This window comes from Zea mays, chromosome 7 (genome assembly GCF_902167145.1).
Source record: "Zea mays cultivar B73 chromosome 7, Zm-B73-REFERENCE-NAM-5.0, whole genome shotgun sequence".
Lineage (NCBI taxonomy): Eukaryota > Viridiplantae > Streptophyta > Magnoliopsida > Poales > Poaceae > Zea > Zea mays.
The window spans coordinates 150867517-150938980 of NC_050102.1; the positions used below are offsets into that span (position 1 = coordinate 150867517).

At 47.4% G+C, this 71464-nt stretch overlaps 2 protein-coding genes and 1 pseudogene across 7 annotated transcripts; 1 reads left to right on the forward strand and 2 right to left on the reverse strand.

Annotated features, from left to right (window-relative positions):
- Nucleotides 1-17644: 17644 nt before the first annotated feature.
- Nucleotides 17645-19379, reverse strand: LOC103634277 (phytochrome C-like; annotated as a pseudogene).
- A 4113-nt stretch (nt 19380-23492) lies between these two features.
- Nucleotides 23493-32669, forward strand: LOC100381482 (Chaperone DnaJ-domain superfamily protein). 4 transcript variants are annotated; one of them, XM_008653391.3, is made up of 7 exons: nt 23493-23822; nt 28821-28913; nt 30088-30223; nt 30634-30901; nt 31041-31095; nt 31208-31229; nt 32235-32615. In XM_008653391.3, exons 1-7 carry the CDS (start codon nt 23673-23675, stop codon nt 32288-32290), a joined length of 780 nt encoding a protein of 259 aa, XP_008651613.1. In that variant the 5' UTR covers nt 23493-23672; the 3' UTR covers nt 32291-32615. The 4 variants fall into 4 exon arrangements, with proteins under 4 accessions (XP_008651613.1, XP_020396202.1, XP_035816533.1 ...); XM_020540613.2 differs by having other exon boundaries at nt 23510-23830; nt 30744-30901; XM_035960640.1 differs by lacking the exon at nt 31208-31229 and having other exon boundaries at nt 23510-23830; nt 30744-30901.
- Nucleotides 32670-34561: 1892 nt separating this feature from the next.
- LOC103633115 (probable plastid-lipid-associated protein 12, chloroplastic) lies at nt 34562-40501 on the reverse strand. Of its 3 annotated transcripts, none has more exons than XM_008654793.4 (11): nt 40105-40501; nt 39935-39988; nt 38562-38636; nt 38309-38389; nt 36517-36708; nt 36206-36289; nt 36033-36122; nt 35887-35940; nt 35557-35636; nt 35104-35214; nt 34562-34969 (listed from the first exon to the last, which is right to left on the reverse strand). In XM_008654793.4, exons 1-11 carry the CDS (start codon nt 40363-40365, stop codon nt 34891-34893), a joined length of 1161 nt encoding a protein of 386 aa, XP_008653015.1. In that variant the 5' UTR covers nt 40366-40501; the 3' UTR covers nt 34562-34890. The 3 variants fall into 3 exon arrangements, with proteins under 3 accessions (XP_008653015.1, XP_008653013.1, XP_008653014.1); XM_008654791.4 differs by having other exon boundaries at nt 38309-38428; XM_008654792.4 differs by having other exon boundaries at nt 35038-35214; nt 38309-38428.
- Between the last annotated feature and the right edge of the window lie 30963 nt (nt 40502-71464).

A 71464-nucleotide genomic window follows, 5' to 3' on the forward strand; every position in this document is an offset into this window, starting at 1 on the left:
TTGAGTGAATTTCAAAATTTATTGTGTTTTAAACTTGTCTTTTGATCAAAACCCTCTCAATAGCAAGAGGAGCTCTCTGATTGCAAAACTACTCTCTTGTGGGGGAGAAATCTTTATTATGGGAAAAAGGTGAGCTATTGACTTTTGATAAAATTTAGTCTTGAAAAATGTTTTGATTCGCAAAACTAAAGTGTTTCTGACTTAGAAGTAAGAAATGAATTTGTTTTGGAAAAATATACCAAGTGGTAGCAAAATGATTCAAATATGCCAAATCATATACTTATCCTATCTATGTTTGATTTAAATTCAATTTGCGAAAGTTGGCTCGTATTTGGTTATGTAAGTGCCTTTTTAAGTTGCTTTTGGTTTGTTGGCATAAATCATAAAAAAGGGGGAGATTGAAAGGGAAATGTACCCTTGGTCCATTTCTAGTTGTTTTCGTGATTAAATGCTTAACACATTAATATGAACTAACAACTCCTCATATGAGCATGAGCACATGTGTTTATAAAGTAAATTGAGAATTACAAGAAAAAGCACCCTTTTGGCTTGAATATGGGCATACTGAAACATCTATGGATCAAAGTGAGAAAGGTATGTTTCTATCACTTAGTCAACTGTTCTAGGTACTAATCATATTTGTCTAAGTGCTAGGGAGCATATGAAGTCGAGCCAAAATGAGCAAAAGAAAGTTGGCACAAAAAGGAATAAGTTGGGCTGGACTGGGCAACACTGGACGACCCGGTGTCGGATAGTCTGGTGTCGTCTGGTCGTACTGTCTGCTCTCGGGTTCAGCCGGGCACCCTCTACTATAATTCACCGAACGGTCCGCATGGAGCGCCGGACAATCTGGTGTGAAGACAGCCAACGACCATTTGCCACGTTAGCCGCAACCATCGGATATATGGTGCATCGATAGTCCGGTGCCCCCCACCGGACAGTCCAGTGCCCTTCTGAAATGGAAAGTGACCAATCAGGGACCTGCTGGCCGTTGCACTATACAGTGTCCCGTGCGCCACCGGACATTCCGGTGTACCCGTAAACAAGGAAGGCTGGGAGCTTCCAAATGAAGCTCCGATGGCTCCTAGGTCCCTTGGGGCTATAAAAGGGCTCCATATACGCCTTGGAGCAGTATCCAAGCATACTTTGAGTACACTGCAACTCCAAAACTCCGTGACCACGCTTTTGATTTGTTAGAGAGAGATTTGAGCGTGTTCTTAAGCTCTGACTCTGTCGTTTTGATTTGTGCACTCTCTTCTTTGCTTGTGTGCATGTTGTTGTCACGTTGTGCTCTTGGGTGCGTCTCTACTCCCCTCCTTACTCCGGATTTGATTGTAATCATTTGTGTAAGACATGAGAAACTCCAATTTGTAGAGATTCCCCGCAAAGGGATATTGATATAAGGAAGACAATTGTGGTGCTCAAGTTTGATCTTTGGATCACTTGAGAGGGGTTGAGTGCATTTTATATTGATTAAAATGCACTCACGGACAGTAGGTAACCAGAGCTTGCCAAATGGAGCTCCAACGACTCCTAGGTCCCTTGGGGCTATAAAAGGGACCTCTAGGTGCATGGAGTACTACACCAAGCATCCTTTGAACATCCTACAACACTGAGACACTGCGACCACTTTGTTTTGATAGATTAAGATTCGAGCACGTGTTTTGAGTTGTAACTCCGCTGTGTTGTCTCCTGTGCTCTTCTCTTGGCTTGTGTGTGTGTGTTGTTGTGCTTTGTCTCTTGTGTGTGTTTCTACTCCCCCTTACTCTTGTGGTTTATTTGAGATCAACTATGTAAGGCGTGAGAGACTCCAAATTGTGGAGATTCCTCACAACGGAAAAAACCTGAGATAAAAAAGAGAACCGTGGTACTCAAGTTTGATCGTAGGATCACTTGAGAGGGGTTGAGTGCAATCCTCGTCTGTTGGGACGCCACAACGTGGAGTAGGCAAGCATTTTACGCTTGACCGAACCACGACATAAAAATCACCGTGTCACTGGTCTACTTTACTGTATTGTGATTCTACTCTTTCTAGCACTTCACTTCACTTACAATTTTGCTTTAAGTTTAATACTCATCTTGTGGAGCAATTAAGTTAAGAAGTTCTCTCCTCTCACACTCTTCGTTTGAACTTTGTTTTTGGTCTCATTAATCCATTTTAGACCAAGTTTGTTTTTGTTGAGCTGTTTTTCACATGATCACCTATTTACCCCTCTCTAGGTGCTCTCAGCAACCCTGAACCAAAGGAGGTCACCACAACATGGAGTAGACATTGACCGAACCACGATAAAAATCGTTGTCTCTTGTCCATTTTACTTATTGCGATTATTGTCTTCTTGAATTCTCATACTCACTTGCAATATTGCTCTTAAGTTTAATACTCATCTTAAAGGAGCAATCAAGTGAAGAGTTCTCCTTCTTCTCTTCTCATCCTAATTTGGTTTTAGTTCCCATTAACACTTTGTATAAACTAAGTTAGTGTTATTTAGAGTTAATTTCATAGGATCACCTATTCACCCACTCTAGGTGCTCTCACAGAGAGGATGACAAAATCAAGAGTCATGGAGTGCCACTTGCTGCCACTAGAGAGGAAGAAGAGGAGAGGGCGAAAGGCAAATCCGCGAATGGGGACTAGGGTTTTCTAGAGAGGCATGAGAGCTGGAGAGGGCGAAGAGAAGTCAGATGTGGCTTATGTAGACTCGATTTAACTTTTAGTCCGATATCTCTACTAATAATTAAGAGTGAAGTGTAGACTGCCCCCGCCATCCCCTTCCTCCGCGGATCCCGCGCGCGCCCAGCCGCATGCCGCTCCCGATCCGCTGCACGCGCCATCCCCTACCTCCCGTCCCTGCCCCCCGTGGGTCCCGCGCCGCCATCGCCTACCTCCGCGGATCCCCCGCGCGCCCAGCCGCCATCCCCAACCTCCCGTCCCTGCCCCCTGCGGGTCCCGCGGAGCCATCCCCTACCTTCGCGGATCCCACGCGCACCCAGCCGCCATGCCGCTCCCGATCCCTTGCACCCGCCCCTGCCCCCCGTGGGTCCCGCGCGCGCCCGGCCGCGAAGCAGCCGCCGCGCCTCCCGTGGACCTTCCTCCACCCGCGAATCCAGCGTCGCGCCCGGCCGCGAATCAGTCGCCCTGCCTCCCGCGGAACTCGCCTCCACCAGCGAATCACCCGTCGCGCCTCCACCTGCAAATCACCCGCTGCTCCTCCATCTCCGTGAAGCGCCCAAGCGGATCTCGCGCGCCATCTGCGAAACGCCATCGCGAAACACCCGCCAGCCATGCCGCGAACCCCACGCCGCAAACGCCCGCACGGCCGTGCGCGCTTCGCCCCAAGTTCAATACCCCGCGCGTGGCCCCGAGCTAGCCACAATAAACCGCCATCCTCTGAGCACCTTAGTTCCCCTGCTCAATCCCCTGAACAATCCTGCACCACTTCATTGCCCCGCTGTGAATCATCTAGGCCCCTTTGGTAATGTTTTGGTAATTAATGACAACTACTTGTGGACTAACGATTCTTGGAGAAATAAGAATGCAGGGTTGGACCACATAGAACAGGAAATGTTGAAGAGTCATACGCATTGGTTGTGGATCAGATGAAGGCAAAGGTATAATATAGGTTTTACTTTTGCCGGTCTTGAGGAGTTTAGAGAAGATACCTGACCGGATTAGTAGGCTAGATAGCCGTACTATTAAGAGGGGTCAATGACTTAGATCTGTGTAAAACTTAGTGCCTCATAGAGTATCAAGTAGTTGCATTTGCATAAGGACTAACAGCGCTTCTCATTTCGTGAGTTAAAAGTTCATTCAAAAGCATGTTTGAAATTTGAGAAGTCTTGGTCGCGCGGACTGTCCGGCCCTTGGGGGCGGACTGTCCGCGATCCTCCAGAGGGTCCGAGGTTTGACCATTTGTGTTGACTCTGTATTCTTTTGCACTGCGGACCGTCCGGGCCTTAGGGCCGGACCGTCCGCAGTCCTGACCAGAGGAAGGTGGCTTCGGGTCAGTCCCTGAATTATAGGCGGACGGTCCGCCTGTGAGGCGCGGACGGTCCGCATGTGTCTAACTCGTTTTTGGACAGGGACTGTGTGTTTTTATTGATTTGTACTACGGACGGTCCGGGGGACCAGTCCGGACAGTACTGTCTCAGGTCGCGGACGGTCCGGGATTTATAGCCGGACGGTTCGCGTGTGTTAACTCCATTTGATCCGAGGCTCGGGTGTTTGAAATTGCCAGGTCGCGGACGGTCCGACCTTGAAGGGCGGACTGTCCGGACCCACCTTTTGAGTCTGCTCTGAAATGTTTCAACGGTCATTATAGCTGTTATGGTGTACGGCGGACCGTCCGACCCTAGGGCGCGGACGGTCCGCGCGTGCGCAGAACTGCCCCCTTTTGCACATAACGGTTGGTTTTAGATGGGGGACTATAAATAGAAGGGTAGCTCGTGTGTGAGACCTCTCTTGGCCATTCCTTGCACACATTGAGCTCATTTGTGATCCTCCAACTCACTCTCTCACACTCTTTGCTTGAGATTGCATTCTAGTGAGAGATTGAGGGTTCCTAGTGCATTTGCATCATTTGGTGATTCTTGAGGCACTAGGTGGTACACCGAGCAAGCGTCGTTGGCTTGTTACTCTTGGAGGTTGCCGCCTCCTAGACGGCTCGGGTGATTGTCTCCGTCGAGCTCTCCAAGAAGATTGTGGAGAAGCCACGGTGTTGATTGTGAGGGGTTCGCGCCTACCTCGCCGGAGCGGCAAAGGTGACATTAGTGGAATCGAGGTATTGAGTGATTTCTTGTCCACTTGGCTCAAAGATCAAGTCGTGTCTTGATAGAGGAGCAAGTGAGAGCTTGAAGTCCACCTCAACGTGGATTAGGGGTGATCGGCAAATCACCGATACCACGGGATAAATTTCGGTGTCTATTCCTTCTAGCATTACTTATTGCCTTGCAATTGATTAGTGTTTTGCTTATTGTTCTTCAAGTATTCAATCTCCGTAGTTGTCTTTCATACATTGTTTACTTATTGACACTAGTAAATTTATTCCCCTTGTTGTATTGATTAAATTTACTTAGTATTGTTGTTTTTAGTCAAAACCGTCTATTCACCCCCCCTCTAGCCGGTGTCCTAGATCCTACAAGTGGTATCAGAACCGAGGACTCCATTGTTTGTGGATCTAATCATCCCGGAGTGGGACAAAATGGCTAGTAACAACAATGTGCACATTGGGAAGCCACCGCACTTTGATGGAAACAATTATGATTATTGGAAAATAAGAATGTCAATGCATCTTAGAGCAATGGGTGGAAAAATTTGGCCAATTGTTAGAGATGGATTTGTTGTATTGAAGGAAGATGAACCATCCGTTAGTGATAATGAGAATATCCTCACAAATGATCAAGCCATGAATGTCTTTTATGATGCTCTTGATATAAATGAGTTCAATCGTATCAAGAATCTCACAACCGCTCATGAGATTTGGGTAAAACTAATGGAAATTCATGAAGGAACTACAATTGTGAAGAGTGCCAAACTATATGTGTGCAAAGGGAAGTTTGAGCAATTTATTATGAAAGAAGATGAGAGTGTATCCGATATGTTCAATCGATTGAATGAGATTGTAAATGAACTCAAAGGACTTGGTTTTAATGTACCGGATGTGGATTTCACACACAAGTTCCTTAGATCACTTCCGGAGAAATATGAGACTATTGTGACAATGCTAGTAAGGAGTGATCTATCTACAACCTCTCCAACCGAAGTATTGGGAGAAATTCTCACTCAAGATATATTTAAGAAGTCACAAGCCGATGCTTTAAGTTTGGCAAAGAAGGTGAAAAATGAATCTATTGCTCTCAAAGCCAAGGCCTCAAAGGCAATTGAAAAGGAAGATAGCAATGATGAAGAAAATGAAAGTGAGAGTGATGGTGACATGGCTTTATTTGTAAGGAAATTCAATAAATTCATGAAGATGAAAAGAGGTCAACCTAGAAGAGGTCAAACATCTAGAAGAAATGCTTTCAATGATAGAAAATGTTTTGAGTGTGGGGAACCCGGTCACATTGCCATGAATTGTCCAAGCAAGAAGAAGAAGGGCAAAGATGAAAGTGACAAGAAGAAAAAGAAATACTATAACAAGAAGAAAGATGGCAAAGCCTACTTAGTTGAATGGGACTCGGATGATAGCTCGGATGATGATGATGATGACACCTCATCCAAGCTTAATGCCGGAATTGCCATCAAGGAAGCTCCCTCACTCTTCTCATCCCCCCATTGCCTCATGGCAAAGGGAGATGCTAAGGTAAAAATCATCACCGATTTAAATGATATAAATGATGATGATGATATCGATGATGTTGATGATGATGGCTATTCATATGATGATCTTGTTAGAATGTTAGGTGAGGCCGATGACTACATGCACAAAGAAAAAGAAAAATTTAAGGCCTTGAAGGAATTGTATAAAAACCTCCAAGTGTCTTTTGAGGAGCTCAAGACCTCTCACAATGATCTCAAAGAAAATTGTGAGAAGCTTGCGGATGCTCAAAAATCATCTATTGTGCATGAAGTTGAGGTGGTCACTAAGGATGTTGGAGTCACTTGTGACTTACTTGATAGTCTTACAAGTGAACCACTACCTACTAACTCTATTTGTGATAAATGCAAAATTTCTCTCAATGATAATATTGCTCTTGATGAATCAAAAATTATTGTTGAGAATGAAGTGTTAGTGGATAGAATAAATACTCTAACTCATGACCTAGAAAAGGCATATGGTGGTAAGAAGAAATTGGATTTCATATTGGGAAGTCAACGATGCTCTCTTAACCGTGAAGGTCTTGGATATGTTCCCAAGAAAGGAAAGAATGCTTTTGTAAAGCAAAAGACATTGTTTGTGAAAGAATGTGACAAAGTGTGTCACAAGTGTCACAAAAAGGGACATGTTAAGAAAAATTGTCCCAGGTTCAAACATGTATCCTCCACTTGTTTTGAGCATTGTTATGTTCTTTCTCATAATGCAAAAGGTGTTCATGCTAAATTTGTTGGTACTTCAATTGTTGGAAACAAAAAGAAAGCTATTTGGGTGCCAAAGACCTTGGTCACTAACATCCAAGGACCCAAGCAAGTTTGGGTACCTAAAAGAGATTGATTTCCTTTTGTAGGTAAACTACAAGGCGGGAGGGAATCATTGGGTGTTGGATAGTGGATGTACTCAACACATGACCGGGGATATGAAGATGTTTACCCAAATGAGTGAGGAAGATTGCTCAAATTATGATAGTATCACATTTGGAGATAATCGTAAAGGAAAGGTTAAAGGTTTGGGTAAAATTGCTATTTCAAATGATCATTCTATATCAAATGTGCTATTGGTTGAGTCTTTGAATTTTAATTTACTTTCCGTAGCTCAATTATGTGATTTAGGATTTTGTTGCAATTTCACAGTTGAAGATGTTATTATCTCTAGTGTTGATGGTAGCAATCTTAAATTTAAAGGTTTTAGACATGAAAATCTTTATCTTGTTGATTTCTCATCTAATGAGGCAAAGCTCACAACTTGCTTATTTTCAAAAGCTTCACTAGGTTGGTTATGGCATAGAAGACTTGGTCATGTTGGGATGAAGCAACTCAATCGGTTAACCAAGCATGACTTAGTTCGAGGCTTAAAAGATGTGAAGTTTGAAAAGAACAAATTGTGTAGCTCTTGTCAAGCCGGTAAGCAAGTGGCAAATACTCATCCAAATAAAAGTCAAATGTCCACTCATCGACCTTTGGAATTACTTCACATGGATTTATTTGGGCCCACATCTTTTGTAAGTATTGGTGGTAATTCTTATTGTCTTGTGATTGTGGATGACTATTCAAGATTTACTTGGGTTTATTTTCTACGAGACAAATCCAATGTGTTTGAAACATTCAAGTCATTTGCTATATTGGCTCAAAATCAATTTGATTTCGACATCAAAAAGGTTAGAAGTGATAATGGGTCGGAATTCAAAAATGCAAGGATTGATCAATATTGTGATGACAAGGGTATCAAACATGAATTCTCTTCCAAATATACCCCGGAACAAAACGGTATTGTTGAAAGAAAGAATAGAACTCTTATTGATATGGCAAGGTCTATGTTAGCGGAATATAATATATCGGATTCTTATTGGGCCGAGGCAATAAATACCGCTTGTCATTCATCAAATAGACTATATTGTCACAAGCTCTTGAAGAAAACTCCATATGAATTGCTCATTGGTAGAAAGCCAAATATCTCATATTTTAGGGTATTTGGTTGCAAATGTTATATTTTGAGAAAGGGAAGCCGGCTTTCTAAATTTGAGAAGAAATGTGATGAGGGTTTTCTTCTTGGATATTCATCAAATAGTAAGGCTTATAGAGTCTTCAACAAAACTCATGGTATTATTGAGGAAGCATATGATGTTGAATTCGATGAAACAAATGGGTCTCAAGATGAGAGTGATAATCTCGATGATGTTGGGGGAACTCAATTGATAAATGCAATGAAAACAATGGCCATTGGTGAAATAAAACCTAAGGAAGATGATGATGAAGATAGTGTGGTTGTCATTCCTTCATCCTCAACTATAAATGAGGAAGATCACCAAAGCCAACAACTCGATGAAACCATGGATACTCATGATCAAGGTACTTCAAGACCTACGGTTCCTCCTAATGCTTCAACAAGCAACTATCAAACGGTATCAAGAATTCATCATTCCATTGTGAAGGATCACCCGGTTGATCAAATTGTGGGTGATATTAGTAAGGGTGTTCAAACTCGCTCTCGCATAGCTTCATTTTGTGAACATTTCTCTTTTGTATCTTGTATGGAACCTAACCGTGTAGATGAAGCTCTACTTGATGTTGATTGGGTGAATGCAATGCATGAAGAATTAAATAACTTCGCTCGAAATGAAGTTTGGGAGCTTGTTGAGAGACCAAAGAACCACAATGTTATTGGTACAAAATGGGTGTTTCGCAACAAGCACAATGAAGATGGTGTGGTAGTAAGAAACAAGGCAAGATTAGTTGCACAAGGATATACTCAAATTGAAGGATTGGATTTTGGGGAGACATTTGCTCCCGTAGCAAGATTAGAAGCAATCCGGATTCTACTTGCTTATGCTTGTGCACACAATATCAAGCTCTACCAAATGGATGTAAAGAGTGCCTTTCTAAATGGTAAGATTAGTGAACTAGTGTATGTTGAACAACCTCCCGGTTTTGAGGACCCCAAAAGACCTAACCATGTGTTCAAGCTTTCTAAAGCTCTCTATGGGCTTAAGCAAGCTCCACGCGCTTGGTATGAAAGGCTTAGGGATTTCTTGCTTTCCAAAGACTTCAAAATTGGGAAGGTTGACACTACTCTATTCACTAAAAGAATTGGCAAAGATTTATTTGTTTGTCAAATCTACGTTGATGATATTATTTTTGGATCTACTAATGAATTATTTTGTGAGGAGTTCGGAAAAATGATGTCAAAGGAATTTGAAATGTCTATGATAGGAGAATTGAGCTTCTTTCTTGGCCTTCAAATCAAACAATTGAAAGATGGAATTTTTATAAGTCAATCAAAATATTTGAAGGACATGCTCAAGAAGTTTGGTTTAGAAAATGCTAAGCCTATCAAGACTCCAATGGCAACAAATGGTCATCTAGACTTAGATGAAGGAGGTACTATAGTTGATCAAAAACTTTATCGTTCAATAATTGGTAGTTTGCTTTATATTACCGCATCTAGGCCCGATGTTATGTTTAGTGTATGCATGTGTGCTCGATTTCAAGCTTCTCCTAGAGAGATTCACTTGAAGGCCGCTAAAAGAATTCTAAGATATTTGAAGTATACTCCCAATATTGGTCTATGGTATCCCAAAGGTGCTCAATTTGAATTAATTGGATATTCGGATTCGGACTATGCGGGGTGCAAAGTTGATAGAAAAAGCACCTCCGGTTGTTGTCAATTTCTTGGTAGATCTCTTGTTTCATGGTCTTCTAAGAAACAAAATTCAGTTGCTCTATCTACCGCCGAGGCGGAATATATATCGGCCGGAAATTGTTGTGCTCAACTATTATGGATGAAACAAACCTTATTGGACTATGGAATTATTTTCAAGAATGTGCCTCTCATGTGTGATAATGAGAGTGCGGTAAAATTGGCTACCAATCCGGTCCAACACTCAAGAACCAAGCATATTGATATACGACATCACTTCTTAAGAGATCATGTTGGCAAGGGAGATATCTCTATTTATTCCATTGGCACCGATGATCAATTAGCAGACATTTTTACAAAACCTTTGGATGAAACAAGATTTTGTTCTCTAAGAAGTGAAATGAATGTGATCGATATCTCAAATGTGACTTGAAGTTGATCACACATGTGTCGTCTTGCATCTCGGGTCTAAGTATGCTCTTTATGCTATTTATTTGGTATTATTTGTGCATTTTTCATTTCTAATTGCTCTAGATAGTTTAATTCAAAAATCTTGCATTACTCAATTACATCATTTGTATATGCATGCATACCAACTCTTGGATTGGTCAAAATGTCCATATATGAGCACCAATTCGGATTCGAAATTCAAAATCAGCAAGTGGACAGCAATTGGCAAAATGAGTATCAGGCCGCGGACCGTCCGCCCATGGACCGCGGACCGTCCGCACCATCAGGAAATGGACAGTCCGTTCAGCTTCGCAGACCGTCTGGACACATCAGGGCGCGGACCGTCCGCCGCCCCAGCGCGGACCGTCCGCGACAGGGCAGAAAAAGGGGCAGTGCCCGCAGACTTGCCAGTTGTGTTATTTGCTTGTTCTCTCTAGCTCTCTTCTCACCAAATACTCTCTTGTGTCGAGTGTGCGCGGACCGTGAAGTGCAGTTGCGTGCGGACAGTCCGACAGCTTGCAGCAACATTCCCTCAACATGTCTTCATCACGGTATCTTCAAATCTTGTGGATTTAATCAAATTTCATCAACTTTGAGATTATTTGGGTTTCTTCTCTGATCTGAAATTGAGCAGTGGGTTTCAAAATCTGATTGGTGGGATTGATAGTTCTCCTCAATATCAATGCTATGCAAAATTTTGAACTTGTTTTGCCGGGTATTATCTGCAAAATCATCAAATTGAACACTTGTGGCGGCTAGGGTTCTTGGAGTCGCCCCTGGTCGGTCGCGGACCGTCCGCCTGGTGGACGCGGACCGTCCGGGCCTCTGGCGCGGACCGTCCGGCCCCCTAGCGCGGACCGTCCGGACCCTGGCAGAGCATTACCATTCCATTCCTTTTTATAAGTGGCGATTGGTATCAATTATTTATCTCTGGATGTCTGTCACCTTGTTGCAGTGGTTTTGGTGGTCTCCGCAAGAAACTTGCAGGTCGCTTTAAATCAAAGCGCCCTCGTGGCAATGATGATGATTATACACCGACCACTGATTCAGAGGCCCAATCCTCAGCTGGGGGCACTGAATCCATGGATGCTGAAGATTTTCTTCATGTTCATCTAGATTATCCCATTGATATCCAAGGATGGACTTATCCCAAGCGGAGATTTTCTATGGCTGAGTACTGCTCTAGACGGACTGTGAACCAGTATGCTCTGCCATCAGATACAAATATTCAGTTTTTCCACACTCAGCTGCAGTTTGATGTCTTTTGGGGCACCCTGGTGGATACCAACTTTCATAAGCATCAGGTGATTGATTGGTCCTTCTTGCTCAGTCAATCAGTCATGGAGGGTCTCATCCCCAAATTTGAAACATGTGGGTTATATCAGTTTATGGGGCAGCGCACCGATTTCAATGAAATGGCAGTTAAGCAATTCTTGGCTACCTCAGAGATTGATATTGCAGAAGAATCTATCACCTGGATGACTGGCTTCAAGCGGTATTCTGCTTCTTTTGCTAACTTTGCCGCTGCCAACAGTCTGGACTATGGCACCATTTCTGCTGGGGTGGATCTTTATACTGAAGATAATTTTGAGGATTTTGTGCAGTTTTATGAGCCAGCCAGGCTCGGTATACCCAGGAGATTTGGAGAAACAGCAGGACTCAGACATCATCCTGCTGTCATCAACAAGATTGCCAGAGTCACCATTCTTCCCAAGAGTGGTGATAAGAGTAAAATTCGAGATAAGTTCTGGAACATAATCCAGCACATCATGAATGGTGAAGTCATGAACATTGTTCTTTTCATGATGAGGCAGCTTAATGATTTAAAGATGGACAAGAATCAAAACTTGGCATATGCTCCATACATTATGGCTCTTATCAAATCCAAGACAAGATTTGAGGGCCCATGTGAGATTGTTCACACTCCATTCAGGCCTTTTAAGAATGAGATAGGGTTTCTCACCAGGCCACTCACTCCATTCCCAGATGATGAGGAAGACCCTGGCTATGAGGGTGGAGCAGCTCCTAATGTTGAGGAACAGCAGATGCCTCCTCCTCCACCTCCTCCTCAGCCTCAGCACTATTGGGAGCCTGCTCCAGGATATTTTGATCCTTATTTTCACAATATGCAGCAAGGGCTGGAGACTCATATTGATACTCGCTTTGAGGGGTTGATGTCACATGTGGATCACCGCCTCGATGACATGCAGTCTCGCTTTGACAGCAATTGGGATGCGCTCAACTCTGAATTTTCTGACTTTCGTGATCAAATTCACACTAATGTCACTGATCCCATCATGTCAAGGCTGAATAATATGCAACAAAGTTTTCAAGATAACATGGGTGCTCTCTCCAGTCAGTTTGACAATCTTTCTACAACTGACAACATGCATGATATAAGTCAGAGGCAGCAGCAGCTCCAGCAGGACTTTGGCCAGTTCTCCTCCCTGTTTGACACCTTCAGCACTCATTATTACAACATGCATCCTCCGCCGAGTGATCAGTAAGGCCTCTCCTTTGTGGCAATTGATGCCAAAGGGGGAGAGAAGTGATGAGAAGTTGTCAGGCGAGGCGTCTCCTTCAGGGGGAGTTGGTGGTTCTATGTGGACACTAAGACCATGCATATGCATTCTACCTTTTTCATGCCGCTTTAGTTTATGTCTTATGCATTTGGAACTTGGTTTGATCTATTATCTGTACCTCTATGTCGTATGTCTGTGGACTATTATCTGTAATATTCTGTGGGATGAACTATGTTTTAGTTCAAATTACTCTGTGTGTGGTTAATCGAGATGTGATTATAATTGCTGCGCTCACTCTACGAATCATCTCTTGTATGCCTCGATAACCATGATTGTAGGAAAGTCTCCATCAAGCTCCAATATATTATGTGTGTTATATCTTCAACTTCAAATAATCCTGCACACACTTAGGGGGAGCCTTTCTTGCATACTGAGTTTTTATTTGGATTTATCTATCTCTTGGACAAAACTTCAAATCAAGATAAGTCCTATGAAACTCATCTCCAAGATCTATCTTATACCTTAGATATGAGAGAGATTTGGAGAAACTAAACTTCTCTTTAATATACTATGTGGTGTTGTCATCAATTACCAAAAAGGGGGAGATTGTGAATCATCTAGGCCCCTTTGGTAATGTTTTGGTAATTAATGACAACTACTTGTGGACTAACGATTCTTGGAGAAATAAGAATGCAGGGTTGGACCACATAGAACAGGAAATGTTGAAGAGTCATACGCATTGGTTGTGGATCAGATGAAGGCAAAGGTATAATATAGGTTTTACTTTTGCCGGTCTTGAGGAGTTTAGAGAAGATACCTGACCGGATTAGTAGGCTAGATAGCCGTACTATTAAGAGGGGTCAATGACTTAGATCTGTGTAAAACTTAGTGCCTCATAGAGTATCAAGTAGTTGCATTTGCATAAGGACTAACAGCGCTTCTCATTTCGTGAGTTAAAAGTTCATTCAAAAGCATGTTTGAAATTTGAGAAGTCTTGGTCGCGCGGACTGTCCGGCCCTTGGGGGCGGACTGTCCGCGATCCTCCAGAGGGTCCGAGGTTTGACCATTTGTGTTGACTCTGTATTCTTTTGCACTGCGGACCGTCCGGGCCTTAGGGCCGGACCGTCCGCAGTCCTGACCAGAGGAAGGTGGCTTCGGGTCAGTCCCTGAATTATAGGCGGACGGTCCGCCTGTGAGGCGCGGACGGTCCGCATGTGTCTAACTCGTTTTTGGACAGGGACTGTGTGTTTTTATTGATTTGTACTACGGACGGTCCGGGGGACCAGTCCGGACAGTACTGTCTCAGGTCGCGGACGGTCCGGGATTTATAGCCGGACGGTCCGCGTGTGTTAACTCCGTTTGATCCGAGGCTCGGGTGTTTGAAATTGCCAGGTCGCGGACGGTCCGACCTTGAAGGGCGGACTGTCCGGACCCACCTTTTGAGTCTGCTCTGACATGTTTCAACGGTCATTATAGCCGTTATGGTGTACGGCGGACCGTCCGGCCCTAGGGCGCGGACGGTCCGCGCGTGCGCAGAACTGCCCCCTTTTGCACATAACGGTTGGTTTTAGATGGGGGACTATAAATAGAAGGGTAGCTCGTGTGTGAGACCTCTCTTGGCCATTCCTTGCACACATTGAGCTCATTTGTGATCCTCCAACTCACTCTCTCACACTCTTTGCTTGAGATTGCATTCTAGTGAGAGATTGAGGGTTCCTAGTGCATTTGCATCATTTGGTGATTCTTAAGGCACTAGGTGGTACACCGAGCAAGCGTCGTTGGCTTGTTACTCTTGGAGGTTGCCGCCTCCTAGACGGCTCGGGTGATTGTCTCCGTCGAGCTCTCCAAGAAGATTGTGGAGAAGCCGCGGTGTTGATTGTGAGGGGTTCGCGCCTACCTCGCCGGAGCGGCAAAGGTGACATTAGTGGAATCGAGGTATTGAGTGATTTCTTGTCCACTTGGCTCAAAGATCAAGTCGTGTCTTGATAGAGGAGCAAGTGAGAGCTTGAAGTCCACCTCAACGTGGATTAGGGGTGATCGGCAAATCACCGATACCACGGGATAAATTTCGGTGTCTATTCCTTCTAGCATTACTTATTGCCTTGCAATTGATTAGTGTTTTGCTTATTGTTCTTCAAGTATTCAATCTCCGTAGTTGTCTTTCATACATTGTTTACTTATTGACACTAGTAAATTTATTCCCCTTGTTGTATTGATTAAATTTACTTAGTATTGTTGTTTTTAGTCAAAACCGTCTATTCACCCCCCTCTAGCCGGTGTCCTAGATCCTACACCCGCCCCGCCCCGCCCTAGAGGAAGGACGAAGGAGGACAAGCTTGCCCCACCACCGGATAGGAACGATATATGCTAATTGCTCAACCGCGCAGGGATCGACCAAGGTATGATCTTCATGCTCAGGGATTTTTGTTTGAGGTGATTGGTTGTTTCTTTTCTATGGATGTTCTGTGAATGCTTGTAAGCTGGTAACCCCGGAAATACTCATGTTAAGCTTTCAATATAAGCTGGACCGTTTGGTCCTTGGTCTAAAAGATTAAAGTCAATGATTTATTTCTTCTCTGTGCACCTCCTCTTCGTGTATCAGTGGTGATGCCGCAATGACAAAAGATGGATAAAGTAGTATTATAAGGGAACAAGGATTCATGGACTCAAATTGATACCTCATCCCAGATACCAGTATTTCAATCCTAAGTTGCCAGAAAAAATAGAAATGTCAGAAAAGCGTTGATGTTAAAAATAGTATAACAGAATGAAAATAGGAAATAAAGAAAAAAACCTTGCTGTTGCAAAATAAGTAAAAACAAATACAATACTTTGACTGGTTACATAAGTGCAAGAGAAACAAAAGTTGGTAATTAGTTCTAATTATTTGTCAAAGATTACTTGAAAGGTTATAAAAGATTCAGATATTGCAGCAGTCTTCAGTGTAGGGTTTCAAAATCCATCTCAAACCTGCTAATACGAGATTATAGGTGGTAGGTGCTCAAAAGACCAACTCCTATAATCTAGCACCTATAATCCAAGGATCCAAACAACCCAGATTATTTTAACCAATAACCAATAATCCAGATTATTATAATCCCATTCACAATCCAGATTTTGAAAATCCAAAGGTGATCCACACAGCCACTAAAAGACAACTATCAATTCAAAAATTATAAATAGAAGAATTCACTATTCAGAGGATAACACACCTCTGGCCGAAATACATGACTTTGAGAGCATTATTCAGTTTTACAAAATAGAAGACCATTATTCAGTTTTACAAAATAGTGAGTAGACATGAACTCAGTTATATAATTTAAGAAGCATGGTTTTTTAAGATATGTATATTTTTTATTTGTTTGGGATCAAATGTAAGCAGTTTAGTAACTACATTGAATAACAACAGTTGTTTTTGGTACTGACATGAGTACATGACTTGATCAACAAAGACATTCAGTTTAAGAGGGAAAACTCTTGACATGCAGCACTATAACTCTGCATGTTTGATCTACCAACGCTGTGATATTATCAGTTTTGTGATGCTTGAATCGGTTTTAGCAGGATTAGTTGCCATATTTTTTTAATCTAACTCGTTATGAGCCTTAGACAGCCCAAAATCGGTCTGGTCAATTGTTGAGTGATTTCTGCATTTATTAGGAGGTTGTCACAGTCTGATTTGTAGCTCACGTTGACTATATTAGAAGAGGAAAAACCAGAAAAGGCTAAGGCATTCCAGACACCAAAAACACTTGTGCTTCTGTGTGCTTCCCATGTGAGTTCCTGCTGTCCTGTTAGAGACGTATTTGCCTATCATTTTTATCTGGCATGCAAGGTCAGCATCTAAGGATATAAGTCCATGAGAATAGAAACGTAGGCCATCGGTATCCTTCTGAAAACAACTTTACCATTTGGTCCTTGGTCTAAAAAGATTAAAGTCAATGAGTTATTTCTTCTCTGTGCACCTCCTCTTCGTGTATCAGTGGTGATGCCGCAATGACAAAAGATGGATAAAGTAGTATTAGAAGGGAACAAGGATTCATGGACTCAAATTGATACCTCATCCCAGATACCTAACTTGTTGCATTAAGCAACTCCCAGGGATTATTTCTTCATTAGCATTCCTTGAACCATGGATGCCATCATTACCACTATCACTAACCACTTCTGAGATATCTTCTCTATCTTGGCCCAAACTACGCCTTAGAGTTGGTGCCTATATGTCTCTGAAGTCCCCACCCTTGCTCTCTTCTGCAGACTGCTCCAGGAACACGTATCTTGGAACCATTGCACCATCCTCTACCACAGCTGACAAATTATGCAGGTCTTCAGGGCCAAAAGATCCAGGTGCCTTTGAGATATTAATTATGCAGCTAAAAACTTCAGAAAAGCCTGTGCTGACAGAGGCTTCTTCCTCAAGAATTGATCTTTCAAGAACTCGGACTGTGCTAAACTCATCCTCTAATTGCTTGATCTGTTCATTTAATTCACTTTGGTCATCACGAAGTGCCATCTCGTCTTGTAACTCATCCAATTTATTCTTTAGGTTTTCATTTAATTCACTTTGGTCATCACTAAGATATAATTACTAGGATTAGGATTCCTCTTCTCCTATACTAGAAGTTCGTATGTTTTTCAGAATATCAGTCACTTGGCCAGAGCTACACCCTACACCCGAGAATTTGACATGGTCGAACCCTCACTGCAGTTCCAGGAGCATCAGTGTCAGAATTTACTTGGCGAAGGCTTGGACCACTTGCTGCTGAGCTGGGCGACCGGGAACTCTATCAGGATGATGAACGAAGAGGTGTTGGCTTCTCGTAGGTAATGCAACGCGCCGCTCATCGTTTTCACCAGCTTCTGGCTTATGTACAGGCTGAGACCCTCCCTGGACACCCCTGGGTTGTGCTGGAACATCTCCTGTATCAGGGCCTCTGGAACGCCTAGAGCTGGATGGACAATCCTGCACATTAAGTCAATCAGTTACACAGCTCCCATTACCACCATCACTCGCATTAGCCACATTGCAGTGTATATAGAATGGTAGGGATAGCGCCAATTTTACACAGGGATCATTTCCACTGTTTCAAACTGCAAAGTGTAACTACATGCCTGAAGTGACATGTATCACTGCATCTTGGCTGGTGCAGTGACAGGATAGATTCGACTCCTCGTGGGAGCGAATTTTAAGCTGAGTAAGCACAGGTCCCGGTCGTTCTCACATGGTCTACAATATCACTGTGTATGGGTGTGACAGGGGTTCAGGGTTTTCTTAACCTGCGTGAGAAGATCGAGTTTTTTTAGGAGTTAAGATGTTCAGAAGTGAATTTGCTAGCATTAGGTCTTATCTATTCCTTGTCAACATACAATCCTTTTCGTGGATTATAACTAACACAATTAGGAGCACTGCGAAAGTTATTTACAAGAGATAAATGTTGGAGTTGTGCTGAGTTAATAGAAACTAGATGTACAATTTAGTAGTTCACTTATTTGTCAAATCATCCTTTCAGTTCAAGAACAGCTATAGAAAGACCATGATGAGAGTGCCGTATTACTTGAATTCCAAATGAGCAATCTGCATGACAGACCCAATGTTTTCCTTCTTCGGAATGACCTGGAGCACGATATGTCCTTCAGCTGGTTGTGTGAATTGAAGGGCGCAAGCCAGATAATCTGCTAGGACCTGCTGAAGCCTTATATTGTCCCCGTAAATGTACATGTGTGATACTTCCACAGGCCAATCACGTTCAATAGAAATACGTTTTTCCTTGCCCAAAGGAATGCCTTGCATTAGGACCGTATTCAGAGCTTCCTCAAGGTTGAACTCTGCTGTGTTCGTCTCCATATAGCTGTAACAACAAGAATTTGTTTACCAATAGTTTAAAAAAATTGCCATGCATGTATAACTGAACTGGTCAGCCTTTTCATATGTATACATCTTTAGCACTACAAAGCATTAGTACAATGAACAAAAAATTCATATCTGAGCAATTCTAATCATGTGAATATGAAAGCAAGTATATATCTTTATGTATAGTGTATGCTGTTTCATAGATCCCTTCTAGAACTGCCACAAAAACAACACAAATAATTAAACCAACATTGCTACAGATGATTCGGACAATACAGAACTTACCACTGTTCAATGCTTTCAAGATCAGTGTCATGTAAAATCTTTTTCAGCTGGTCCTGACACAAAACATTAGATGAAACAACCAAGCCGCCGATCCTCTGTCAATTCGGAAGGCTTCAATAAGTTATAAGTAAATTGTATGCCATTGACTGGGTTCCTTAATTCTTGACGAATGTAAGTTAATTCTTTAAAGCTGTTTGTAGCAGCTTGTTCAGACATTTTCTGGACCTCAAGAGCATGCTGAAGCTCTGGGCTAGCCACATGCAGAAAGCAAAGAGCGCCAGTGATTTTACCCTCAGCATTTGTTCTCTTGTTCACTGTCAGTAAAGATTATTTGTCAAAGATTACTTGGAAGGTTATAAAAGATTCAGATATTGCAGCAGTCATCAGTGTAGGGTTTCTGACCTTAGTTACTGAATAGTTTGGGAACTCAAAACATGTGATACATCTTAGGAGGCCAAAGATCAACCAATGAAGAATGTAGCTTTATCAAACAGAAATCATCAACTACATTATTGGGCACATCCAATCCCATCCTTCAACATATTGTGTCGCAACATCTTTTCCAATCTGAAATGACCACATTGACATTTGTAGTCGTGCATCAGTAGTCCCTTTAACTAACAATATTCCTTTTTAAATAGTAGTTATGAGACCAAATAAATATTGCAATTAGCAGTTGCACTTTAAATTGCAATATATACTTCCCAAAATGTACTTCAAATAGTAATAAAGCATGTCCCAAACTGCCCAGCAAGGGCAGATCCAAAATTGACATGGCAGCTAGGCCTCTTCTAATAGGACCAACTTCTTATTTTATTGGCTAAATATGTATTAATTTCCTGTGGGTCTGCTACTGTTCATAAGAACTTACAAACAACGTAATGTGGCCTCCAAAACAGAGTATATGCAAGCCATTGTGTGTTTTTACCTATGCTTTCAGCACATTTGATGCAGGTAGCATATCGGATAAAAGTATATATTACAATTCAAGTAAGGTGATACTATGTACCTCATGAAGTGTAGTACCATCGGAGGGAAAACACAATGGCAACTAAGCAACACAAGTCTTGTTTGAGCTTTGCTAAAAAAATAAGCAAAAGGCAATCCAAATCTGCACAATACAATAGGAGCTGTAAAATCACTAGAAGCATATAAGTAGAAACGGCAAAGGTAACTTTACCTAAGTTTCTACAGACTTTAGTAGCCTTAAAATCACTAGAAGCTGGCAGATCTGCTGATATTTTAGGACTCCCAGACGCAAGTACTTTTGAAAGTTCTGAAGAAAAAGATCCCTTTCTTGCTCTGTTGTTAGAACAGAACTTGCATCTTCCTTAATTGTTGGTAAGTTGACAGCTCACCAACTCGAAACAAATTCATCGTGAGGAGCAGCTATAATCTGGATTAAAAATGGAACCTGCACAATTTATGAACAAAAAAGTTTTTATCTGGCATGCAAGGTCAGCATCTAAGGATATAAGTCCATGATAATAGAAACATAGGCCATCAGTATCCTTCTGAAAACAACTTTAAAAGTCTAGAATGTGAAAAAGTAAAGACCTCCAAAGATTTTTCTATATTTCATTTTTTGGTCTGTTTCTCCTTTGAGCTCACCATTGCATAGATGCACCATAACAGCAGCAGCATTTTCCTTGCCTGCTTATTTGTTGTGGTCAATTGTTAAGGGTTGCTCGTTGTTGGGAGGAAGTAATCAGCAACAGCAAAGTTTACATCTCTTCAGCCATGCCTGCAGTCCCTGACCGGATGTAATCTGGGAGCCATTCTGTAGGAAGCCAACTTACAGAAGCAGAAGATAACAGCTTAACCAACGACGGTTGGAGTGCAGGCGTCATGTTAGTTTAGTGAATTGGTCGGAGTGGACTGCTTTTGTCGGCTTGAAGGTTGCCTGCACGTCAAAAACAAGTGGGAAGTTATTTGTTGGTGTCATATTATCTAGACAGCTTTAGAACTATGGTAACTGCTGTATAGGAAATGTTCCCTAAGTTTATTTGTTGGTGTCATTTTATCTAGACACCTTTAAAATGTGAGAACCTAAACCTTGCAAACAGTCCAAGGGTAGTCTGCTTACTACCTTCTATCATTAGGCTAATTAATCTGCATTTGTTCATTGGCTATCAAATATTACGACGACACATTTAATTATTAAAAAATGACAAGTTGGTTCAAATATGACGACGACACATTTAATTATTAAAAAATGACAAGTTGGTTCTGCAGCTATATTTATTTTCATAAAAAGTCAAGGATGTTCGTTGATAGTAGCAAATAGTTTCTTGCATTACAAACTTTTACCAAAGCTGGGGCCCAAACAGTTAGGTGTCAACAGACCAATCTGGGGCCATAATTTAGTACTATCAGTTTCAGGGGGCATAACAATTATAGGCCTGCTGAATGAAACATCCAATGTGAGAGCAGGTTATCCTTCCATATTGGTTTTGCTAACTCACTTCTCTGAATTAGTCTGATTGTCATTCAGCTTAACAACAACATCATAACTTTTTGGCACAAGTCCCATAAAATAACTGATAATCTGCACACACCAAGCGAAGGGAGGGAGAAAGATTAAATCATTTGTAGGATTTAATCTATCTTTTAGCGCTAAGGGTATTGTGTTTGTTTTTTAATCATACTATGTGGGGTTCAGGAATAAAGCTGCCATCTATATCAAATAATTCCATGTTCTTTGTTCTTGTTTTGCAGTTCGCATTGATCTTCGGTCCAACAATCATTTTGCCCCCAAAAGAGTCGACGTATAATTTCTACTCATTGAGGTTTGTTGCTACTTCTTTCCTTTTACAGTATGCTTCTTTCCCTTCCAAATATATCAACTTCTATCGATTCAGTCATTTTTTAAGTTTTGCTTGGTGATATAATATTGGTGCTCCTTTAATGAATGGTCAAATGTGTTTGCACGGGGGAGCATTGACAGCTCTAGCGTTAGTAGCAGATTCATCATAGGCGTTGTTCACTTGGGAGTTTTATGCATAGTGGATCTCTGTTATTGTGCATCATGGCCTCATGGGGTTGTCGTATTGTTGTTGTGCTTTCTAACTTACTCATAATAACAACTTTATATATCATTTATATTGTTTTTTTGTTTGTCTATCTGATCATAAGTTTGTAGCAATAACTTTTTTGTTTGTCCATTTACGTGGGGCAGCAGGCTGTTGCGCTCTTGGGAGAGCAGCCCGTCTACCACGCCGTACAGTGTTCCATTGGCTGCGGGGCCGCCATGCCCTCAGTGGCGCTGCCCGACAAATAGGCTGGGTATTTGGGGATTATCGGCGAAGCATCATGGCTCCCGACGAAGCAGGGGCTGCGACCAGCGCGCTGAACGTTGCTGGGGGCCGCCTGATGCTGGCGGCGTCTGCTGTCTAGGAGCAGCGGCAGAGCTTATGATCGTCGAGACCTTTGATATTAGATTGGTAGGAGCTACGTTCTCTATGCTGACGATATGTTTCCGTGCAACGCACGGGCACCCACCTAATTTATGACATAAGAGAGGGCCGACCTAACGGTCAAGAAGGTGGGTCAGCCTTCCTTCGTGCCAATCCAAAAATCGTGCTAGATCAGTTAGGCTGTCCGCACTCATACTACTCTAAATTTTTACTCTAAAAAGAATATTCTATCCCCGTCAGCAAGACTATCTACTCTATACCACAAACCTCTGCGATCATATTTACTCTATATCTCAACTCTATACCAACTACCATATTTTTTATTATTTATTTTCACCTCTCTCTTATCCACACAGTGTGCCGCGCATGCCTCCTAGCCTGCCTCTCTCTCTGATGCAGTCGCACGCTAGAGTGCGCTGTATGTAGGGTTGTTTCTGGGCAACTCTATCTTGCAGTCACCTGTACAGTCAACCGCTGCGGCGCCATTCTACTCTATAGCCTCACGCTATCATTTAGCGTCTGCTTTCGCGTAGGCGAGTGCGGACAGCCTTAGAACCAATACTGTAGACCGAAGTGCTGTAAGAGCAACTCCAGTAGTTCTCTAATAGACTTCCTAAATCAACAATTTAAGTAGTTAACATAAAAACTCATCTCCAACAGTTCTCTAAATGAACTTTCTAAATTTAACAACTTCTCATCTAACCTTATTTCCTCTCTACATTTGGCAACTATTTAGCAACTCGCTAAACAAAAATGTTTACTGCATTATGTAGATAATGAAGGTAATTGATGACATTTGTGACTTTATTTTTTTATGTGGATAGATATAAAACAAAACTACAACCTATATTTAGAGAACTATTGGAGAACTCACATTTTTTTACTCCCAAAATTATTTAGCAACCTTTTAAATCTGTGATTTAGAGAGCTAAAATTTACATAACTATTGGAGTTGCTCTAAGATGCGTTGGACTGAACTGACACGAATATGATAGACTACGAGCTAGACCAGGCTAGTTTTGGGCTTTTTCGGGCCACGCTCTAGACTGTCTAGCGGGCCTGGCCCGTCTAGCCAGCCACTCACTCAAACGGTGATTCCTTCTCCGCGGAGGGCCACGGGCACGGCGACGCATCCGGCTTCCGGCCCTCCTGTCCCCGGAGGTCACCGCCGCCGTCTTCGTGGGCGGCCATACCGGCCACGATGAATAGCATCAAGTCGGCTATCTTCTCCGGCCATCGGTCGCACCCCCACGTGGGGGCGGCGGCGGTCCCGCAGCAGCAGCTGGGGAGCACCGCTTCGTTCCACTCGACACCCATTCTGCAGCGGAAGCACAAGACCCAGTGGCACAACGTAAATACGTAATCCCGCCTCCCCCCCCCCCCCCCCCCTCCCTCCCCTCTGAGATCTCCCTTTTTCTGCAATTTCTTTGATGACAAATGATGTATCTTTTTTTTATCCGAACGTTGTTTTTTTATCTAGCCCCAAATCTGTTTGATGGAATGGAAGGTCTACGGCACCATTAGTGTGCTTTTGAGGATCACGCGCTTGTTGGACTTCTATTCGGCAAAGAATCGGCGCAGCGTTCTTGCACAATCCTATTATATAGTTTCGCATTGTCTAGTGGATTTGTTTTTTATCCCGCTCTGTACAGGGTGATATATGCAAAAAAAATGATACTCTTGCCTTATAAAAAAGGAGTTGGGATACTCATGGTGTATTTGTTCACTTCTAGATTATATAAGTTGGATTATGGTGGAAGAATATGAGAGTAAAATATTACTATAAGGGCTAGTTTGGAAACTCAAATCCACTTCGGAATTAAAGTGGATTGGACAGAAAATTAGTTCATTTCCACCGCAATCCCCTCCAATCCCGAAGGGGATTTGAGGTTCCCAAAGTAGCCCTGAGAGTACAAATAAGTTGAAATAAGCTAGTAATGGGTAGTTTAGTTCAACTGATTTGTAATCTCAATGTGTTATTTTAGCCTTCTACCCTTCCACCATAATTCAACTTATATAATCCAGGAGGGAAACAAACAGGGCCCCAACCTTGGTATTTGATGTTTGTGAACTGTATGTGTGCTCTTGGGTTGCATTGTGCAATGCTTATTGCTCAAGTGCAGCCGGTTTGAACTTGGGCTAAACCTACAAGGATCAACATAGGCGTCCATGACCTACAAGTTTGTATTTTTTGACTAATTTTGGAAGTGTGCAAAGTGGGTGTAGACGAGTCTATGCTCACTCAGATCTCCACCCTCCGGTCTCGTGCTTGATAAAGCTTTGCATATGGAACTAACCCAATTTCATCAGGACTATCAGGTTGTTTAGGGCTTGGCTTGTGGTCTGTGATACAAGCTCTACTGGTTTTGGATTTATTTGGGTCGACAAGTCCACCCAAAAACTTGCTCAATGAACTAAAATGATATCCAAGTAATAATCTAGGGGCAGACATGAACTAAAAATGTCATGCCGCCATAGTTAAATTAAGGAGCGAGAAATGAACTAAATGGCATGGCACCATAATTAATTAGCTGACCCAGAAAACATCATTAGATACCCACCTGCATCCGGGCATACCTACTTGTGGTCAATTGCACCCCGCTCTTCAAGATGAATATGTTAGAGTACCCGTTTAGGGTTTGGGGTTTACCCCGTGTATTTACCTTCTCACCCCCATGTAATGGGCCTGGCCCACCCAATCCCATGTTAGGGTTAGGGTTTCCCACATTGGTATAGAGGTGGGCTGTTTGTTTTTTCCACCTCCTTCCCCTCCAGCAGCCACCGGCCCCCAGGCCAGCCGCCGCCCCCTAGCCCACCAATGGTCGCTCCTCCCCTGCCGCCGGCAGCCGCTACCAACCCCTTCCCTCTCCCCTCCCTCACCTCCAGCCGCCGCCCCACCAGGGCCGCGCCTCCCCTGCCGCCGGCCCCTTCCACCACCGCCGGTCGCCCCTTCCCTCTCCCCTCCCCCTCCAGCCCCCAGCCCTCCCCCTACCGTCGACAGTCGCCGCTGGCAGTAGGCCTCCCGCCGGCTGGTTCGTCCATGCCCGCTGTCGTCTCCCCATGTCGAGCTGATGGATCCGCCGAGCCTCGACGCCACTGCGGGCGCGACCACGGGCGTGGTTGCCACCTAGGGCGCCGCCACCACGATGTCGGCATGTGTGCTGGGCACCCTGCTCGCCCAGACTGCCGCCACCATGACGGCAGTCGGCGTGCGGGGCCCCCTGCTCGCTCCCCACGTCGACCCTACTGCCACGCGTAAGGCTGCCCTTGCTGCCAGCATGGCCGACCCCTCCTCCTTCCTCAACAACACGGTTGGCCTGCTCTCCGGCGCTACGTACGGGCACCGCGACACCCTCGTGGATGGGGTCCCCTACATCGCCGGTCTCGCACCTCTCCCCAACGACCTCTCCTCCGCGCCACAGCACCCCCCGTCGACCCCCATCGGGCTTCACCCTCGCTGCTCGCGCACCGATGGCCCCCGTTGTCGACTCCGCGTTGGTCGCTGCCATCACTATGATCCAGATCGTTGTGGCTGCCTCATAGGAGCGCGAGCGCGCCGCGTCCCTCACCCTGGAGCACGAGCGTGCCATGGGTGCCGCGCTAACCGCGCAAATGGCCACGACGCAACGCCTCATCCTTGGCCACCCCCTGGTTACCCAAACGGCCCGTCCGGTCACTCCTGAGGCTCCTCTAGCCTCTGGACTCAACGCGGACCACATTGCTTCTCTCCACGCTTAGGCCGCCAGACTGCACAACATCTGGTCCCTCGTGTGCATCGTGTTGGACCCGACGTCCTTGCACTACCCACGTTGGTGGGGACAGGTCCTCCTCACACTTCGGCGGTATGCCCTCGCGGACCACGTCTTTGACGACCTCGTCGCCCCACCGTCTCCATCCTGGTGCCTGGTGGACAGTGTGGTGCTCTCGTTTCTCCACGCCACCATCACCGTCGAGCTACAAGACGTCATCCGTGACCAGCCGGACACGGGTCGACAGGCTTGGCTCGCCCTGGAGGACTAGTTCCTCATGAACCGGGACTCTCAGGCCCTTCACCTCGACGCCCAGTTCCATCAGTTCTCTCATGGGGATTTCTCCGTGGGGGAGTACTGCTGCCAGATGAAGGGCATGACAGACTCCCTCTGCGACCTCGGCGAGCCGGTCGTCGACCGCACCTTGGTGTTGAACCTTCTGCGTGGCCTCAGCCCCAGCCTCAGCTACAGCCACCTGAAGGCTCTCATCAAGAGGACCGTTCCCTTTCCCACCTTCCATGCCGTGTGGAACGAGCTGCTCCTTGAAGAGCTCACCATGGCGACTGAGGCGGTCAGGCACTCTCCGGGTGCAGGCCCCTCGTCCTCCGTCGACCGGGGCCCCTGCCCGCCCTTCCCCCACGATCCATGTGGCTCCTCGTTCGGCTTCCACCGCCGACGAAGGTCGTCGTCCCTGCAAGGGAGGCCGCGGTGGTGGTGGCTCCACCCGTGGTGGTCCTTCCGGTCGGGGTGGCGGCCAGACGTGGCCATCATTCTACAACCCCTGGACCAGGACCAATTCCATGTGACCGGGTCAGGCCCCGAGTGCCTCCCGTCCTTTGGCGTCGGCTCTCCTGACTACGCCCCCTACGGCGTACCTCAGACGCCTGCCTACAACGTGCCACCGATGACCCCCGCTTCGCCCTAGCTCCCACCTCCGGGGACCCCCACCGCGACTCCCTGGTCCCTGCTTGCTGGACGATCCATCAACCTCTCCCTCGCCATCTCCCGAGACTGGCGATCCATTAACTCGACATCAAGAATGTCTTCCTCCACGACACTCCGCCGGAGACTGTCTACTGCAGCTAGCCCATTGACTTCGTCGACGCCACTCATCCGGATCTGGTCTGCCGGCTGAACCGCTCCCTGTATGGCCTCAGCCGGCGTCGAGGGTATGGTACAGTCGTTTCGCCTCCTACTTGGCCTCCATTGGCTTCGTCGAGGCCAAGTCGGACACGTCACTCTTCATCTACCGGCGCGGCGACGACACCGTCTACCTCCTACTCTACGTCGACAATATTGTGCTCACAGCATCCACCGCCAACCTTCTTCAGCGCACGATCGTTGCCCTTCAGCGGGAGTTCGCGATGAAGGACCTGGGGCCTCTTCACCACTTCGTCGGCATCACCGCTGAACGCCGGTCCCAGGGTTTCTTCCTTCACCAGCGCCAGTACGCCATCGACATCTCGAGCGGGCTGGCATGTCCGACTGCAAGCCCTACTCCATGCTTCGACAATCAGGCGAAGCTCTCTAAGGACGACGGGCCCTCGGTCGTCGACGCGGCGTCTTACCGGAGCCTGACTGGCGCGCTCTAGTACCTCACCTTCTCCAGGCCCGACATCGCCTACACCGTCCAGCAGGTGTGCCTGCATATGCACACCCCGCGGGAGCCCCATATCATCGCTCTCAAGCGGATCCCGCGCTACCTCCTCGACTCCCTCAACTACGGCCTCCTTCTCCGACCATCCCCGACGTCGGAGCTCGTGGTCTACATCGACGCTGACTGGGCTAGCTGTCTCGACACACGCCCGGTCAACCTCCGGTTATGCAGTGTTCCTGGGCGCCAACCTCGTCTCCTGGGCCGCCAAGCGACAGCCCGTCGTCTCCTGCTCCAGCGCAGAGGCCGAGTACCGCGCTTTGGTCAACGGCGTGGCTGAGGCCTCCTGGATGCGCCAACTTTTTCACGAGCTCCACAGCCCTATTCAGCGCGCAACCCTCATCTACTACGACAACGTTAGCGCGGTCTACCTCTCCACTAACCCCGTGCAGCATCAGCGCACGGAGCACGTGGAGATCGACCTGCACTTCGTTTGCGAGCGTGTCGCTGCCGGTGACGTTCGGGTTCTCAGCGTCCCCACCACGCTGTAGTTCGCCGACATCTTCACCAAGGGGTTACCATCGAGTGTATTTTTAGACTTTCGATCCAGTCTCAACGTCTGTATAGGATAGAGTTGCCACTGCGGTGGGGTGCTAGAGTACCCTTTTAGGGTTTGGGGTTTACCCCGTGTATTTACCTTCTCACCCCTGTGTAATGGGCCTGACCCAACTAACTCAGTCTATTAATACATCACCCAACCCCTTGTTAGGGTTAGGGTTTCCCACAGAATCTTTTTGTTGATGTTATATACGAGAACCTTTGTTCAATGGTGAATTGTTCAACCGGTTTCTCTGTTCTACCTGCTTAGGTTTCTATAAAATAGCATTTTATCTGCCTAGAAGCTTGTACTAACTGATCAGTCACAAGTCATGTTGTTTCTTGCTACAAAATAGTTTGTGCTCTGAATAGAGAAAGAACCAATACAATATATCTTATGCTTGAGCAGAGATTCAACTATTATACGAGACGTAGGAGGAACAGAGAAACTAAAAGGTCAATGCTACGGAACATGTCAGAATATGCAGAGTCTCTCTTTCAGGTTAGTCTAATGAACCATTTCACATTTTCGTGATATGTTGGGTTTGATCACAAATCCTGTAAGTCTGCTGATCTTGTTATTTTTCAAACTAGTTATTTAGAATCAATTGTTTATATTTGTCGTGGTGGTACGACACTGGGGTACGGGAGTACCCAAAATAATAGTATTGGAAAGAATGGATACGTAGGCACGTATGGTCGGGACTCTGATTGAGCTTCTTAATATAATACCGTGAGGGCAGTCTTTCCCCTACCGGTTGAGTTTTTTTATTAGACCTTAACATCGCACATCACATGTGATGTACGGGAACCCTTTCCGAAGTGCTAGTATTATGAGACCTCATGAGTAGACCCTGAACGTGGCTTCGTGCCTTCGAGGACCATCATGCCCTTAGTGGGGGGCCTTCTACACTCCTTTGTTTTGCGCGTACTTTCATACTCAGCCGTTTTAGGTGATCCGAGGGTCGGTAGAGGGCCTCGAGCAACTAAGAGAAGGTATAAGTGTTCTGCTGTCAGGAGTGCCCTGGGCCCCTAGGGCCCCGGGTCTTAGATCATTCCTGTGAACGGTGATGGTGTTGTAGATGCTTTCTTAGGCAAGCATTATCGAAGGAATAAAGGGGGTCAGCGCAGCTAGGAGTTGGGCCCAGGTGTGCAGCTAGAAAATAGGGGGTCAGGAGATGTTTTAGCTGTTCAGTTAAGAGATAGATTAGATCTCCTTTTTTATAATAGATGGTTGTTAGTCTGTTGGGTGGTGCGGTAGTCCCAGTCTATAAGGGAATTGGTCTTTAGTTTGTATGAGGTATTGATGGAATAAAGATCTCCACGTAGGGAGGTTACCTTCGGTCGTCCTGGCTGACCATCACACCAGTTGAACTTGCCTCCGGGCCAGTTGAACTGGTGTTTTCTCTCCTAAACTTTCTGGTCAAGACCAGTTGAACTGGTTCCCAGGGGCGGTTCAACCGGTCTCTGACGGTCTGACCAGACTGTGCAGCAGTCTGCCAGGCTGACAGATCTGCCAGGGGCGGTTCAACCGGTCTCAACTCGAAAAATCTGGTCAAACGGCTAGTTTTGAAGTGTGCCCATATATAGACCCCCACACCTCTCTCTTCAAAGCTGCGGGATACCCACACATTCATCTGACACATTTGTATTTTTATATTTTTCTTGATGTTCAGAGTTGGCGTGATGAAGATGAGAAAAATGCTGCATCTGCTGGGCCTTCATGGTTTAGAGGACATCGTTGGGTCAGAAATTCAAGCAACAATGGTTTCCGTACACACGATTTTTATTACGGGAATTTCAAAAGCAAAGGTTCAGTACCTTATAAGTTATAAGATACTCCCTCTGTCCCAATTTAAAATTTGTTTTAGATGATTAATAGATTCATACAATACTTGATGCATGTGTATATGTGTCTAGATTCAGCTTCATGCATTTGAACATAGACATAAAAAACAAGTGCTAAAACGAACAGTATTGTAGGACGGAAGGAGTATTTCAGTTATTCTTCTCTATAAATCGTAACTTGGATTGAAAACTTCTTCAGCTGGTCTTCAATGTCTGGCAGTTATTGCCTGAAATGTTACGGATGTATATAAGTGTGCAAAGCACCTTATGTTATAAAAATAAAAAATACTTTGATGATATCAACGCCTTTTACTGGCCAGCATAGGATGGATCTTATGGGGTGTAACTTTCAGTTATTTGTTGATTGGTAACAGGAGGATTTGAGTTTTGCACAAGTGATGAGGATGAACCAGAGAATCTGTTTCGTAATGTTTTTCGAGACCAGCACACATATTATTGGTCTTTTTCATCTGATAATTTTCAGAGGAACTCCAAACGTGCTCGCTCACAAAAATCCAGAAACTGGAGTTTTGAAACAGACGAGGAGGATGAAGTATCAGCTCCATCAGAGGTATCTTTGGCACGACAAGCTCTTGGGTTGAGCACTTCTGGTCCGCTTAAACTTGAAGATGTTAAAAGCGCGTAAGAACTTTGAGCATTTTTATGTCTTTTGAGTCTTTTTCCCTTTTTGGTAGAGATTGTACCATGATAGTGTATACTTCCTTTTGAAGTGTTCCAAAGATTTTATTTTTGATCATTTATTTCCTTTCTTTGATACTAGATACCGAGCATGTGCACTTAGATGGCATCCAGATCGCCACAATGGATCATCTAAGGTATCGCTCTACATCCAAAAATTCAAAAGTTTATCTTTCACTTTACAAAATTAGGTGTCATTTTTCTCTCTATCCGAATAATGTGCTGTTAGTTTTTGCCTCTTTCGCATAGGTCCTCACTCAGCATGCACAAGGTACCACCGTGTGGTAGGATTGAACTGAACACCATACAATATGGCTGTATCAATTAATGACTAGATGCTGAAGTTACAGATTATGTCCCCCTTTTCTGCCCTTTACCAATTAATTTTTTGAATATATGTACTTTATGAGAACGCACTATATTATATTTATATAGCTATACATCTTCACTATGTTTTGATCAATAAGGATCCACCATAGATTCTTTGGAACAAACATGTAGTCAGTGTTGCGAAAGGGTCTCTAGTTGAGTTGGTTAGTTGGTCTGAGTAGTGCTCCTCAGGTTGCGAAAGGGCCTCTAGTTGAGTTGGTTAGATGGTCTGAGTAGTATTCCTCAGGTCCCTAGTTCAAATTCCAGTGAGAGCAATTTCAGGCTAAGGTTAAAAAGGTCATTCACTGGTTCCCCTGGTTATGTGCACATGAGATAAACTTACCTATGGGGGGCGAATCCTCGTGTAGGGGCTAGAAGGGCTCAAAGCACGAGTAAATATCTAACCTACAGGGGACAGATCCTCATGCTGCAGGGGGAGGGCAGCTTTCATGACCTTTCTCGTTTGAGCTTCTTAATATAATACCGTGGGGCCTGTCTTTTTCCTACTGGCCGAGTTTTTTTATGTTAGTCAGCGTTTCATGTTCCCTGGACTATCCTGTACAAAACACGAAAAAATCCTGTATGCGAAAGAGCCTCTAGATGAGTTGGTTAGGTGGTCTAATTAACACTCCTTAGGTCCCAAGTTTGACTCCCCGTGGGAACGAATTTCAGGACTGGTGAGGCAGGGGTTCGGGATTTTATCGACCTGTTTTTTTTTTTTTGACTATCCTATACTCACACCTTAGTAGAAGACATAAGATTCTGGTTCAGATTGAGTCCACTGTTGTGTTATATCTGGGAGAGGCTGCATCTGTAGTCAATGTTTTGGATGTTTGTCTTTAATTACTACACAAATAATTAATATTATTTCACATGTCTAATTAAGCATGGTTTGTTCGATGGACAGTCTACAGCGGAGGAGAAATTCAAGCATTGCAGTGCAGCATACAAGACCTTATGTGATAGTTTGGCCGCTGCATAGATAATTTTGAATGAAGATGGACTCTGGATGAGCCCCTTCCAAACTTTCTAGCTGCAAATTCTGAAGAGCTGCCACATGCTTGTGGTAGCTCCGACCATCCCAATCCCAAGAGGCGGGAGTCGCATTTCTTGGTTATTGAGGCGATTGAGTCAATTCAAAATTGACCGGATAATATATGTACTGTACCGTGTAAAATTTTTTCTCACAGCTCATTGTTGTATTATTTTTATAGATACGAAGATATTGTTCACACCACTCAATAAATTTTCTTGGCTGAGTTGTATCACAATTTAGGTTTGGATGTTTTCCGTGGGTTGCATTTGTCAGTGTTCAATGAAGGTCATACATTTAGATATTGCCAAAACATCTTTCGAAGATCCTACCGGCCGAAGGAAACCTGAAGAGGGCATTGCTAGACCTGTGTCCTCGTGCCTCGAGTGCCATGCCATTGCTCGGCTCTGTTTAAGTCTAGGGTCCTCTACATTGAGGAACTGGATTAGACCATGTTTGGTTATTCATATACCACATGGATTAGATGAGATTGGAAAAAATGTGAAGCATTTTGACTTGTTTGGGATTAAAACTCACTTAATCTCACCTAATTCACATATATTGAGAACAAAACGAATAAGCCCTTGGTGTTGAGGTGATCCAACAATTCTCGCTATAGCACACTCCATTTGGGGGAGGGATGCATCTCACATTCTCACTCTATCCCTATGAATGGAGGAGCCCTAAGACCATTTCCAACTATTCCCCCATATTTAGAGATGGCAATGGGTGAAGATCCGCTGAGTTTTACTGCCACAAACCCGTCCCCGTTAGACTAAAAACTCCCCACTTCAATACCCATACCCGTGAGTTGGTACAATTCCACACTCATACCCGGACCCGCCGGGTATTCTGTACCCGATGGGTACCCATACCCGTCTAAAGTGGTGGAGTTGCGCCTGTCTAGCAACTTAGTTTATGGTGAATGGTGAGCGCCGAGCGGCAACATCTGGTCTTCTGTCTTCCATCTTCTAGGTGTCGGCGTGTCGTGTGCCTGTGTCCGGCTTGGTCACTTCGGTTGCACATTAACGAAGAGTCGCGTCGCAGAACCTTGGAGCCTTGATGTGCTTTTCTCTTTTGGCTGGTTATATGCAAATTGCTATCATGTGTCCCAAGGCCTATGTAGTGTATAGTTATACTTAGAAGCTAGGAGACCAAGACAAATATTGAGCTAGGCTAAGATTTTAGAAAATTGTTGGCTATATTTCGGGTATAAAATACCCATGGGTACATGGGTACGGGTTTAATGAGTATGTACCTATTCCCGTTCTACCTGTTGGTTCTCTTTTTCTCCCATTAACAGACCCGTGGGTATAAAATTACGACCAAACCCATACCCTAATGGAGTAATATTACCCGCCGGGTAACAGGTCCCCGTTGCCATCTTTACCCATATTTCTCCTTCTATCTATACTTTTTTATTATATTTTATCACATCACCCCAAAGATACTCTCCGTCTCTGACCATTCACCTTATCCAACTCCCCCTATATATTATAGTTCGGTTATTTGACTTTTTTATTAGTTTTTTATGAGTACATGACATATGAAAGTTCGGGTAATTCGAGTACCCGATTATGATACCTGAATTACCTAAAATAAATTCGGGTTTTGCAAGTTGCTACCCGAAATTCCGGAACGAAATTCGGGTTTCGGGTATTTCGAGTTCAGGTATTCCGGGTTCGGGTTTCAGTTTACCGATTTTTTGCCCAGCCCTATTCTATGGTAGAACGGTGGAGTTGGCCTAAGACCATCTTCAACCATTTCCCCATATTTGTACCCATATCTATACTTTCTATTATATTTTACTAATCACTCTAAAAGATACCTCCACATACACGACGTCTCCAATTATTCACCATTGTAGCGAAATTTTAGAAGTTTACATGAGGCTTAACCTCTTAGAATTTTTTCTATAAAATTGCAAATGTCATGCAACTCTATTTCTACTTTTCTTTATGCCTATGTTTTACCAATCCTGCATTCCAAAGAATGCCTAAATTACACTATATACTGTAGTGTTTGTTTGAAGAATAAAATTTAAAATGAAAAATGAAAATTGAAAGAGCGGTGAGCCTTAGCTACTTAATTCGGACACCATTTTGTACCATTGGAATGACGAGAGAGTAGTCATTCAGTCCTGAAACATAAATCGGGTAGCACGAACACGAGCCTGAGTCCGTCCGGGCCCATAAAGAAAATAAAAGTTAATTGCACAAGGGCATTTTGAGATCTACTTTCTGCCCATGTCTTCTAGGAACTCTGAAGTTACATAAGAAATCCCCTGAGAAATCGGATCTGGTTTCAAACAGGCATTTACAGAATGTTGCCATACAAACTGCTCAACTGTGGTTCCATATGTTTGTGAGAAAACGGTTTGAGTACAAGAAAACTATGTAGAAAATTTTGTGCTAAAATGTTAGCTATACACCAGTAAATTTAAAATTATGTCGCATGACCTAGTCACATCTGATGAGGTGTGCTCAGCAATGAAATTAGGATATATGTTCACATAGTCTTCATTAAGGTGTCATGTTGTATTCGCAATGCGTAAATGGACAAGCATGTGCTGGTTAATCCTGGATATCCTTATCTTGTTGTCGATATACCTGTAATGTGGGGAAAAAAAACTCATTCAGAATAAGCATTATTTCTGCTATCTTGAGCTACCACTCACCAGCAACCAACATTTTCCTAAGTATAAGCTTCATATTTCAATTTCAGGAAGACGTGAATGCCATACAAGATTTCCATCACAAATTCTCCTTGAGCATCCAAGGGAAACTGTAAACCACCAACTTTAACAGCTCCTTCTTTCATGGACATGGTAAAGGTGTTTCCACTCCCATTTTTGCTGCAAGTGCAGTGCAAAGCTGAGTCAGAACTGGAAACCAAAATGCACTTTCCTGCAATAATTTCAGCATTCTTGTACACCCTGTCTTACTGCAAAACGTTCATTTCCCTCCCTGTATGTGCACAACTTATTGTATATGTTTGCCCTTACAAAAGTAAGTATATCATAGTGTTTCCTTCAGGTAGAAGACAAACTGCTTCAACAATTATAGAATCACGCATGTTGGAGGGATGGAGTAAGGACTTCTGTTTCTTCTTCATTAAGATGGTCATGCATAAATGCAAAGTATCCTTGACAGGACACACAAATAAACATTGATTCTTGGAGGCGCTACAGACTTACCATATGTTGCCTGTTGCATTAAGAGTGAGACCTGGGAAGGGGCTAGCTGAATTCTTTAATTTCCCATCTTCTCTTATAATCTAAACAGAAATTCCATGTTACTATTAAGTCATGTGAGGCGTCAAGTGCCAACAAACACACTAAGGGCTTGTTCGGTTACCTCTCAATCCATATGGATTGAGTGGAATTGGATGGATTTGAATCCCAAATAAGTCAAACTTCTTCTCATTTTTTTCCAATCTCATCCAATCCATGTGTATTGGGAATAACCGAACAAGCCCTAAGGTATCACACTATCACTTTGCTGTTTGACTCCATTCTGAAACTGACCTGGAAGTCCTTGAGACCGGCAGATGCAACAGATGACCAACTTTCACCTTCAGTCTGCAACCATCACAGAAAGGCAAAGCAGTTTCAGGACTCCTAAACGTATGTAAATAACCAGTATGAGAGTCTAGTTAAGTATCCAGATTAACCTGTGAGCACCACAATAGTTGCCATTCACCCACCAGAATGCTTAGATCAGCCTTTGTTCCATTTTGGCTTGAAATAAAATCATTGATGACCTGCTTAGCCAAAAAGAAAGTTTGTGCACATAATTTATCTCCATTTAGTGCGACGATGTATGATGCGAGCTGTAATCACACACCTCTTCTACTCCTGTTCTTGCAGATATAGCTGACAATAAGATTTGTCTTGGGTCTGCACTCTTCTGTAGGACAAAAGTGGTTCCCTGCACTACAGATTGTTTTGAAATATGATGAAATATAAGCACGTCTAGACGAAGCCAAATAGTTTCTATATAGAAGGGTTAAGGACTTTATATGCTGCTTGCTGCAGATTTCTATTAAATCAGGAAAATATACATGCAAATCAAAACCTTAAATGCTTCAAGACTGAATTTACGAGCATTTTGACGTTGTCAAGGTAGTAAAATAAATCAAGATTATGTCATTGTACCTTGTTTCCCCTTGAAATTCGTATGTTCCCAGTGTGGGACAAGTACGTTGTGTCAAGCCAACCATTAGCTTCATCTCCAAGAAGTCTAAATGGCACTGGGTATGGAACTTTAAATGGCAGAAACTTGAAGGCAAATGCTGCTCGGTCAAAACGGAAAAGTATGCGCTTTCCATCCTTAATAGTTGCTTCTGCCTAGTTTTATTTTCACAAAACACCTTATTGTAAGTATTGTAAAAGAAATTTAAAGTAGCAATCGCTAAGGCAATAAAAGGATTTATTTCTTTACAGTTAACTCTCGCTAATGTAGTATAAGGTCTTATTTCTTTACAGTTAGCTCTCGCAAGTCAGTAAAACGCTTTATTTCTAACATCCTCCATGTTTATATGAAAAGATTGATAGTTACTGTCGCAGAACCTCTTCGATTACAGATTAATTTGGATGTCACCGCCTATTCTGTTTTGCTTTGTAAGAATAACAGCAAAACAGGGATAAGGTAATGGAGTTTATTTATTTGGCTTTAATGCTAGCTGTGTGCTATACTGTCATTTAATGTGATGCTAGAGTGTAGGTTTCCAGTTTAGCATAACAGAATAGACGTCATAAACAATTGGCAAATTCAGGTGCATATCTTATCCAATCTCTCTGTTCCAAATATATGGCATTTAAGACAAGCTAATTAACAAAAAATGAACTAATTATCATGTCCTAAATGTTACGTATTCTAAAACAGAGGGGGTATTCTTTTTAATCATGTAGATAATTTGATATGCATTTTCTGAATCCGAATCCTAAATGCCAATTTGTTTTTCACTTGTTAAAACTTGTTGAGAATTTGGTATTGACATGCTAGGTTGTATGTGCATGTAACACCTCAGACATGATTGCTAATTTGCATTGGATACCAATAAAATCTGACAAGCATCCACTCCCTTTGATAAGTTTAATGACAAATTTCATAATAGCTACATTATTAATATTTTCTCACTATCTGCAATATAAAATTTCGTCACTTGTATTGGAAAATTAAATTCAATCTGACAAGCATCCACCCTTTGATATGTTTATAAGTTTAATAACATATTTCGTAACAAGCAGGTACTTTAATAATATTTCCTGATTCCCTGTAATGTTGGAAACCAGCCAGCCTGCACAGGTGAGCAAACAGCTCACCCTCACACACAACACTTAGGATGAAGGTAGAAGAAGGGGTTGAACACAGAACACAGCACACACAAGTGCAACACCTGAACTGCTCTCTCTATTGCAGTGCATTGAGTATATATACATAATAGTGTTAGAGAATTACCAACTACAGAAGGTACACTAGTACCAGGCTGATCCCAGCCCAACTACTCTACACTACACGGCTGATGTAAGCCACTACATGGTTGGCCTATTGCCATACTAGTATAGTAGATAGATGGACAGCAGGAATGACCTATTGCCAATTCCTTGCTGTAGCAAAAGAAATGGAGAACGCAGCAGATTATCTTACATGTAATTTAATATTTCATCAATTATTAAGGCACGCAATACATTGAACATGACACCAAAACTTCACTGTAGTTCAAATGCATGTAAACCAATAAAGCTATTTGTGGAATGTAAATACATTATTAATTCAGAGAACTGAGCTCTAAAATGCATAGTTTGACATGAAACATAATAGTAAATGAAATGGCAAGATCAGGGATGCAGGAAGAACAAACAGATGAAGGACCGAATAGGAAAGATGAAGATCCATAAAGCCCCATGTCAATTGAAACTCAGGTGATATTAACACAGAAATTACCTCTACTTTCAGATCACCAACTGATTCTGAAAACTTGACAACATTGACCACCCTTGGATCATCTGTTCGAAGATAAACTTCCTGGAAGATACGGAAAGAGTCAACTCCAACAAATGTCCTCTGCATGAAATGTGAACCGGCAATAGATTTAGTCCTTTGTCTAGAGCTTTCAAAATCCAAAGATGAAATAATACAGATACAAATAGTAAATGGAACATGTATTTTCAAACACAAACATTTTGATTTACTCCACCTGAATGGGCGATGCTGTCCCTGGTCTCGTAGTGAAGATGAGCCGCCAGCTACCTTCGATTAAACTTGAACTTGTCTACAGAGAAACAATAAGGCTAAGAAGGCAAAGTTTCCTCTAGTTGCAAGTAGAACATTTTGAGCTTTGTTGGGTGCACATATGGTAACAGAGTTTTGAGTTTTTCCCCTAAAATAAGAACTCCCTGAGTCACTTATCTTGAATTCTAAATCAATGCAATACCTCACCAGAATTAGAGCTTAGCTGTTCCATATATTCATTGTCAAGTCAAATAAATTCTACCAAAAGGAGCAATAGTGTCATTCAGTAATGTGGAGTCTGTAACCTTAACTACATGATGTTAACTGGTTTATTATGTGCAAGGATAGACCATACGATGATACGAGCTCTAATCAATCTCCAAAGTAGGAATCTTTGGCTCCAGCATGTTATCGCTGTTAAGACAGCAAACCCGCTAGTTCAAACCTCAGCAGACTCTGTTCAGTCGGCTTCAAGTTAAATATGGAAGATTTAAGGGGGTGTTTGGATGCAATAGAGCTAATAGTTAGTGGCTAAAATTAGGCCCCGTTTCAATCTCACGGGATAAGCTTTAGCTTCCGGCTAAACTTTAGTTATATGAATTGAAGTGCTAAAGTTTAGTTTCAATTATCACCATTAGCTCTCATGTTTAGATTACAAATGGCTAAAAGTAGCTAAAAAAAAGCTGCTAAAGTTTATCTCACGGGATTGGAACAGGGCCTTAGTTGAGACATCAAACACCCTATCTAATTGTTCAACTATTATCTATTTTTGGTAAACTAGTTAATAGTTAGGCCCCGTTTCAATCTCACGGGATAAACTTTAGCTTCCTGCTAAACTTTAGCTATATGAATTGAAGTGCTAAAGTTTAGCTTCAATTACCACCATTAGCTCTCCTGTTTAGATTATAAATGGCTAAAAGTAGCTAAAAAAAGCTGCTAAAGTTTATCTCGCGAGATTGGAACAGGGCCTTAGGTAGTTATTTGTTAGCTAGCTAAGGCCCCGTTTCAATCTCACGGGATAAACTTTAGCTTCCTGCTAAACTTTAGCTATATGAATTGAAGTGCTAAAGTTTAGCTTCAATTACCACCATTAGCTCTCCTGTTTAGATTATAAAGGGCTAAAAGTAGCTAAAAAAAAGCTGCTAAAGTTTATCTCGCGAGATTGGAACAGTGCCTAATTCCACTAATAATTTTTAGTCAACTAACTATTAGTTCTAGTGCATTCAAACACCCCCTAATCAACCCATTTGTTAATCGGCACCTGAAACATTCATCTTTGACAGTTGACTTCACTAATTAAGCAGTATCACGGGTAAGCTGATAAGATTATAATCGCACCGGATCAGGAATGCCTCCCTGGGTCTCGAGAGCCTGCACAGCGCTCTCCACTTCCTGCAACCAGGCAACCACCACAAAAGGGCGTCAGTCTCCAGTGCCACGCCCACCTACATGTCAGCGCGAGCACGTGGTGCGCTCGGCAGAAATCTAGTGAATCGCGGGTCCCTTGCCTGGAGCTGGCGCGGAGCGACGGCGCGGCCGCGGCCCTGGATGCCGAGGAGGGCCTCCAGCAACACCAGCTCGGGTTCCGTGTACGCCTCAGCCTCCCCGGCCGCTACCGACGACGCCGCGCGCGCCAGGGCCCGGCGGCGGCGAAGCTGGGGCAGGGCCCCCCAGATGCTTGGTGCGCAAGAAGCGCTGGCGCGAGGCGACACGCATAGCGGAGGCTGGAGCTGCATAAGGCCTCCGGCTGCTGCTGGGGCGGCGGCCATGGAGCGCGGCGTGCACGCGGAGCAGAGTTTGTGGCTCTCGTTAGCGCCTCTCACGCCTGGTGGAGGAGTGCCCGGTGGGAAGCGCCTCTCGTTCGCGCCTCTCGCGCGTGTTGATCTATTGAATTGTTAGGCTGTCTCCAGCAACGTCCTCTATATGTATTCTCTATATCCGTCCTTTACAGTCTTCTCTAAAAGATTTTATCCTCTATATCTTCTTCCTCTCCAACAACGTCCTCTAAATCACGTTCTCTATACGCAAATATCTATATTAGAGACATTTTTTATTTTTTATTTTTGTACATACGTATTTGTCATACTCTTAAATGTATTGTATAAGTTTTAGTTTTGCTAAACCGGTTATTTAAAGTATTCAAATGGATAGAGGACCGTTTAGAGAAACTCTATATATAGAGAATCCAGCAGCGTCCTCTAAATTTAGAGGACTGTTTAGAGGACGCTGCTGGAGAGCGTAGAGAACCGTTTCGTCATCTATATTTAGAGTACAGGAGGCTTAAGGAGATCTTGCTGGAGCCAGCCTTAAGGCCCGTTTGTTCCTTCTGCTACGTTATATAAGTTAAATTACGGTGAAAAAAATGGGAGGATAAAATATCACTTTAATATTACAAATAAATTAAAATAAGATACAAATACTAGTTTATATTAGCTTATTTATGATTACAAAGTGATATTTTACTATATTACTCTTCCATCATAATCTATATACTACTCCTTAAGATAGAAACGTGGGGCGTCCACACCTACGTCGTGCCTCCGCCCTCCGACCCCGCCTCTCTCGTGATGCCCCGCTGTAACAGCCTACGCCCCTTCCCCACCGTGACAACCGCCTGCCCGCTCTCCTCGCCGAGCTTTTCGTGCGCCACGTCGTTCGTCTCGCCGAAATCCTGCCTCTCACGTCTACATCGCTCGCTAGCCTCGCAATCGCTTAGCCCTAGCTCGCGCTCGGCCGCCACCACCGCTCGCGCGTGCCCCCCGCCTCGCTCCAGTTGCGCCCTAGCCCCCTGCTCACCAAGTCGCTGGGCTCCTCACCTCCACACGTCCATGCCTCCGGCCTCTTCTCTTCGTCGTCGCCTCGCTCACCTCCTCCGCCTCTGGAGCGACCTCACGGTCGGCTTGCCGATGCACAGGTCTGACACCTCATTGGCCATAAAGCTCACTGCCATGCATTTGCAGGGCGGGCCCTAGGCGGTTTCACGATCGAAACCTCCTTCAAAGGTTTTTTTCTCAAGGGAGAGTGCGGCGAGGAACCGCGAGTCGTTTCTGCGTGGGAGTCGGTAGGAAGACGAGAAGGGGGAGGAGGGGATTCTTGCTTCGACCGCGCTTGTTGGGAGGAACCAGCCATGCCTCTTCCCTCTCCCTCTACGACGATGTCTAGGCACGACCAGAGGCGTACTGGGAGGAGGCGATGTCGACCAGTACTAGTTCTACGGCGACCTCTAGGCGTGGTTGGAGGCAGACACCGCTGTGATGGCCTTTCCGGTGAGTCCTTCATGCTCCAGTGCATGTATCGTGTGATACCCATGTGTGCCAGCCACCTGTTTGTTGTATTGCCTCACCGAATGATCCTGTTTCGTGGGCGTTGGAGCTGATAGCAAAGTGAGGAGTCACCTATCGCATTCACCGATGGAATGTGAAACTTTACATGCAAAATCGATTCAAATCATGGGTCAAAGAGAACTTCCTGTGACTTTGTGGAGAAGCTGAAAGGTCAAAGAGAACTTCCTTGTCGTGCAAGTTGTTTATTGTCATTTTTATAATTCTCGGCTCGTGTTAGCGATGACTTTGCCAAATTAGCGAACCTGTTATATGTTGAGCAGTTCTGTTTAATAACTCATGCTTGTGTTATATATGTCTGATAACTGATGGCTATATGTGAATGCTATATGGGTTCCGTTACCAGTATATGTGAATGCTATATGTAGGAAGTCACTGCCATTGGCCAAATTCCATTTATACATTGCCAACTTTTGTACAGTCTTTAGACTACCATCTGCATTTATTGTAGCTTAAGTATAACATATTGCAGGAAGAACATAAAGTCATAGAAACATAATTGACGATGCGCCAAAAAGAACTCCAAGATGAAGAAGCTAAAATGAGTAGAAAACAAACCATGTATTCTTCTACCAGAACAGTAACCCCGACAATAGAAGTTGAGTATTGAGATATTTGCAGCACATCATTTTCAGGTTAACATCGGACATAACTAATATGCTCATTTAATAATGCTCACTTACACAACCATAATGCCATGACCTCTGTAGTGCCATCGTATCAGTGTACTGAGCAAGGAAATGCTTTTAGTTCATCTAAACCTTCACGCTCTAGCGAGGCTAACAGGCGGCCTTTCCATTCTAGACACAACTAGTACATTCATGTTATAGTCGATACCTAGATTTTGTAGAGAGTCCAACCTGAACATTTAATTTTTCATGTAATCATTGTGCTCTAACAATTTATCAAATAATTTGTGTGTCGTCACAGGCATTGTGTTGAATTCTTGTAAGGAGACCCGCTCTCCTCCTACATTTTCTAATGTTCAATGGGGTATATTGCTTTCAGTTGGAGAACCTACAAATGTGCTTTTGGTCATTTGGCACCTCATCACTGTTTTAGCTTGTTCCTCTCATTTACTATTTCATGCTCGCCTTGGAAGAGCATTCTCTTATGCGACTCTTTTACCTATATGTTGAAATTTGTCTTTGGAGCATATGCCTGTAGAACACCGGTTAACTATAGGTTCAAGCTGAAATTCTATAACAACTTTGGTCTCAGTTAAATCAGAGATCGACAAAATAAGCGGGTTTATGAGTTACGAATTGATGATGTTGAACAACTAAACAAAACTGTTTTTTTCTCTTACACATGGCAACTCTGCGGGGCATTTGATTATCTCTTGAAGGGGAAGTCTAAAATAGAATTTGAATGTCCTGGACCATTTTGTATGCTAATTTTAACAAATTTGTTTGCTGTAAAGGAGGCTCTTCAGACAGAGAAGGCACCGGCAGCACTAGGCCCTAATTCTCAGGCCATCAAAGCAAACATTGTCTAGTTAACTGATCATAACATTTTTTTATTTAGTTGATCTGCTGCACTTTACTGATCACACTTGCTCTTATATTTTTTGCTTGAGTAATGATGCTTACTTGCTTAGTACTATTTCAGTTCCAAATTATATTTCACATGCATGTCGCTAGCCGGGATGCTACTTCAGTGAGACATTGGTCTTGTGGCGATTCTTTTCAAAACGGATATCGTATCATGCTTGAAATATATTTTATTTGTCCCTCCTTTATGTTCTAGACTATGTCTTGATTATTGAACACCAAGTTATGTGTTTTTATCACCCATTGAATATGAACATCTTCATGAAAAGAGTAAAACTACAGGAGATGCTTTACATATATTAGTTTGATGCACCTTATCCAGTAGTAGCCCAACCTAATATCCTTTTCTAGCCTACAAGAGATGCTTTACCCCATTAGTTTTTGGCTATCTTATTTTCAAGTTTTTGAAGAAAAAAAATTACCTGGCAAACAGATCGCTGAGGCGACGAAGGCGTCAAAACCGTAGCATGTTAAAATTCCTATAAGCGAGGTCAACTGTAGGACTTATGTACAATATGTTATATGTACATATATTATTATTTTTGAGCTGACATCAAACATTTTACAATATTAGATAGGTTCATCACTATTATATAGAATATTGTTGGGTCGTATCAGATCTCTTGAGCAATAAAATAACCACTTTCTTCTCCTTATTCATTCATGGTCTTAGTTTTTCATTTGCTAACAGTAGTTTGCTGAGAGTCGAGATTATAGGAGCCATGGAGAAGATAGAGAGTTGTTGGTGGTAGAGCTAATGGTGATGGATCCAAGAAGACAGAGAACATGTGATCAACTTGTCGGGTACCATAATTAGGTGTACCCCCAACACTCCTAAACTCGGCTGGTAATCACCATCAGCACAAGCTGCAGAGACTGATGGGCGCAATTCAGGTCAAGGCTTCGTCTACTCAGGGGACACGATCTCACCTCGCCCAAGCCCAGCCTCGGGCGGGAACAGTAGTCCCAAGCGAATTCACGCCTCGCCCGAGGGCCTCCTCAAGCAACGGGCGCACCCTCGACTCGCCCGAGGCCCAGCTCGGGCAGGCTTCGCAGTGAAGCAACCTTGGCCAGATCGCCTCGCCAACCGACCGTATCGCAGAAGCATTCAATGCGAGGATCGCCTGACACCTTATCCTAACGCATGTTCCTCAGTCGGCAGGGCCGAAGTGACCGCAGTCACTTCGCCCTTCCACTGACCGACCTGACAGGAAAACAGCGCCGCCTGCCCCGCTCCGACTGCTGTGCCACCCGACAGGGTGAAGCTGACAACAGCTAAGTCCAACCTCAGGCGCAACAGGAAGCTCCGCCTCGCCTGACCTTGGGCCTCGGCCTCAGAAGGAGGTCTCCGCCTCGCCCGACCTCAGGACTCGGCCCCCGCCTCGGCCTCGGAAGGTGGTCGCCGCCTCGCCCGACCCCAGGGCTCGGCCTCAACCTCGGCCTCGGAAGATGGTCTCCGCCTCGCCCGACCCTAGGGCTCGGCCTCAACCTCGACCTCAGAAGGAATCGCGTCCTCACCCCACCCCGGCCTCGGCCTTAGGAGGAGTCTCCGCCTCGCCCGGCCTTGGGCTTGGACCGACCACGCCACAGGGGGTACATCATTGACCTACCCCTAGCTAGCTTAGGCTACGGGGAACAAGACCAGCGTCCCATCTGGCTCGCCTCGGTAAACAAGTAATGATGGCACCCCGCGTGCGTCCATGACGACGGCGGTTCTCAAGCCCCCTATGGAAGCAAGGAGATGTCAGCAAGGTCCCGACAGCCCCGACAGCTGTGCTTCTACAGGGCTCAAGCGCTCCTCCGACGGCCACGACACCACGTGCACAGGGCTCTAGCACCTCTCTGACAGCCACGTTGGCATGTACATAGGGCTCTGGCTCCTCTCTGCCGGACACGTTAGCATATAGCTACACCCCCGTTGTACACCTGGACCCTCTCCTTGCATCTATAAAAGGGAGGTCCAGGGCCCTCATATGGGAGGGTGGTCGCGCGGGAGGACGAGCCGACGAACAGGCTCGCTCTCTCTCTCTCCCTCGCGAACGCTTGTAACCCCTACTGCAAGCGCATCCGCCCTAGGCGCAGGATAACACGAGCCGCGGTTCTCCCCCCTTGTGTTCCATCTTGTGCCAACCCATCTAGGCTGGGACACGCAGCGACAATTTTACTCGTCGGTCGAGGGACCCCCTGGGTCGAAACACCGATAGTTGGCGCGCCAGGTAGGGGCCTACTGCATGTTGACGAACAACTTCCCGTCGAGCTCCAAATGGGTAGTCTCCAGCAACCTCTTCAGACCGGGACGCTGCTCCGTTTCGGGAGTCTTGAGTTCATGTCCCTCGACGGCAGCTACGACATGGTACTCCTTCCTCCGCAGCGTGACAGCGACAACGGCGGCCGTCAGCCCGTCCGACGGCGGCGGACTCGACGATGTCTTCCCCCCCGTGGCGGAAGAGCAGCATCCAGGTCTGTCTCGCCACCTTCCTCGCCGCAGAGGAAGCGGGGCAACCGTGGCCAAGTAGGAGGCGACACCTCGTCGGCTGTCGAGCGAGTCGGCGACGCTGGCACCCTAGCGGGGGACATGTCGGGCATTGACCTCGCGCCTGAGACGACGGCGAGTGTCGTTTCCCCGCAACGTGCCAACCCCAAGCGGACAGATGACGCCAGCACTCTCGCGTAGGACTTGCTGGGCGTTAGCCTCGTACTTGAGAGAACGGTGCAGTCCGTCCCCTACGCGACTTCGTCTCCATCCGTCGATCAAGAGGTACCGTCCGTTTTCCACCCTGTGCCTTTTAGATTCAGCTTCGATCCACCGAGCGACCCTGCTTCAATGAACGCTTTCATAAAGGCATATCCTAACCTTCCGGGGTACCATATGTGGTCAACCTGGGACCGACTGACGACCGTCTCGACCTACGGGCCCCCGGGTTCCGAGGAAGAAGACGAGTCCGACTCTGGTTGGGATTTCTCCGGGCTCGGTAATCCCAGTGCCATGCGAGACTTCATGACCGCATGTGACTACTGCCTCTCCGATTGCTCCGATGATGGCCACAGCCTTGACAACGAGGGCTGTGGCCCAAGTCGCGAATGTTTCCACGTCGATCTAGGGGGGTCTCAACGAAGGCAACCACCTTGGTATGCCGGAGGACGACGATCCCCCTGGGCCTGCGCCTCGCGTTGACATCCTGTGGGAGCTAGCTGTGGTCCTAGTCCCTGCGGAGGGTCAGGACACACAGCTCGAGCAAATCCGCGAGATGCAGGCCAAGCTCGACGAGGAAGCAGGACAACTTGTGCGGCTCCGGCAAAACATCAAGCGGGAGTGGGCAGGTCGAGCACTCACCGGAGAAGCGCATCATCAGGCCCAGGATGTCCAGCACCGCATCGCTGACGATGTCAGGGCAAGGCTGCCCCCGGCCTCCAGTGGGGTTGGCCAGAATCTAGCTGTAGCGGCAATACTACTCCGAGCGATGCCGGAGCCATCCACCACCGAGGGGCGACGTATCTAGGGAGAACTCAAGAATCTCCTGGAGGATGCCGCGGTACGACGGGCCGAGAGCTCTGCCTCCCGAAGGCAAGGGTGCCCCCCGGAGCATCGCGCAACGACTTCCCGATTCATGCGGGAAGCCTCGGTCCACACCGGGCGCACGCGGGACGCAACGCCTGCAGCCCCGGGTCGCCTCGGCAACGAGCACCACCGTCGCGACCGTCGAGCCCGCCTCGATGAGAAGGTGTGCCGAGGCTACCACCCCAGGCATGGGGGACGCTACGACAGCGGGGAGGATCGGAGCCCCTCGCCCGAACCACCCATACTGCAAGCTTTCAGCCGGGCCATACGACGGGCGCCGTTCCCGACCCGGTTCCGAGCCTCGACTACCATCACTAAGTACTCGGGGGAAACGAGGCCGGAACTGTGGCTTGCGGACTACCGGCTGGCCTGTCAGCTGGGTGGAACGGATGATGACAACCTCATCATCCGCAACCTCCCCCTGTTCCTCTCCGACGCCGCCCGAGCCTGGCTGGAGCATCTGCCTCCTGCGCAGATCTCCAACTGGGACGACCTGGTCAAAGCCTTCGCTGGAAACTTCCAGGGCACATACATGCGCCCTGGGAACTCTTGGGATCTCCGAAGCTGCCGCCAGCAGCTGGGGGAATCCCTGCGGGAGTACATACGGCGGTTTTCGAAGCAATGCACCGAGCTGCCCAACATCACCGACTCGGATGTCATCGGGGCGTTCCTCGCCGGCACCACTTGCCGTGACCTGGTGAGCAAGCTGGGTCGCAAGACTCCCATCAAGGCGAGCGAGTTGATGGACATCGCCACCAAGTTCGCCTCTGGTCAGGAGGCGGTCGAAGCCATCTTCCAGAAGGACAAGCAGCCTCAGGGACGCCAGCAGGGAGACGTCCCCGAGGCGTCCGCCCAGCGCGGCACGAAGAAGGCCAAGAAGAAGTCGCAAGCAAAACGCGACGCCACCGACACAGATCTTGTCGCTGCCGCCGAGCACAGGAACCCTCGGAAGCCTCCCGGAGGGGTCAACCTATTCGACAAGATGCTCAAGGAGTCATGTCCCTATCACCAGGGTCCCATCAAGCACACCCTTGAGGAATGCGTCATGCTTCGGCGCTACTTCCATAAGGCCGGGCCCCCGGCAGAAGGTGGCAAAGGCCAAGACAACGACAAGAAGGAGGGCGACAAGGCAGAGGAGTTCCCTGAGGTCCACGGCTGTTTCATGATCTACGGTGGGCAAGTGGCGAACGCCTCGGCTCGGCACCGCAAGCAAGAGCGCCGGGAGGTCTGTTCGGTGAAGGTGGTGACGCCAGTCTACCTAGACTGGTCCGACAAGCCCATCACCTTCGACCAGGGCGACCACCCCGACTGCGTGCCGAGCCCAGGGAAGTACCCGCTCGTCGTCGACCCCGTCATCGGCAATGTCAGGCTCACCAAGGTCCTCATGGACCGAGGCAGCAGCCTCAACATCATCTACGTCGAGACCCTCGAGCTCTTGCAAATCGATCTGTCCATGATCTGGGCCGGTGCGGCGCCCTTTCACGGGATCATCCCTAGGAAGCGCGTCCGGCCCCTTGGACAACTCGATCTGCTCGTCTGCTTCGGGACTCCCTCCAACTTCCGAAAGGAAACCCTCACGTTCGAGGTGGTCGGGTTTCGAGGAACCTACCACGCAGTGCTGGGGAGACCATGCTACGTCAAGTTCATGGCCGTCCCCAACTACACCTACCTCAAGCTCAAGACGTCGGGCCCCAACGGGGTCATCACCGTCGGATCCACGTACCGACACGCGTACGATTGCGACGTGGAGTGCGTGGAGTACGCTGAGGCCCTCGCCGAGTTCGAAGCCCTCATCGCCGACCTAGAGTTCCTCTCCAAGGAGGTGCCTGATGCGAAGCGCCACGCCGGCAACTTCAAGCCAACGGAGGCGGTTAAGTCCGTCCCTCTCGACCCCAGCAACGATGCCAGCAAGCAAGTCCGGATCGGCTCCGAGCTCGACCCCAAATAGGAAGCAGTGCCCGTCGACTTTCTCCGCGCGAACGCCGAGGTGTTTGCGTGGAGTCCCTCGGACATGCCCGACATACCGAGGGATGTCGCCGAGCACTCGCTGGATATCCGAGCTGGAGCCCGACCCGTGTAGCAGCCTTGCGCCGTTTCGACGAAGAGAAGCGCAGAGCCATAGGCGAGGAGATCCACAAGCTGATGGCTGCAGGGTTCATCAAATAGGTGCGACATACCAAAGGTGCATGAACCATGTGTTCGGAGAGCACATCGGTCGGACGGTCAAGGCTTACGTCGATGACATCGTAGTCAAGACGAGGAAAGCCTTCGACCTCCTCTCTGACCTTGAAGCGACATTCAAGTGTTTGAAGGCGAAGGGCGTGAAACTCAATCCTAAGAAGTGTGTCTTCGGAGTCCCCCGAGGCATGCTCCTGGGGTTCATCGTCTCCGAGCGGGGCATCGAGGCCAACCCGGAGAAAATCGCGGCCATCACCAACATGGGGCCTATCAAAGACTTGAAAGGAGTACAGAGGGTCATGGGATGCCTTGCGGCTCTGAGCCGTTTCATCTCGCGCCTCGGCGAAAGAGGCCTACCCTTGTACCACCTCTTAAGGAAGACCAAGTGCTTCACTTGGACCCCCGAGGCCGAGGAAGCCCTCGAAAACTTAAAGGCGCTCCTTACAAACGCGCCATCTTGGTGCCCCCCGCTGCGGGAGAAGCCCTCTTGATCTACGTAGCCGCAACCACTCAGGTGGTCAGCGCCGCGATCGTAATCGAGAGACGAGAAGGGCATACACTGCTTGTCCAGAGGTCGGTCTACTTCATCAGTGAAGTGCTATCCGAGACCAAGATCCGCTACCCGCAAATTCAGAAGCTACTGTACGCAGTAATTCTGACGCGGCAAAAGTTGCGACACTACTTCGAGTCTCATCCGGTGACTGTGGTGTTATCCTTCCCCCTGGGGAGATCATCCAGTGTCGAGAGGCCTCAGGTAGGATAGCAAAGTGGGCAGTGGAGATCATGGGCGAGACAATCTCGTTCGCTCCTCGGAAGGCCATCAAGTCCCAAGTCTTGGTGGACTTCGTGGCTGAATGGGTCGACACCCAGCTACCAACAGCTCCGATCCAACCAGAACTCTGGACCATGTATTTCGATGGGTCGCTGATGAAAACAGGAGCAGGTGCGGGCCTGCTCTTCATCTCACCCCTCGGGAAGCACCTCCGCTACGTGTTGCGCCTCCATTTCCCGGCGTCAAACAACATGGCCGAGTACGAGGCTCTGGTTAACGGGTTGCACATCGCCATTGAGCTAGGGGTTCGGCGCCTCGACGCTCGTGGCGACTCGCAGCTTGTCATTGACCAAGTCATGAAGAACTCTCACTGCCGCGACCCAAAGATGGAGGCCTACTACGACGAGGTTCGGCGCCTGGAAGACAAGTTCTACGGGCTCGAGCTCAACCACATCGCTCGACGGTACAACGAGACTGTGGATGAGCTAGCTAAAATAGCCTCGGGGCGGACAACGGTCCCCCCGAATGTCTTCTCCAGAGACATACATCAACCCTCCATCAAGACCGACGACACGCCCGAGCCCGAGGTATCCTCGGCCACCGAGGGTGAGGCACTGCACGTCGAGGAAGAGCGGAATGGGGTCACGCCTAATCGAAACTGGCAGACCCCGTACCTGCAATATCTCCACCGAGGAGAGCTACCCCTCGACAAAGCCGAAGCTCGGCGACTGGCGCGACGCGCCAAGTCGTTCGTCTTACTGGGTGATGAAAAGGAGCTCTACCACCGCAGCCCCTCAGGCATCCTCCAATGATGCATATCCATCGCCGAAGGTCAGGAGCTATTGCAACAAATACACTCGGGGGCTTGTGGTCACCACGCAGCACCTCGAGCCCTCGTTGGGAACGTCTTCCGACAAGGCTTCTACTGGCCGACCGCGGTGGCCGACGCCACTAGGATTGTACGCTCCTGCCAAGGGTGTCAATTCTATGCAAGGCAGACACACCTGCCCGCTCAGGCCCTGCAGACAATACCCATCACCTGGCCATTTGTTGTGTGGGGTCTGAACCTCGTTGGTCCCTTGCAGAAGGCACCCGGGGGCTTCACGCACCTGCTGGTCGCCATCGACAAATTCTCCAAGTGGATCGAGGTCCGACCCCTAACCAGCATCAGGTTCGAGCAGGCGGTGGCATTCTTCACCAACATCATCCATTGCTTTGGGGTCCCGAACTCCATCATCACCGACAATGGCACCCAGTTCACTGGCAAGAAGTTCCTGGACTTCTGCGAGGACCACCACATCCGTGTGGACTGGGCCGCCATAGCTCACCCCATGACGAATGGGCAGGTAGAGCGTGCCAACGGTATGCTTCTGCAGGGACTAAAACCGAGGATCTACAACGACCTCAACAAGTTTGGCAAGCGATGGATGAAGGAACTACCCTCGGTGGTCTGGAGTCTGAGGACGACGCCAAGCCAAGCCACGGGCTTCTCGCCGTTCTTTCTAGTCTATGGGACCGAGGCTATCTTGCCCACAGACTTAGATTACGGTTCCCCGAGGACGAGGGCGTACGACGACCAAAGCAACTAGACCAGCCGAGAAGACTCACTGGACCAGCTGGAAGAGGCTCGGGACATGGCCTTACTACACTCGGCACGGTATCAGCAGTCTCTGCGATGCTACCACGCCCGAGGGGTTCGGCCCCGAGACCTCCACGTGGGAGACTTGGTACTTCGGCTGCGGCAAGACGCCCGAGGGCGTCACAAGCTCACTCCTCCCTGGGAAGGGCCGTTCATCATCGCCAAGATTTTGAAGCCCGGAACATACAAGCTGGCCAATAGTCAAGGCGAGGTCTACAGCAACGCTTGGAACATCCGACAACTACGTCGCTTTTACCCCTAAGATGTTTTCAAGTCGTTCATATACCTCGTTCTCTTTACATACACAAATAGAGTATAACCGTCAAGGAAGGGTCAGTCTTGCCTCGGCAAAGCCCGACCCTCCCTCGGGGGCTAGAAGGGGGGAACCCCCTCTGCGTCAAAATTTTCCTTGGAAAAACTTTTCCACCAAAACGACTTTTGTGCTTTCTGACTATATCGATGTCAGAATTCTGCAAAACGAGTAAGAGCGCACGTAAGCGGCAAGGCCGACCGAGCCGAGGGACTCCTACGCCTCCGGGATACGAATACCTCACTCGTCACCTTCCACGAAAAGTAACTCTTACTCGGATAAGCGATTCTGCTACTGACGAACAAGTCCGGATACTCAAAACAAGAGGAAAAGAAACGCAGCTTTATAACACGACAACAAAGTGTTTAGGCCTCGGCGGCCGCGATAGACACATGCATGTTCCAAACAGACTGCTCCGGCAGAATCAGGCATCGCCCGGGGGAGGAGCGTCACCCTCAGCGCTGTCTCCACCCTCAGCGAGATCTGGCCCGGCCCCGGGCGACGACGCGAGCGGAAGGATCTCCACCTCGAAGGAGGACGCCAGCACCGCGCTTGGGCCCGCAACGGCCGCGTCAAGCCTCTGAACCTCGGCTAAGGCAGCCTCGTCTTCGTCGGGTAGACAGTACCCCTCGCTGACTCGCTCTAGATCCACGTCGTAGTGGGAAGTGAGCACGACTGAAAGTCGCCTAGAGGGGGGGTGAATAGGGCGAAACTGAAATTCTCAAAAATAATCACAACTACAAGCCGGGTTAGCGTTAGAAATATAATCGAGTCCGCGAGAGAGGGTGCAAAACAAATCGCAAGCGAATAAGGAGTGAGACACGTGGATTTGTTTTACCGAGGTTCGGTTCTCGCAAACCTACTCCCCGTTGAGGTGGTCACAAAGACCGGGTCTCTTTCAACCCTTTCCCTCTCTCAAACGGTCCCTTGGACCGAGTGAGCTTTTCTTCTCAATCACTTGGAACACAAAGTTCCCACAAGGACCACCACAAGATTGGTGTCTCTTGCCTCAATTACAAGTGAGTTTGATCGCAATAAAGAATCAAAGAAAGAAGAAAGCAATCCAAGCGCAAGAGCTCGAAAGAACACAAGCAAATCTCTCTCACTAGTCACTAGGGCGTTGTGTGGAGTTTGGAGAGGATTTGATCACTTGGGTGTATCTAGAATTGAATGCTAGAGCTCTTGTAAGTGGTTGAAGTGGGAAAACTTGGATTACTTGAATGTGGGGTGGTTGGGGGTATTAATAGCCCCAACCACCAAACTAGCCGTTTGGTGGGGCTGTCTGTCGCATGGTGCACCGGACAGTCCAGTGCACACCGGACATGTCCGGTGCGCCAGCCACGTCACCAAGACCGTTGGGTTCCGACCGTTGGAGCTCTGTCTTCTGGGCCCGCCTGGATGTCCGGTGGCACACCGGACATGTACTGTAGAGTGTCCGGTGTGCCAGCACGCGCGTGCCTGACTTCTGCGCGCTTCTGGCGCGCATTAAATGCGCCTGCAGGTGACCGTTGGCGTGAAGTAGCCGTTGCTCCACTGGCTCATCGGACAGTCCGGTGTACACCGGACAGTCCGGTGAATTATAGCGGAGCAAATTCCCGAGGCTGGCGAGTTCCAGAGCCACTCTTCCTTGGGGCGCCGGACACTGTCCGGTGTACACCGGACAGTCCGGTGAATCATAGCGGAGCGCCTCTGGATTTTCCCGAAGGTGATGAGTTCGACTTGAAGTCCTCTGGTGCACTGGACACTGTCCGGTGGTGCACCGGACACTGTTCGGTGGTGCACTGGACACTGTTCGGTGGCACACCGGACAGTCCGGCGCGCCAGACCAGAGGTGCCTTCGGTTATCCCTTGCTCTCTTTGTTGAACCCAATTCTTGGTCTTTTTATTGGCTAAGTGTGAACCTTTGACACCTGTATAACTTATACACTAGAGCAAACTAGTTAGTCCAATTATTTGTGTTGGGCAATTCAACCACCAAAATCAATTAGGAACTAGGTGTAAGCCTAATTCCCTTTCAATCTCCCCCTTTTTGGTGATTGATGCCAACACAAACCAAAGCAAGTATAGAAGTATATAATTGAACTAGCTTTCATAATGTAAGTGCAAAGGTTGCTTGGAATTGAGCCAATATAAATACTTATAAGATATGCATGGATTGTTTCTTCAATTTTTGACATTTTGGACCACGCTTGCACCACATGTTTTCGTTTTTGCAAATTCTTTTGTAAATCCTTTTCAAAGTCCTTTTGCAAATAGTCAAAGGTAAATGAATAAGATTTCGATAAGCATTTTCAAGATTTGAAATTCTCCCCCTGTTTCAAATGCTTTTCCTTTGTCTTAAACAAAACTCCCCCTAAATGAAATTCTCCTCTTAGTGTTCAAGAGGGTTTTGATATATCAATTTTGAAATACTACTTTTCTCCCCCTTTTGAACACAATAAGATACCAATTTGAAATTTATCAATTGAGAATCATATCAATTGAAAAAAAACTCTTTTAAAGTTAGGTGGTGGTGCGGTCCTTTTTGCTTTGGGCTAATACTCTCTCCTCCGAGTTGAAGAATGAAGCTGAATCGAAGTCACAATGCGGCTGAAACATACCTTCAGCCCGGGCACGCTGCTCCAAGGCTGCGGCTTGGGCGGACTGGGCAGACCCGACGGCCACGGCCAGGTCCTCCGCAAGGGCTCCGGCCCGAGCAGACACCTCGGCTAGCTAGCCCCCAAGGGCCTCAGCCCGGCCTACAGCCTCGGCAGCCTGGTTCCGAGATTGGTCCCGCTCGCCAACGACCTGGCCAAGCTCCAGCTGCCGCCGCTGCGCCTCCGTCCGTGCCAACGCCGCCTCTGCCCGAGCCGCCGCTGCCTCCACCTCCAGCTCATCACAGAGCAACCGAAGGTCCGCCGCCTCGGCGCTCCATTGGGCGAGGCGTTTGGTAGCCTCGGTAAGCGCGGCCCTCAGGAACCTCAGCGAACCCCAGACGTCGGTCTCGTGGCGGATGAATAGCGACTTGGTGGTGCTCAGATCCGTCAGATCCTGAGGAAGGGAAGCAGGGTGTCACAAAGAATGCCCTGGTCACGCGAAAGGTATGCCTGAAATCCTTACCTGGAGGACCCTGGGAACATCCCTGGAAAGGATCTCCATGGTCGACCGAAGCGACCCCATCGCTGCCTCGGCATACTCACGGAGCTCATCCCGAGACTGCTCCTCCCGTTCATCGTCAAGGACGAAGAGGGGTTTCGAGGCGCCGCGGGTCCAGAACTGGAGCGCCTGCCCACGCCACTCATTGGGATCGCGCCGCGCGGGGATGAGGTCGCCGCTCCCCAAGACGGGCCGTGGTTCTGCGCCCCCCTCCTCCAAGGCGTCGGGACCCACTGCAGTCGACGCATTGGGTACCCCCTCGGCTAAGGAGGCGGGCTTCCGATCACCAACCTCGACAATAGCGGCCGCCCCCTCCTTATGGCCGAGACTGGGAAGGTCGGAGACAACCTCAAGCAGCGGCACCTCAGTCATCCTAGCATCGGCGGCGACGGGTGGCTCCACGGGCAAAACAGCAACGACCTCGGCAGGAGCTGGTGCCGGCGCCGGCAACACGTCAGGTGGGCTCAAGGCCGCGGCCACGCCAGCAGCCTCCCCCGGCACGATGGCCGCCCCGACAGAGGGGTCAGCCTGGGGAGCATGCCCCATGGCAACTCGTGCCGCCTAGGCCCCACGCTTGAGGGCATCTTGTGCAGAGGCCAGCCAACCGGCGTGGCGCGGTGCGGCACTGGCTGCAGAAGCCGGCATCGTCTTAAGGGCCTTCCGGGGAGCCAGACCGGCCGAACCTTGCATCCGTTTGCTAAGAGGAAAAGATAAAGCAGGATCAGGACACACGAAGAAGGAGCCAAAACAGAGGTATCCTCAGATACTTACCCGCTCCGGACCAAGGCCAATCGTGCCTGCGGGGAGGCCCCTCGGGCCTCGGTCCCCACAGGCACTGCCGAGGTTTGCCCCGCTGCCGGCTTCGGCACCGTTCCTGCCTCGGGTGCCCGGGGCGCCGAAGGGACGGTCCGCCCAGGCGCAGTCACGACGGCTCGAGGATCAACCTCCTGTACAGCCGGCACGGGCGACTGCTCTTGGGGGACAGGCGGGTCGGCCTGACTCCCTGGGGTCACCTCAACTACCTCGGCCAAGGGGTCAAGTACCCCCTCGGCCTGCCCCCGCTCCTCGGACCGGGACCTAGATGGCCCGGCCCCAGATGCCGACGGCTCCAGCCCACTTGGAGGCTGGCTCGACGACCCCTGGCCCAGCCTCAGATCCAGGCTAAGGCCAAGGCGGGCCGCCATGTCGTCGTCCTCGTCATCATCGTCATCATCATCATCATCATCGTCAGGCGTCTCCGGTGACGGCTCCCTCGGGAGCCCGTCCCTCTCCTGCCTCCGACGGCGCCTCTCCAAGGCGTGCCAAGCCCGCATCCGCTCGTGAGCCCAGGCCTTCTCCGCGTCCTTCTTCTCCTTCTTCATCTCCGCAGCGACCCTCCACGCGGCTCGGTCCACCACATCCTCCGGGACTGGTGGCAGGGAGGGCTTGAAAAACCCCAACTCCTGGAGACGAACGGAAATCCCGACGGTGAGAATCAAAGGCGACCCGACACAAGGTAGAAGAAGGAGCAGACACTCACCAGGGACACGTACCCACGCTCGGGACGCATCACGGGCTGGGTAAGGGCGTCGACATCCAGCCTCCCTACCGTGCTCGCTATCCGCCTGCGAAGGTCGTCGGTGGAAAGGGGAGCCCAGGACATCTGCGAGCCCTCCAAATCAACCCCCGACTTCATCTCCGAGAGTAGCAACCGCCGCTCTGCCAAAGGGAGCACCCTCCGGCGATGGATGGCGGCGACCACCCCCGCAGCGGTGAGCCCCCATCTCGCAACCTCTGCAAGGCCTCCAGAAGAGGCTGGAGATTCTCTTGTTTCTCGCGCGTGGCCCCCAACGCCAGTTGCTGCCGGCGGCGGTCACCACTCGTTGAGAAAACGACGGGAGCCTTCCTGAAAGGAAAATGTGCCCTTAGGCCATTTCTAAGTATTTTGGTGATTTAGTGTCCAACACAAGTGCTTAAATGTAAAATGGTGGACAAAGTACAAACCAAGGATAAAGGTATGTTTCTCAGACTGAGTACATTGTTTTATGGACTAATGTATTGTGTCTAAGTGCTGGAAACAGGAAAAATCCAATTGGAAATGTCTTGGCTCGAGCAGCCAAGAATCTGCTCAGTCTGGGAGCACCGGACTGTCCGGTGGTGCACCGGACAGTGTCCGGTGCGCCAGGCTGGTTCGAGCGAAGTGGTCGCTCTCGGGAATTTCACCGGCGACGTACGGCTATAATTCATCGGACTGTCCGGTGTGCATCGGACTGTCCGGTGAGCCAACGGTCGGCCGGGGCAACGGTCGGTCGCGCGATCTGCGCGGGACACGTGGCCGAGCCAACGGCTAGAAGGGGGCACCGGACTGTCTGGTGTGCACTGGACATGTCCGGTGCGCCAATGGCTCTCTGGCTGCCAACGGTCGGCTGTGCTAGTTAAGGAAAGAAATCGGGCACCGGACTGTCCGGTGCGCCAGACGGCAGAAGGCAAGAATTGCCTTCCCAGATTGCTCTCAACGGCTCCTAGCTACCTTGGGGCTATAAAAGGGACCCCTAGGTGCATGGAGGAGAACACCAAGCATTCCTACAACATCTCTAAGCACCAAGACACCGATTTCGCGCATTTGTTTCATTGTGATAGCATATAGAGCTCTAGTGGAGTTGTGAACTCATTGAGTTGTGTTGCGAGCTCTCGTTGCGACTTGTGTGCGTGGTGTTGCTGTGATTTCTTGTCTTGAGTGCGTTGCTAATCCCTCCCTTGCTCCGTGCTTCTTTGTGAATTTCAAGTGTAAGGGCGAGAGGCTCCAAGTTGTGGAGATTCCTCGCAAACGGGATTGAGAAAAAGCAAGCAAAACACCGTGGTATTCAAGTGGGTCTTTGGACCGCTTGAGAGGGGTTGATTGCAACCCTCATCCGTTGGGACGCCACAACGTGGAGTAGGGAAGCGTTGGTCTCGGCCGAACCACGGGATAACCACCGTGTCATCTCTGTGATTGATTTCTTGTGGTTATTGTGTTCTGTTTAGACTCCTCTCTAGCCACTTGGCATTTACTGTGCTAACGCTTAACCAAGTTTTTGTGGCTTAAGTTTTCAAGTTTTACAGGATCACCTATTCACCCCCCCTCTAGGTGCTCTCAATTGGTATCGGAGCCGTTCTCTTCACAAAGGGACTAATCGCCCGAAGAGATGGATCCTAAGGGGAAGGGAATCGTGATCAACGACAAAGAGAAGGAGTCTTTCGTCAACGAGCCGAAGGATGACAAGCCTACCGACTCGGGCTCGGGCCATAGACGGAAAGATGGGAAGAAGAAGAAGACAAGGCGCATCAAGGAAATTGTCTACTATGACGACAGTGATGAGTCTACCTCTTCCCAAAAGGACGACGACCACAACGACTACGAGAGAAGAAAATCGGTTAATTCGAACTTTTCTTTTGACTACTCTCGTATTCCGCAAAGTACAAATACTCATTTGCTCTCCATTCCACTTGGCAAACCTCCTCACTTTGATGGAGAGGACTACGGATTTTGGAGCCACAAAATGCATAGTCACCTGTTCTCTCTCCATCCAAGTATATGGGAGATTGTAGAAAGTGGAATGCACTTTGATAGTTCGGATAGTCCCATGTTCATTAATGAGCAAATTCATAAGAATGCACAAGCTACTACTGTTCTTCTAGCTTCATTGTGCAGGGATGAATATCACAAAGTGAGTGGCTTGGATAACGCCAAGCAGATCTGGGACACCCTCAAGATTTCACATGAGGGGAACGACGTCACCTTGCTCACCAAGATGGAGTTGGTGGAGGGCGAGCTTGGACGATTCGCGATGATAAGGGGCGAGGAGCCGACACAAACATACAACCGGCTCAAGACCCTTATCAACAAAATAAGGAGCTATGGAAGCACGTGATGGACGGACCACGACGTCGTCCGATTGATGCTAAGGTCCTTTACCGTTCTTGATCCTCATTTGGTGAATAACATTCGTGAGAATCCCAGGTACACCAAAATGTCGCCCGAAGAAGTCCTTGGAAAATTCGTAAGCGGGCGAATGATGATCAAGGAAGCGAGGTACGTGGACGACGCTCTAAACGGTTCAATCAATGAGCCTCAACCCGTTGCTCTCAAGGCAACAAGGAGCAAGGAGGCGTTACCCAGCAAGGTAGCACAAATTGAGGCCGCCGAACTTAATGATGAAGAGATGGCCCTCATCATCAAGAGATTCAAGACGACGCTTAAGGGTCGCAAGGGACAGCCAAGCAAGACCAAAGCCAAGGGGAAGCGCTCATGCTTCAAATGCGGTAAGATTGGTCATTTTATTGCTAACTGTCCCGATAATGAAAGTGACCAGGAACACGGGAGCAAGAGGGAAAAGAAGAAAAATTACAAGAAGACCAAGGGCGAGGCACATCTAGGAAAAGAGTGGGACTCGGATTGCTCCTCCTCTGACTCCGAAAATGAAGGACTCGCCGCCACCGCCTTAAACAAGTCATCCCTCTTCCCCAACGAGCGTCACACATGCCTTATGGCAAGGGAGAAGAAGGTATGTAGTCGAAACACTACTTATGCTTCTTCAAGTGAGGACGAATCTAGTGATGAGGATGAAATAGATTATTCATGTTTATTTAAGGGCCTAGATAGAGCCAAGGTAGATAAAATTAATGAATTAATTGATGCCTTGAATGATAAGAATAGGCTTTTAGAAAAACAAGAAGATTTGTTGTATGAAGAACATGACAAATTTGTAGAAGCACAAAAATCTCATGCTTTAGAAGTTAAAAGAAATGAAATGCTTTCTTGTGAATTATCTTCTTGCCATGAGACGATTTCTAGCTTAAGGAGCATTAATGATGATTTGAATGCTAAGATAGAAATAGCTAGTAAATCAACAACTTGTGTAGAAAATGTTGTTATTTGCAATAGATGTAAAGACTTTGATATTGATGCTTGTAGTGAACACATAGCTTCCATTGCAAAGTTAAATGATGAAATGGCTAGTCTTAATGCCCAACTTAAGGCTAGCAAAAGTGATTTTGATAAACTAAAATTTGCTAGGGATGCCTACACGATTGGTAGACACCCCTCAATTAAGGATGGGCTTGGCTTCAAGAGGGAAGCCAAGAACTTAACAAGCCATAAGGCTCCCATCTCCGCCAAGGAGAAAGGGAAGGCCCCTATGGCAAGTAGTACTAAAAAGAACCATGCTTTTATGTACAATGATAGAAGACAGTCTCATAGGAGCTGTAATACTTTTGATTCACATGCCTATGACTCTTATGCTATGTATGCTTCCAGTTCTTCCTATATGCATGGTAGAGATATGCCTAGGAAAAATATTCATCATGTGCCTAGGAAGAATATTGTTCATGTTCCTAGAAAAGTTATGAATGGTCCCTCTACAATTTATCATGCTTTAAATGCTTCCTTTGCTATTTGTAGAAAGGATAGGAAGATAGTTGCTAGAAAATTAGGGGCAAAATGCAAGGGTGATAAAGCTTGCATTTGGGTCCCTAAGGAAATTGTGACTAACCTTGCAGGACCCAACAAGAGTTGGGTACCTAAGACCCAAGCCTAAATTTGCCTTGCAGGTTTATGCATCCGGGGGCTCAAGTTAGATTATCGACAGCGGATGCACAAACCATATGACGGGGGAGAAGAAGATGTTCACCTCCTACGTCAAGAATAAGGATTCCCAAGATTTAATCATATTCGGTGATGGGAACCAAGGCAAGGTGAAAGGTTTAGGCAAGATTGCAATATCCAATGAGCACTCTATCTCTAATGTGTTTTTAGTTGAGTCTCTTGGATATAATTTACTATCTGTCAGTCAATTATGTAATATGGGATATAATTGTCTATTTACAAATGTAGATGTGTCTGTCTTTAGAAGAAGTGATGGTTCACTAGCATTTAAGGGTGTACTAGACGACAAACTTTATTTAGTTGATTTTGCAAAAGAGGAGGCCGGTCTAGATGCATGCTTAATCGCTAAGACTAGCATGGGCTGGCTGTGGCATCGCCGCTTAGCACATGTGGGGATGAAGAACCTTCACAAGCTTCTGAAGGGAGAACACGTGATAGGTCTGACTAACGTGCAATTCGAAAAAGATAGACCTTGTGCAGCTTGTCAAGCAGGTAAACAAGTGGGAGGAGCACATCACAGCAAGAATGTGATGACCACTTCAAGACCTCTGGAGCTGCTGCATATGGACCTCTTCGGACCCGTCGCCTATCTGAGCATAGGAGGAAGTAAGTATGGTCTAGTTATTGTTGATGACTTTTCCCGCTTCACTTGGGTGTTCTTTTTGCAGGATAAGTCTGAAACCCAAGGGACCCTCAAGCGCTTCCTCAGGAGAGCTCAAAATGAGTTTGAGCTCAAGGTGAAGAAGATAAGGAGCGACAACGAGTCCGAATTCAAGAATCTTCAAGTAGAGGAGTTTCTTGAGGAGGAGGGGATCAAGCACGAGTTCTCCGCTCCCTACACACCTCAGCAAAATGGTGTGGTAGAGAGGAAGAATAGGACGCTCATTGATATGGCGAGGACTATGCTTGGAGAGTTCAAGACCCCCGAGTGTTTTTGGTCGGAAGCCGTAAACACGGCTTGCCACGCCATCAACAGGGTCTATCTTCATCGCCTCCTCAAGAAGACGTCATATGAGCTGCTAACCGGTAACAAACCTAATGTATCGTACTTTCGTGTATTTGGGAGTAAATGCTACATTCTAGTGAAGAAGGGTAGGAATTCCAAATTTGCTCCCAAAGCTGTAGAAGGGTTTTATTAGGTTATGATTCAAATACAAAGGCGTATAGGGTCTTCAACAAATCATCGGGTTTGGTTGAAGTCTCTAGCGACGTTGTATTTGATGAGACTAATGGCTCTCCAAGAGAGCAAGTTGTTGATCTTGATGATGTAGATGAAGAAGATGTTCCGACGGCCGCTATACAAACCATGGTGATTGGTGATGTACGACCACAGGAACATAAGGAGCAAGATCAACCTTCTTCCTCAACAATGGTGCATCCCCCAACTCAAGACGATGAACAGGTTCATCAACAGGAGGCGTGTGATCAAGGGGGAGCACAAGATAATCATGTGATGGAGGAAGAAACTCAACCGGCACCTCCAACCCAAGTTCGAGCGATGATTCAAAGGGATCATCCCGTCGATCAAATTCTGGGTGATATTAGCAAGGGAGTAACTACTCGATCTCGATTAGTTAATTTTTGTGAGCATTACTCCTTTGTCTCTTCTATTGAGCCTTTCAGGGTAGAAGAGGCCTTGCTAGATCCGGACTGGGTGTTGGCCATGCAAGAGGAGCTCAACAACTTCAAGAGAAATGAAGTTTGGACGCTGGTGCCTCGTCCTAAGCAAAATGTTGTGGGAACCAAGTGGGTGTTCCGCAACAAACAAGACGAGCACGGAGTGGTGATGAGGAACAAGGCTCGACTTGTGGCAAAAGGTTATGCCCAAGTCGCAGGTTTGGACTTTGAGGAGACTTTTGCTCCTGTGGCTAGGCTAGAGTCCATTCGTATTTTGCTAGCATATGCCGCTCACCATTCTTTCAGGTTGTTCCAAATGGATGTGAAGAGCGCTTTCCTCAACGGGCCAATCAAGGAGTAGGTGTACGTGGAGCAACCCACTGGCTTCGAGGATGAACGGTACCCCGACCACGTGTGTAAGCTCTCTAAGGCGCTCTATGGACTTAAGCAAGCCCCAAGAGCATGGTATGAATGCCTTAGAGATTTCTTAATCGCTAATGCTTTCAAGGTTGGGAAAGCCGATCCAACTCTGTTCACTAAGACTTGTGACGGTGATCTTTTTGTATGCCAAATTTATGTCGATGACATAATATTTGGTTCTACTAATAAAAAGTCTTGTGAAGAGTTTAGCAGGGTAATGACGCAGAAATTCGAGATGTCGATGATGGGCGAGTTGAACTACTTCCTTGGGTTCCAAGTGAAGCAACTCAAGGATGGCACCTTCATCTCTCAAACGAAGTACACGCAAGACTTGCTGAAGCGGTTTGGGATGAAGGACGCCAAGCCCGCAAAGACTCCGATGGGGACCGACGGACACACCGACCTCAACAAAGGAGGTAAGTCCGTTGATCAAAAGGCATACCGGTCAATGATAGGGTTGTTACTTTACTTATGTGCTAGTAGACCGAATATTATGCTTAGCGTATGCATGTGTGCTAGATTTCAATCCGATCCTAAGGAGTGTCACTTAGTAGCAGTGAAGCGAATCCTTAGATATTTAGTTGCTACGCCTTGCTTCGGGCTCTGGTATCCAAAGGGGTCTACCTTTGACCTGATTGGATATTCAGATTCCGACTATGCTGGATGTAAGGTCGATAGGAAGAGTACATCGGGGACGTGCCAATTCTTAGGAAGGTCCCTGGTGTCATGGAACTCTAAGAAACAAACTTCCGTTGCCCTATCCACCGCTGAGGCCGAGTACGTTGTCACAGGACAGTGTTGCGCGCAACTACTTTGGATGAGGCAAACCCTCAGGGACTTGGGCTACAATCTGAGCAAAGTCCCACTCCTATGTGATAATGAGAGTGCTATCCGCATGGCGGAAAATCCTGTTGAACACAGCCGCACAAAGCACATTGACATCCGGCATCACTTTTTGAGAGACCACCAGCAAAAGGGAGATATCGAAGTGTTTCATGTTAGCACCGAGAACCAGCTAGCCGATATCTTTACCAAGCCTCTAGATGAGAAGACCTTTTGCAGGTTGCGTAGTGAGCTAAATGTCTTAGATTCGTGGAACTTGGATTGATTTATAGCATACATGTGTTTATGCCTTTGATCATGTTTCTTTTGCATATTGTTGCTTAGTTATGGTGCTCAAGTTGTACAAACACTCCATGGACCTCACAAGTCCGTTGCAAAGTGATGCACATTTTTAGGGGGAGATGTGTTACAACTTGACCCTTTGAGACTAACCATGTGCTTGAGTTTGATGATTTAGTCTCGAAGGAGGTTTGAAAGGGAAAAGGTGGACTTGGACCATGAAAGACTTCCACTGCACTCCGATGAGAGGGTAACTTATTCCAAGTTCATCTCATGTACTCTTATTGCCTTTGTATTCTTATTGAAGATTTTGGTGAGGCAATGGGGTTCAAGGGCCAAGATTGATCTCGTTTTGGTGCTTGATGCCAAAGGGGGAGAAAATAAAGGCCAAAGCGATAAATGGATCAGCTACCACTTGAGAGATTGTGAAAATAGGATAATAGAGCTTTTGGTTTGTCAAAACTCTTTTAATGTCTCTCTTGTCAAAAGTTGGCTTCTTGTGGGGAGAAATGCTGATTATGGGAAAAAGGGGGAGTTTTTGAAATCTTGAATCAATTTCTCTTGTAATGACTCTCTTTATGTCTTAACATGTGTGTTTGACTTAGAGATAGAAATTTGAGTTTGATTTGCAAAAACAAACCAAGTGGTGGCAAAGAGTGATCCATATATGTCAAATTTGAATCAAAACAATTTGAGTTCTTATTTGAAGTAAGTTTGTATTTGTTCTACTTGCTTTATATTGGGTTGGCATAAATCACCAAAAAGGGGGAGATTGAAAGGAAAATGTGCCCTTAGGCCATTTCTAAGTATTTTGGTGATTTAGTGTCCAACACAAGTGCTTAAATGTAAAATGGTGGACAAAGTACAAACCAAGGATAAAGGTATGTTTCTCAGACTGAGTACATTGTTTTATGGACTAATGTATTGTGTCTAAGTGCTGGAAACAGGAAAAATCCAATTGGAAATGTCTTGGCTCGAGCAGCCAAGAATCTGCTCAGTCTGGGAGCACCGGACTGTCCGGTGGTGCACCGGACAGTGTCCGGTGCGCCAGGCTGGTTCGAGCGAAGTGGTCGCTCTCGGGAATTTCACCGGCGACGTACGGCTATAATTCATCGGACTGTCCGGTGTGCACCGGACTGTCCGGTGAGCCAACGGTCGGCCGGGGCAACGGTCGGTCGCGCGATCTGCGCGGGACACGTGGCCGAGCCAACGGCTAGAATTGGGCACCGGACTGTCCGGTGTGCACCGGAAATGTCCGGTGCGCCAACGGCTCTCTGGCTGCCAACAGTCGGCTGCGCCAGTTAAGGAAAGAAATCGGGCACCGGACTGTCCGGTGCGCCAGACGGCAGAAGGCAAGAATTGCCTTCCCAGATTGCTCTCAACGGCTCCTAGCTGCCTTGGGGCTATAAAAGGGACCCCTAGGCGCATGGAGGAGAACACCAAGCATTCCTACAACATCTCTAAGCACCAAGACACCGATTCCGCGCATTTGTTTCATTGTGATAGCATATAGAGCTCTAGTGGAGTTGTGAACTCATTGAGTTGTGTTGCGAGCTCTCGTTGCGACTTGTGTGCGTGGTGTTGCTGTGATTTCTTGTCTTGAGTGCATTGCTAATCCCTCCCTTGCTCCGTGCTTCTTTGTGAATTTCAATTGTAAGGGCGAGAGGCTCCAAGTTGTGGAGATTCCTCGCAAACGGGATTGAGAAAAAGCAAGCAAAACACCGTGGTATTCAAGTGGGTCTTTGGACCGCTTGAGAGGGGTTGATTGCAACCCTCGTCCGTTGGGACGCCACAACGTGGAGTAGGCAAGCGTTGGTCTCGGTCGAACCACGGGATAACCACCGTGTCATCTCTGTGATTGATTTCTTGTGGTTATTGTGTTCTGTTGAGACTCCTCTCTAGCCACTTGGCATTTACTGTGCTAACGCTTAACCAAGTTTTTGTGGCTTAAGTTTTCAAGTTTTACAGGATCACCTATTCACCCCCCCTCTAGGTGCTCTCACTTCCGTCGTCGTTCCAGAGGTAAAACCACCGGCGCTGCCACCCCTTGTTCGAAGACACAAGGATGACGGGGATGTACTGCTGCGCGCGCCCCTGCCTCAACTGGAGGGTGCAGCCACCGGCCCGCACCGCCATGCGGACCTTCTTTTCCCCCGTCGTCAAGGCGAAAAGCTCCGCGGAGAAGAGATTGGTCCACAGATCCCAGTGGGGGTCAACCCCCAGAAAACCCTCGCAAACCGCCGCGAAGATGGCCGCTTGCGCAATGGAGTTGGGGTTGAAGTTGTGCAGCTCCACCCCGTAATAGTGCAGGAGCGCCCGCATGAAATGGCTCGTTGGCACTCCAAACCCCCTCTCGTGGAAGGAGACAAAACTAACCACATACCCCAACGGCGGAGTCGGGACGACCTCGCTCGCAGGGACCACCCACTCCGGCTGCGGATCACCGGAGAGGGGACGAAGCAAACCATCGGCGACGAGGGCCTCCAGATCATCCACCGTGACGGTGGAGAGAGGCCACGGATCGCGCGGTGAAACGACGGTCACCCTGTCGGCCATCACCGAACGATGGGGGTGGAGGCGGAGGGAACAAGGTGCGCGGTTTTCTTTTCTCTGGCTATTCTCTTAGGTTGCGGCAACCAAAGCAGAAGGCGAGCAGCAGAGTAAAGAACCACCGTCGGCCCCTCTTCCGAGTATATAAAGGCCCGGGCGAGATCCGTTCAACACTTCGCCCGAACCCGCCGCGAAATTCAAACTCGAAGGCGAAACGCCCGTTCCTCGAACGACTCACGCACGCGCCACGACCACCCCACAAATCGCTCGTCCCGTCGCATTAACTCATCGGCAGGGCAAGCGACGCCCTTGGCAGGCGAAGCAGGCGTTGTTTCACCTCCGCCATGATGACCACATCAAAAAAGGTGCGCCACACCATTTAAATTCATATCCTTTTCCTCTTCCCCTTTCTCTCTCTTGCTACAGGGACCGGGAAAGGGGATATTTCGAAAGGGATCCTTCTTCGCGAAGGAAACGGGACCCGAGCCCTCCTACTGATCAGGGGTTCGAAGGCTGGCCCCTCGGAAGGGTTCGACAGCTGCCCAGAGCACTCGAGCTTCAGGCTCATTACTGATCAGGGGTTCGAAGGCTGGCCCCTCGGAAGGGTTCGACAGCCGCCTCAGAGCACTCGGGCTCCGCGCCCACTACTGATCAGGGGTTCGAAGGCTGGCCCCTCAAAGGGTTCGATAGCCGCCCCAGAGCACGCAGAGCGAGGGATGACTCTGGGTACGTCTGATACATGGCCGAGGCTCGGGCTACGCTCCCGAGGTACCCTAGGACATTTCCGAGACCAACAGGAGCGATTTTGTAATGGAATCCCACCAGAGGGAGGCATCGAGCCCTCGGACCCTATCGAACGGGACCGGGTCCGGCAAATCACCTCCAGGTACTTTTGGAGCGCGCCTCTGGGCCACTAGCCGACCCTTATCGAACGGGGCACGGACGTCCACTCGGATCACCCGTTAGCAACTCACTAGAGACACCATGTTTGGCGCCCTCCGAGGGCAACATGGCGCTTCCCCCCTCCTCCTTGCGGAAAGGCGACGAAGGGGCGTATGATAAAAGTCGAGTCAGTCCTTGATCGTCCTCTCGCTCCGTGCAGAGGCTCGGGGCTGCTCTCGCAAACCCGGCTATAGCCAAACCATTGACAGCGTCAACAAACCAGCCTAAAAACTCGGAACCTGACCATGCACCCGGGCTACAATCAGATCGCATGAGGGAACAACCAGACCGGCCGAGGCATCACGAAAGGCATTAAGACCTCAGAGGAGTCAAACCACTCCTCCGAGGCCTCGGGGGCTACACGCGGCGCGTGTGCTCGCGCGCACCCACCGGAACAAAATGTAACCGAGAAAGGTCGGTCCCCTTGCAAAAAAAAGTGCGACAAAGCCTCCAAGCGAGTACGAACACTCCCTTTGAGGCTCGGGGGCTACTGTCGGGTACCATAATTAGGGGTACCCCCAACACTCCTAAACTCGGCTGGTAATTACCATCAGCACAAGCTGCAGAGAATGATGGGCGCAATTCAGGGCAAGGCTTCGTCTACTTAGGGACACGATCTCACCTCGCCCAAGCCCAGCCTCGGGTGAGAACAGTAGTCCCAGGCGAATTCACGCCTCGCCCGAGGGCCTCCTCAAGCAATGGGCGCACCCTCGACTCGCCCGAGGCCCAGCTCGGGCAGGCTTCGCAGTGAAGCAACCTTGGCCAGATCGCCTCGCCAACCGACCGTATCGCAGGAGCATTCAATGCGAGGATCGCCTGACACCTTATCCTGACGCACGTTCCTCAGTCGGCAGGGCCAAAGTGACCGCAGTGACTTCGCCCTTCCACTGACCGACCTGACAGGAAAACAGCGTCGCCTGCCCCGCTCCGACTGTTGTGCCACCCGCCAGGTTGAGGCTCACAACAGCTAAGTCCAGCCTCAGGCGCAACAGGAAGCTTCGCCTCGCCCGACCTTGGGCCTCGGCCTCAGAAGGAGGTCTCCGCCTCGCCCGACCTCAGAGCTCGGCCCCCGCCTCGGCCTCGGAAGGTGGTCTCCGCCTCGCCCGACCCTAGGGCTCAGCCCCGGCCTCAGCCTCGGAAGGTCGTCTCCGCCTCGCCCGACCCCAGGGCTCGGCCACAACCTCGGCCTCGGAGGATGGTCTCCGCCTCGCCCGACCCCAGGGCTTGGCCTCAACCTCGACCTCAGAAGGAATCGCGTCCTCACCCCACCCCGGCCTCGGCCTCAGGAGGAGTCTCCGCCTCGACCGACCTTAGGCTCGGACCGACCACGCCACAGGGGGTACATCATTGCCCTACCCCTAGCTAGCTCAGGCTACGGGGAACAAGACCGGCGTCCCATCTGGCTCGCCCCGGTAAACAAGTAATGATGGCACCCCGCGTGCGTCCATGACGATGGCGGTTCTCAAGCCCCCTACGGAAGCAAGGAGACGTCAGCAAGGTCCCGACAGCCCCAACAGATGTGCTTCTACAGGGCTCAAGCGCTCCTCCGACGGCCACGACACCGCGTGCACAGGGCTCTAGCACCTCTCCGACAGCCACGTTGGCATGTACATAGGGCTCTGGCTCCTCTCTGCCGGACACATTAGCATATAGCTACACCCCCGTTGTACACCTGGACCCTCTCCTTGCATCTATAAAAGGGAGGTCCAGGGCCCTCATACGGGAGGGTGGTCGCGCGGGAGGACAGGCCGACGAACAGGCTCGCTCTCTCTCTCCCTCGCGAACGCTTGTTACCCCTACTGCAAGCGCATCCGCCCTGGGCGCAGGATAACACGAGCCACGGTTCTCCCCCCTTGTGTTCCATCTTGCGCCAACCCATTTGGGTTGGGACACGCAGCGACAATTTTACTCGTCGGTCCAGGGACCCCCCGAGGTCGAAACGCCGACACAACCTAAGGCAGTTTCATCTCGAGAGGCAAATACTGAACTTCAAGTAAATATTGATGCATGTTGAATGAACTTGTTACTTATGGTACAGTTTGTTACTGTGACATGATCTTTTTAGATGTTAATAAGATAAGCTTAGAATAGAGCTGGTCTTAGCACATTCAGCATTTCACATAAGCTCTACGTTTTGTGAATTACATCCTACATCCACGTAGACTTCACGATAGATCCTCTCATTATTATCAGCCATGGTAAAAAAGGAAGCCCATAATACCATAAAGCAAACTTGACAGTATCACTAACTTGTGCATATCTTTTTTTATTACAGAAAGGAAGGTCCATTACTCATGCAAATGCTAAGAGCAAGAGTGAAAAGTTCCCTCCCCTCACATCAAGGTGGTGCGGTTGGTGCCTCCTTGGATGCTTCAGTACCCTTTTCCTCTGTACTCTTTTTATGCTCCTGGTGGTATATATGGAATCAGACATTTTCGAAGGTGAAGAATGGGTATGTTCTGCAGTTCCATTGATACGACAGTGTCATAAAAGCTCAAATGTTTGTAATATTTTTCTTTTGTGCTAAACATTTTCGAATCGTGCATTCTGCGGTGGGTTCAATGTGACAAATGCGAATGCTAGCAACACCAAATTTGTGCTCTATTTAATGAAAGAAGGAATGATGAAGGACAAGCTGAATATACTTGTCCCAATTGCTACGTCGAGGAGGTCAAATGTGGGCTACACAAACCTTTATCGTAGTGTGTTGTTCTTGGGGGCAAAATATTTGCCAAGAACTGTTCATAGTGATCATATAGAAGATCGGCTATTTAAACGACTTAAGCAGGACAAAAAGGACCATGCAGCTGGTGCTGGCAAAAAGTATTGATGAGGTTAGTGATACCGTGCAGCTGCTACAGGAGAAACAAGATCATGCTTCAAATGTCTATCTATCTGTTCGCCTGTTAATTTGAGATGGATTTGAGATTGAGTGTATATTCGTATGCTATTTTGCGAGGGATTCGCCCTCGCACTCTGAACAATGCTAACAGCTTAGAATTCGATATCACCACCATGCTTTGTTTTTCATACTTGGTATCTAGCCATAGACTTTGTTTGTATTGGTCTAACAAAGAAGGAAGCGATAATTACGTTCGAAAGTCTGTTTCTATGTGCCGTTGCAACGCACGGGCACCTAACTAGTATATAATTAAGAAGGAAACAAACATACCCTAAATGTGATATACCCACGATCAAATGGATCAGAAGATTTATTTACACGTTTGCATATAAAGCCTCGTTGCATAATAGTCGCTACCTAAAGGTGACTAAATTTTAGTCATTAAATTTTAGTATGTGGAAAACACCCTCACTAAAAGCTTATCCATCCTATCATCTATCTCATCTTCTACTTCAAACTTTATTATAGTGTAATCTATAGTGCAAAAACGGTATTTTCATGACCATATGCACGAGATGATAGAGACAATCTAACATCAAGTTATTTATAAATATAGGACTCCGAACGTTGCACTTTTCACTTCTAGACCACTTTGTGCGCTTTTTTCACTTATAGAATTGAGAAAGGATCTCCCTCTGATCTGATACTTGTCTAGTAATCAAAGACAAGAAAATTCAAGGGACCAATTTGCCCCTCCCTATACATCGCAAGTCGTCCTCCATTCTCTTCCTGAGCCAGCGAGTCGTCCCAAGGACGGGTCTAGGGATGTCTGTTGGAGTCAGCCCACCTCGATAAAATTTATAAATCCTTTAGAAAAAACACTGTTAAAGTTTAAGAAAATTTGTATCATGTAGCAAAGCTAACTTTGATGACCCCGATAATATTCTTGGCTAGATTCACCACTGAGTCGTCCTCCATGCTGCCTTTTTGCTGTGTAGAAGGGGGCTGCTGTGATGCCTCGTTGCGGCCGCTGGGAGCACAATTGGGCTCTCAGCTTTCTTGCTTGCTCATTGGTTCCTGGTGTTGGTACCTGCTACTGGAAGTAGAAGAAGAGGGCTGATGTGATGCCTTGATGTTGTTGGGAGCAGAAGGGGCTCCCAGCCGCCTTTCTTGCTCGCTCGTACCTGCTGCTGCTACCTTGTGGTAGCTGATGTTTCATAGTTACACTAGATATATGCCCGTGCGTTGCCACGGAAGTTAAAAAG

Coding starts and splice junctions, on each gene's coding strand:
- LOC100381482 (XM_008653391.3), top strand. CDS start 23,673: ATGAATAGCATCAAGTCGGCTATCTTCTCCGGCCATCGGTCGCACCCC. Junction 30,902..31,040: donor CTTGAAGATGTTAAAAGCGC/GTAAGAACTTTG, acceptor CTTTGATACTAG/ATACCGAGCATGTGCACTTA. Junction 31,096..31,207: donor GCCACAATGGATCATCTAAG/GTATCGCTCTAC, acceptor TCTTTCGCATAG/GTCCTCACTCAGCATGCACA.
- LOC103633115 (XM_008654791.4), bottom strand. CDS start 40,365: ATGGCCGCCGCCCCAGCAGCAGCCGGAGGCCTTATGCAGCTCCAGCCT. Junction 39,989..40,104: donor TCGCTCCGCGCCAGCTCCAG/GCAAGGGACCCG, acceptor GCCTGGTTGCAG/GAAGTGGAGAGCGCTGTGCA. Junction 38,637..39,934: donor AGGGAGGCATTCCTGATCCG/GTGCGATTATAA, acceptor GTTTCTCTGTAG/ACAAGTTCAAGTTTAATCGA.